The sequence below is a fragment of the Castor canadensis genome, chromosome 5 (genome assembly GCF_047511655.1).
Source record: "Castor canadensis chromosome 5, mCasCan1.hap1v2, whole genome shotgun sequence".
In the NCBI taxonomy this organism is placed as follows: Eukaryota; Metazoa; Chordata; class Mammalia; order Rodentia; family Castoridae; genus Castor; species Castor canadensis.
In genome coordinates this window covers 115,466,932-115,539,020 of record NC_133390.1, presented here as the reverse complement: position 1 = coordinate 115,539,020, position 72,089 = coordinate 115,466,932, and the positions used below count along the sequence as shown (strand labels likewise).

At 39.7% G+C, this 72,089-nt stretch overlaps 1 protein-coding gene and 2 long non-coding RNA genes across 5 annotated transcripts; 2 read left to right on the top strand and 1 right to left on the bottom strand.

Moving 5' to 3' along the window:
• Window positions 1–21,725: 21,725 nt before the first annotated feature.
• LOC141423313 (uncharacterized) lies at window positions 21,726–35,997 on the top strand. The gene is made up of 5 exons (XR_012448078.1): window positions 21,726–22,035; window positions 22,375–22,581; window positions 24,310–24,471; window positions 31,229–31,365; window positions 35,843–35,997. It is a non-coding gene; the product is annotated as an uncharacterized lncRNA (long non-coding RNA).
• LOC141423312 (uncharacterized) lies at window positions 30,389–38,063 on the bottom strand. 3 transcript variants are annotated; one of them, XR_012448076.1, is made up of 4 exons: window positions 36,749–38,063; window positions 34,496–34,672; window positions 34,061–34,194; window positions 30,389–31,934 (listed from the first exon to the last, which is right to left on the bottom strand). It is a non-coding gene; the product is annotated as an uncharacterized lncRNA (long non-coding RNA). The 3 variants fall into 3 exon arrangements; XR_012448075.1 differs by lacking the exon at window positions 34,061–34,194 and having other exon boundaries at window positions 36,749–38,048; XR_012448077.1 differs by lacking the exons at window positions 34,061–34,194; window positions 36,749–38,063 and adding an exon at window positions 36,561–36,742.
• Window positions 38,064–38,455: 392 nt separating this feature from the next.
• Window positions 38,456–40,605, top strand: Rap2b (RAP2B, member of RAS oncogene family). The gene has a single exon (XM_020179413.2). It carries the CDS (start codon window positions 38,592–38,594, stop codon window positions 39,141–39,143), a length of 552 nt encoding a protein of 183 aa, XP_020035002.1. The 5' UTR covers window positions 38,456–38,591; the 3' UTR covers window positions 39,144–40,605.
• The last annotated feature ends 31,484 nt before the right edge of the window (window positions 40,606–72,089 follow it).

Here is a 72,089-nt window from a genome sequence, read left to right as displayed (position 1 = left end):
GTTTGAGCTGATCTAGACAGGAAAGTTAGGTCTCCAGAGAGACTGAACGGACAGGATGGTGAAAGGCTAGACTCTGAGGGCAAGGCCACTGGGAGAGCTATGGCTCTTCATGAGGAAGTGCCTCTGAAACGCCTTAGGTCATTCGAGTGTGCCCCAGAAGGGTATTGCAGGACCCTCTCTCTCTCTCTTTTGTTTCCTGGTCAGGAGGTAAGAAGTTGGCTTTTCCACTTTTCCACACACACCCTAGGCATTCTTCATGCCTACCACGGCCCAAAGCAAGGAGTCCACGCAGAGGTCAGTATCTTATTCTATTCAGGTTTTCAATTGATTAGATAAGACCTGCTCACCTTATGAAGTCCAATCTGTTTCACTGATTTAAATGTTTATGTATCCAAAAATGCCCTGACAAAAACATCCCGAGTAGTGTTTGACTTTTTATCTGGTGGCAAGTTGGCATGCAAATTAACCACCTTACAGGAATGGGTGTCAAAAAAGATTGTGTTCTATTTCAGAGTAACAGGAAAGGTGTCCTCACACTTGAGAAATAGCTTAATGCTTTTCAGGACCATTCTGACCACAGTGTGTCCAATGTGACCTTTCTACCTAGATCCCACCATCTGTGTTTAGACAACCAGGAATTATCAAGCTTCATGAGTCTGGATGGAGCAAGGGGTGGAAAGAGGAGAGAGAGAAGGGGGCAATAGAATATTTTAGGAGAGATTAGTAGATATTTCTCATTCTAAAGTATTTCCTTCTACTCCGTTATTATTATTATTATTATTATTATTATTATTATTATTTTGGTGATACTAGACTTTGAACTCAGGGCCCCACACTTGCTAGGCAGGTACTCTACCACTTGAGCCATGTCTCCAGCCCTCATTCTACTTCTTTTTAAGGAAATGGTCACTATAAAATTACTAGAACCATTCGAAGCTTCTTGAAGCTCACATTTCAAAACTATACGACATAACCGTTAACAGCAGCGCCACTTTCTAGGTTTGTGTATGGAACTCCTCCAGCAATTTCCAATTTCCTTCATGTGCTGAAGTTCATGAGACATTTGTGCTGACTCTAGATGGTCCCTTTGTTGTCCATGCTCATTTTATTTGTGAGTTTGCCGATTTAAAATTATTTAATCTTTCAACTTGCTTGAATTCAGAGAAATGGTCATGCTGACATAATACTGATCCAAACTACAGACTATTTTTCCTCTGTCGAAACAAAGAATGGGAATTGACATTAAGCCCAAAATAAAGTTGCCATAGATTGCTCTTTGGACATATTTTATAGGATAATTTGCATTTAAAAAGTCATTGCATTGTTCATCTATCAATTTACGTGAAATAGCTTATCACAAAGCTAACATTTAGTTCTTAAGTGTAAAAGCCATTATCATTAATATGTAGACAATTGATGTCGATGTTTCTTGTGCTTTTTAGCAAAGTAAAACTTTGATCCATTTAAGTGGACAGTGTTTCTACACACCAGCTGAAAGAGAGATCAGCATCCTATCTGATAGTGGACTTATTCTCTGTTCCTAAGTTCCAACAATTTCTCTTTGCACCAGGTTGATAATCATTTCGCTCTAATAAATTTATGTTTCTGTTTGGACTAATTTGTTTGTACAACCATCATACTCATACTAGAGCACAGAAGAGTAGAGGTAAGCGATTAGCACAGTGCATGAATCAGCACCAGAACTTCAAGATTTACCAAAAAGTGCACCACCTGGGGATAACCTTGTCTTTCTGCTACCTCCCTCCTATGCCTTCCTACTATATTCAATCTTGTGGAAAATCTCAATTGTTTCTCAAGTAGAGGTGTGGCTTTTGGGGTCCCCTGTGCATTAGCCACTAGTTGTTCCTCTGCTTTCAACAGAGACTGGCTGATCCAACATGTCCTGGCACTAGAAGACCTTGTGAAAGTGACTTCCAGTGATGCTCTGATAGTTTACCCCTGGACCATTGGTAATAAATACCCCTTAGCAAAGGGACCACAGTCTCCCTGTGGTGCCACTATCACTGCAGAGAGACAGACAGCACTTTTACTTTGTTTGACAGCACCTGAAAATCAGATCTTATCATTCTCCACCCGAACACTAGTGTTTACCAGCAGAAGCACAGCTGCCTGAGGTGATGGTCCTGACCTGTAATAGATTATCTGACAATGCTGTAAACATTCAAGAATGGAGCATCAAACATTGCTTCGATTTGATGGAACTTAGTACAGAGGAGTAAAGCAAGTTGTCCAAGCCTTGAATGTCACTATCCGGTCCCATGCAGCAGTGAATGGTAAGAACCAAGCTATAGACTCCTCAAGGCACTGGAGGGTGCAGACTGTGACAGTGGTTGAGCAAGGACCTAAACTGACCTCTGGATTACACGGAGTTCCTCTCAGATTATTGGGTGGTGCGTGTATAGCATTGTAGACTTGTGGATGCTCCGTCTTCCTACCTGAATAGGAGATTGGGAACTTTGAAAGTCTTCAAAATTCAAGGAAGTGAAAGATGTGCTAGCTTTTTGTCATTGTAACAAAATATCTGAGAAAAACAACTTAAGGGAGGGAAGCTCTATTCTGCCCTGTGGTTTCAGAGGTTTCAGTCCATGTTCAGATTGCTTTATTGTTTCTGGGCCTGTTTATTTTTGTTGTTGTTGTTGTTTTTGGTGGCACTGGAGTTTGAACTCAGGGCTTCATGCTTGCTATGCAGGCACTCTTATGGCTTGAGCCACTCCACCAGCATTTCTGGGCCTGTGCAGAGGCAATAACATCAACTTGACAGGAGGCTGCTCACCTCCTGGCAGCTGGGAAGCAGAGAGCCCAACAGGAAGGGGCCAGGGACAAGATACACCCTTTAAAGTCACACCCTTAGTGACCTACTTTTCCTCCAACCAAGCCCCACCTTCTACTAGTCTCCTCACTATGAACTTACCAATGGATTAACCCATGAATGAAGCTAATGACCTCAAGACACATCTCCTCTCAATAGTGTCACCTGCTGGGGATCTAGCCTTGAACATGAGCTTTTTGGTGAACACATCTATTCAAACCCTAAGAAAACACAAAGAACTTAACACTTCCTCACAAGCAAAGATAGTTACATGCAGAAAAAGTGCCCAAAGTATTATGGATGAAAGTTGGAGGAGACAGAGATGAAATCGCTAAATTATTCCTATTAGACTTTGGCTAACCAGCATGCTTAGACAGGGACTCTACCTAAGATACACCCCTACTCAGCTCAGTTATATTTTGCTGAAATTCCCATTTTATCTTGGCTCCCTGACTTGTTTATATTGTCCCCTTCATTTCAGTCTTTAGTAGGGGGTTAAGGAGAAATAGTTTCTCCTTCAGTATATTGTAAAGGAATGAGGAATACAATGACAAAAATGAGTGGATATTTGTCAAATTTAATTTTTTTGTGGTGTTGGGGACCGACCCTGGGCTTTTGCAAGTACTAGGCAAGGGCTTGGCAAGTACTCAACCAACTGGTCTATAACCCCAGCCCTCAGATGTAATTTTTTATTCTAAAGAATGGGAGTGGAATGAGTTCCTGAGGTCTGTAAGATTTACTCAAGTTAGTGAAGAAAACTTTGGAGCCTTGCCTCCTCAGCCTTTCAGCAGGCAGTGCTCCCTGCATTCACACCTGGTTCCCACACATCAGGAGCTTGTACCACCATTCCTGGTTGTGGTGGCTGCGTTCCATCAGGGAGCTTGCAATTCTGAGCTTGGATATTTCTTTTGGGAAGAAAGGTGGCAACTACAGGTTTGATTTGTGCTGCAGTTTATGCTACAATTTGGATATGATTTAAGTATGTTCATGTATCTGACGCTTGGTCCTCAATTTAGTGATATTTAGAGGTGATGGGTCTTTAAGAGGTGGAGCCTACTGGGAGGACATTGGGTCAGTACCCAGAAGAGATTTGGGTAGCTGTGGGACCTCAGTTAGTTCCCACAAAAGTAGGTTGTTCTGAAAGACCAAGGTCTACCCCTCCCTGATCTCTGGCTTCCTGCTCACCACGTAATCTCCCTGGTACATGCTCCTGTATGATGTGAGACAGCCAAGTAGGCCCTCACCAGAACTAAGCAGGTGTTGTTGGTGCCATGTTCTTGGAATATCTGAAGATATAAGCTAAACAGACTCTCTAAAGTATCAAGACTCAGATATGTTGTTATAGCAATGGAAAACACACTATACAATAACTGTGTCCAAAGTCAGTGGCCTATAATTAGTCTCTAACTAAAAGAAACAAAATTCTTTTAAAGTGTAGTGTCTGAACTCATGCTAAAAAAAATGAATAACTGGTGTGATTTGTAAACTAAAAAATGAGACAGAGTTTTCTTACTCGTGTAGAGATACCCCTCTGCCAAGTTTGCGTGGGCTGTGTTGTGTTATGTGTGTGTATGTGTGGACAGGGTTTTGTGAAAGAGGAAGAACTATCACAAGTGGACTGTGTCTGAAACAGACACACCTGTGTCAGAACTTACTGAATAACAACAAATTCACAAGCTAATGAATTTTGTTGGTGTTAATTGACCAAGTACCTCTGATGTCACTGGATAGCCTAAGCCACAGGCCACATGGGTTGTCTCTTATACTCTCAGATCACACGATAGGCTTCACATAACAGTATGTAGGCTGTGCTAAGACAAGGTTGAAAAGGCGACAGGGCTCTGAGGGCTGTGCTAGAGGCCAGGCTGAGAGTTAATACAGATGAAGGAAGAAGTCCCAGTAGGGAACATCTCTGTAGGGGACCAGAAAAGAAGTCCTATGAAGCACAGGGGTGAGCTGTTCAAGTTACAGAGCTGTGAAAAGCAGGTCTGGGGAACGTTTCTAGCATCACTCTAAAGTGGTGGTGTGTCACAGCCAGGAGAAACTGCACTCCAACTTGAGTCTAGGGTCAGAGGCAGGGATCTATCATTTTGGCCATTTACCTGGACAAGGCACAGGAAAGTGACTTGGTGTCAAGGTCAGTATGTCTGCCATGTCTCAGTCTTGGGGTGCTCCTCCTTTTATAGTCCCAGGTGGGGGTTACAGCTGTGTGATTGATAAGTTCATGCATCTGGTTTCTGCTATGATTTGATACATTTGCAGATGAAATTGTTTATTGGTACAGATAAATTGTCAGTTTGTCCCTCATGGTGTGCTGGCCGATGACGGTTGTTTACTTGTGTAAGCAAGCTGTAGAGTCTTTCTGTTTTGGCACTTATGTTCGAAATGGAGTAGGTTAGGTCAAAACTATTGTTTCATAAAATGGACTAAGCCAAAGCTAGGTACAACCTTAAAACCGCTGTTCTGCATAGCATAGGGCAACCTAGAGCATGCCCCGCTCTCCTAAGGAACTGCTGGGAGTCCCTCTATAGGCCATGGACAGGTACGAGGTTATGAGAGTGCTGTCTGCATTGTTATGAAAACTCTTCCACCTTAGAAGACCCCAGAACTGTGTTGTCGCACTTCACACCTCCAACAAGGCAAGTTTCTCCTTAAAACTGGAGCTCCCTGCCAGAGCAGCGACATGAAGGGCTGGATGAGGATGGGAGGTGTTCGGCCCAATTCCCCCTGGGCCCTGGTTTTACTTCCAAGGTTGGCAGCTTCTCTGTGCCTCCAAGGATTCTCTTTGTTCTGGAGACTTTGTCAATTTCCAGGGGCCAGAGAGACTGGCCAGCCCCAGAGAGACTGACCAGCCCCAGAGAGACCGACCAGGCCCAGAGAGACCGGCCAGCCCCAGAGAGACTGGCCAGCCCCAGAGAGACTGACCAGCAAAGAGAAAGTTTCCGAAGAAAGAGTAGAAAGAGAAACAAATAAAAATCGTACTTGTGTTTTGTAATGTAGATAAACAAAATCCCCTAAACCTTGATTATTTGACTGAATCACACATACATTATTTATACATATTAGTGCTGACGTACATAGAACTGCAAATGTTCTACAGAGTTTTTGGTAACAAACGGTACCATGAAAAACTTTCACATATTCACTGCCAGAAAAATCTGGATGTTTTCTGCTAGTCATACACTAAACAGCAGTGACTCACTCATGTGTCTGTTTCCCTGCAAGACAGTCTACTTCCTGAGGACAGGGTGCACAGTGACTTACACACCTAGTAGATCTCCATGGCAGAGCCAGTAAAGCGAGGGAAAGGATCCAGTGGAATTTTTGTAAAACACCTGTGCAGCCTGGAAGACAGACTACTCACTGCACTGAATAGCCTATCTCAGTCCACCTCCCTCCATTCTCTTTGGAATAAAACATGAAAACTTCAAGTAGCAAAATTTAAAAAAAGAAACTGGCAATCTCACAGCCATTCTATATGCTGTAGACCACTTACCCAAGAGCCCAGTAATTAATTAAAGCTGATCAGTTGGGTTGTAGAAATTATAGCCATTTTAAAATAATAATTACCTTCCCTCTTCAAAGCAGCCTTTCTTCCCCATATCTCATGAGTCTAATTTATATCAAGAGCATTATATAAAAGTTTTCTTCCTATGTTAGAGATGAGCTGAAAGAGTTTATCCTCTGACAGCCCAAGTATTTTCTGACTTTTGTGTAAATATGGGAGTGGAAATAATGATATACTAATTAAGATCACTTATGATGTGTTTAACAGTGAAATTTTAATATATTCCTTATAAGATTTTGATTATATACGTGCTCTCCTCTCTCTCTTTTCTTACTGCCCCTTAAATTCAATTTTACTTTACAGATTTCTGTAGAGTAAATATTTTAGTTTTGTCTATTTAGCTTTCTATGATCTTTAAAAAGAAGCAATAAAACCTTTTATCATATGTCCTCAGGGATTAGAAAAGCAGTTAATAATACAATTAGCTGTTATTTTTGTACTTTTTTTACTCAGCATTTTCCTGTGTCAAAAAGTAATTTTCTGCAATAATAATCCTTCCTTTATATAACACTAAATATTTTCCATGATCAGTTTTAATTTATATTTAATAAGCAGAAACCGTATTAAAATCATGTCTTATATACATATTTGGGACAACATCATATTATTTTTTTTTCATTTTTCTCTGTAATATAGGATTTATCTTTATTTAATTCTAAAAGTAACATTTGAAAATGAATCTGTTCTTAACAGACCTAGTGTGAGTACATTACAATGCATGAACACACATATGTGGGAGTAAACTTAGTCACCCGGTCAGGCTATAACATCTCATCTGTCTTCTTACTCAGAAGATTTGTCTTATGTATTGTTTTGATTCTCTGAATCATTTGATTTTAATGATAATATATTCAATTTACACATTGTCCTGGTTTAGATCTTTTGAGATCTGAAATTTAAAATGTATGTTTGAAATATCACAGCAAAGTTTTACTCAGCCTAACACCACACAATTTCAGCACTTGGTGTTTTCTTCCAGGGGTGGTGCATTATTGGGGCCAAAAAGAAGAGCAGAGGAAGCCAGGACATTTATGCATTTCTGGATCCAATGTTCAAACTTTCAAGCTTCAGTGTGCGCTGTTTTAGAGAGGTGATATGTTTGCAGATCTTACTTTAATTAGTTGAAAATGAAAAGTTAATTACAAAAAATTATAACTTTGCTTGAGTTTAGGACTTCCAAAATGCTAACATTACTAAAAGGTGTGCCAGTTCTGCTGAGGATATCCCAAAAGGGGTTTTGTGGTAATGTTTCAGATGGCATTAACCAACTCTGTAAAATTGTCACAAAGTGTGCAAAGACTGATAAAACATTTCAACTTAAAATAAATATTTTATTTCTGATTTGAGTTTTATTCTGTGAATGTCCCCTTAGCAAACCAAAAATCCCTTAATATCATGGCTTCTGTCTTTATAAACAACAATTTCATATTCATAGAATCCTTCAAGGGACAAGTGGATTGTGGATGGACTCTTACTGTGTGCCTGTACTCAAGAACGCATAAGAATCATCACCATGGACTTGGTGTATGGCACACAGAAAGCTTGCTCCACAAATACACAGGTTACTGTCCAAAGTTACTGTCTGAAACTCATGAGTTAAGACATATTTGAAATGCAAAAGACTGTTTCATGTTGAAACAAAGCAACAAATCCGCAAAAGTGATGGGTTTCTTGTTCCTCACCCTTCCTAACTTGTGTTACATTTCACTCTGTTAGTCACCTACATTTTTTGGCAATTTTCACACCACGGCCTTTCCATGACATTGCACTCTAGGATTTTCTTACCGCTCCACCCTTCCTTTTGCTGCCCTCTCTTCCAGATTGCTTACTTGTGAACCCATTCTTTTCCTTCTCATGAGATTTCTCTGAGGGTCACCCACACTGTGCGTGTTAACGATTTGCAATGCTTCTTTCTTTGGATCAGACTTTTATCACATAATCGAGGCCCTTCCCAGCTGGCTATTCAAGTGCTACCTAAAGTTTTAACCAGATTGAAGTGACATATGAGTCCAGATCTTAGAGGAATGCTTCTAGAGAGAGGAACAAGCTTGGTGTTTTAGAAGACCAACAGGCAATTCAGTGAGACAAGACAATGGGAAGACAAAAGACTGAAGCAGTAATGGGGTCAAATTATTTAGGGTCTCATTAGCCAGAAGTAGATTTTTCTAAGGCCTTTGGATCTTACTCTACTTGTGGTTCCTATGAAGTGTTGAGGCCATAGGAGTGACAGGTTCTGGTTACATTTAAAATAATCAATCTGATCTTTGGATTAAAAATGGTAAGGCAAAGAAAGAAGTATCAAGGAGTGTCATGCATGGTGGTTCTTGTCTGCAATCCCAGCCACTCAGGAGGCAGAAGGATCGCAAGTTCAAGGCCAGCTCAGGCAAAGTGAACGAGAGAGACCCTACCTCAAAAGCAAAATACAAGCAAAAGTACGGGGGGGATAGTGATATAGCTCAAGTGGTAGAATGCTTGCCTGGACCCTGGGTTCGATCCCTAGTACCACAAAAAAAAAAGGGGGGGAGGAATGCAAGGGTGGAGGTTATATAGTGTGCTGTACTTCCAGGCAAAAGATTAGTAGTGAACAAAAAGCCCACAAATGGGATTTAAACTACACTATAACTGAAATCACTTAATTCACAATGAGAGGAAAAGAAGTACTATTTCTATAATAGTAAATAAAGCAGAAAAGCAATAATATTTAATATGACTTCTTACTGGTCCCTAGTCTTTTTTGTTACTGTTTTAAATTGGGTCTCACTACATTGGTAAAGAGGGTCTTGAACTCCTGGACTCCTGCACTCCTGCCTCAGCTTCTTGAGTAGCTGGGACTTCCAGGCACACCCCACTGTGCCTGACCTGCTCTTCAGTCTTGAAGCTGGTATTTGAAAGAAAGCTGGTTTTATTAAAAGCATGCTGAGAGTTAGGTGGAGATTTGTAAAATGTGTAATGGAAATTATGGATACTTTAAAGAGTTTAGAAATCATTGAATAGTTCTATATTATATTTAACATTACCTTAACACTCATGACTTTCTCTCAGTGAGAGAAAGAAAGTGTCAGAAAAAGTTCAGTAATTAGATGTGAGAGGGCTTCACAGTTTGGAAATGACAGGTGGAAGACTGTAAGCGGATACAAGGTTAAAAGTCAGGGTTTGTTCATTTATGCAGAACATTCTATGAATTAATTAATAGTCAAGATATTGCTGCTACTATCTTTTTTTTTTTTTTGTAGTACTAGGGCTTGAACTCAGGGCCTTCACCTTGAGCCACTCCACCAGCTATTTTTCATAATAGGTTTTTTGAGATAGGGTCTCATGAACTGTTTGCCTGGGCTGGCTTTAAACTTTGAGCCTCCTGGGTAGCTAGGATTACAGGCGTGAACCACCAGCCTTTGCTATAAATCTAATAAATAATAAAGGATTCTCTGAGAATTTAATCAAAATTATCAACACATTTACATTAAATCTGTACCAATGTTTGCAATAAGTTTCCTGCTGTAAATGTGCTGAGATTTTAACTTTATATATTCTAATAAAGCATGATTATCTGAAACCTACTGAAACAGCATTATTATGCTTTCATTTGTGAACAGTTTTGTCTTCATGAAATAGGGATATTAAGGAATACATAATTCCTGGTTGTACATTCTTAGAGGAGCAGTTTCCTTCATGATTTAATATATTCCAAAGTTTACATCTGCTTACATGTATGTGCATATATGTGTATGCACAGAGGGTATGCCATGTTATGTCTGGGTAATGGTATTATAATTTGAGCAGGCCTCTATTCATGATTTCACAAAAATGTTATTTAAGTACTCTATATGTAAAACTAATCATGAAAATTATTGATGAAAAGCTCTACTCCATTAAAATATATTTTAAGTGGTACTACTTCACATTGCATTCAACTTAATCACATCAGCATCTCTAATAGTAAAAAGGTTGATCAGTTTTCAAAATAATTATCCAGGAAAATCTTCTATATTTTTATTTTTTCTGGCCAGAAAAATTGTGTTAAGAGCAGGCTAGCAAGAATCATTGCTAATTTTTGAGAACACGATTTTTACTGCAGTGTAGGCAGGGCCTTAAATACATTTTTTACTGCTGCATCTATTTTTAACTTCTAATTCAACATGGCATTCATAATTCACTGTCTCTAACTTGCAGGCAGTTTACAAAGGCTGAGGTGAAACCTGGAGCCTTCACTGGACATTTTATTTTAACCTTGCTCTTCCCTAGCAACAGCACAGAACAGATCATTTTTTTAAGAATGTGAGAAAGATGTACCTGGTAAGATGTTCTCCTCCAAACCGGCTTCCTAACCAGCAGTGACAATGCTCCTGTCACCCAAGCAAGAATTAACAAAGAGTGTTCTGCACACAAAATGCACACCATCAATTTACCTAATGACGGGTAAGTGAAGTGAAACCATTTCCAAACAGCAAATGTTTCTCAATAGTGTTCTGATATTTTTGTAAAAAAATAGTGCTTTGGCCTCTCTTAATGAGTTTTTATGTCTGAGCTTGGGGTTGGTTATTGCTAACAGGAAATGCAAGGCCAGTTGGTACTGCATAGGGCAATTCTATTTTCACTTTTATTCAGCATGATGGATAAAACCTTCATACAAATTTTAAATATCATCCACGGGACAAGGTAATCTTTCTTTTAAACTGCATAAGACGTGCATTTAAAGAAGATACACATTTTCCTTTCTCCTTATAGACACATGAACTTTCAATAGACCTGTGGCTCCCATTGCTCCTACCCTCAGCATACTTAAGGAGGGGATTGTTTTATAAATGCTTTCCCACAGACTCTATGAAGGGATCACTTCCAATTCATAAAAACCTCAAAGCCACAAATTAAAGTTACTACTTAGGAGATGTTGAGATTGTGTTTTTAAAGGGGCCACACAACACTAATCCTTTTGTGCTGAAAGGATATAATTACTATTTTTGGATGAAAGTGCCTAGTTACTGACTCAGAAGGAGCCTGAGAGCTTCTTACCATATCTTGTTTTGGGTAGTATTTTTATGGATGAGATTGTATGTACATTTCTTTTAGTTGTATATATAATGTTAGTGCATTTTAGCTTGCCTGTTATATACTTCAAAAAAGTACATATATGTGTATAATATATATGTGCATATGAACGTGCAGATGTGTACATGTGCAGATGTATGTCATAGAATTACCATATGATTCAGCAATCCCATTTCCAGCATGTACCCAAAAGAATTCAAATCAACATGTCAAAGGGACATCTGAGTTCATTTAATCATTATTCACAATAGCTAATATTTGGAATCAACCTAAGAGTCCACCAACAGATGAATGTTAAAGAAAATAAGGCATGTAAACAAAGGAGTACAACTTTAAAAGAGAAGAACACGCTCATTTGTGACAACATAAATGCAACTGGAAGACATTATAGTAAGTAAAACAAGCCAGGCACCGAGGATGAATGCTGTGTGATCTCACTCAGATGTAGAATCTAAAAATGTTGATCCCATAGAATCAGAGAGAAGAAAGGTGGTTATCAGAGGCTGTGGGTGGGACAAAGGAGAAGGAGAGGGGTGTTAAAATGTTGTTCAGAGGATTTTAACTTTCAGTTACTAGAGGAATAAGTTTTAGTCATTTTTTGTACTGAAGAGTGACCACAGTTAATCATAACATACTATATATTTCAAAATTGCTAAAAGAATGAATTTCTAATGTTACCCCTATAAAAAATGGTAAGTTGGCAAGGTTAACAAGCTTGATTCAATCTTTCTATAATGTACATACATAGACAAAAACATTACATTGTATCCCATGTATACACTATTATTTATTAAATTAAAAATAAATAAATTTTTTAAATTAGCCAAAAAAAGCCTTAAGCTATTTGATTGAAATTATTTAAGGACGATCACAAGGATATATTATTCCAATTCAATAGTCAGCTCTTAGGCTGGTGGTGGACTTCAGTTGGTAGAGCTCTTGCCTAGCATGTATGAAGCCTTGGGTTTGAGTCTGAGCGCTGCAAAAAAAAAAAGTTAATTCAATTCTTACTTAATACCAATAAATAATATTTGGCTGTTATGTTATTAACCAAGGATAAAATAATTCCTCTTAAAGTGAATTTTATTTTCTTCTTTGTTCCGTTCTCATTTGGGAAAAGTAAGGCCTTTTCTCTGTGTAATGTCATAGCATATACTCCTGCTTCCTGCTGCTTACCTTTCTTTCCCCACACTCTTCAGCAACAGAAAAGATAGCAGCAGATATTTGTTCATTTCTTAAAAAGGACAAAGCTGGAATCAAACCCCAACATAAATCCTCTATAACTCAAATTCTTTATTTTCTGAGCTATGAGTATTAGGACAATTAAATTATATATATCTTTATGTATGGTAAATATAAAAGTTTTGGGCAGAGATTATTTTTAATGCAGAAAATACAAAAGTCATAAGGTTGGAAAAAAATAAATGAACAAGCACTATCATCTATGAGAAAGTTTAGAACTGCCTGAGAAAAGAACCATCATAAATCCCCTTTAATTATTTCTGGTTGTTTAAAAATTTCTTATAACCTCTTTTCTTGCTTCATTGACCTTGTTCATTTTCCTGCTTGTATTTGGGAACCTTGTAGTCTCTGAAATGTGTTGAATATATCTTGTGAATTTAATGATCATATACTCCCAAACAAAATGAATCTTGCCTGAAGGAGGTTAGAATTTTAACTTCTTAGGAAATAAAGCATGGGGGAGGGGTGTTGTGGGGGGGGTGAGGTGAGACAGGGTCCCTCTAATTATCCCAGCTTGACCTCAAACTCATGATCCTCTAACCTCAACTTAATTCAGCATTTTTTTTAAAAAGGCAAAATAAATAAGCAAAAATCTATGGATCTTTAAAATTCATGATTTCATAATGCCTGGGAGTAGATAAGCTCCACACTGTTGCAAAATGGAAGAGCAGGGAAGAAAGGGCTCATGCTGGCCTACACAGATTGCCTTGGCCTTTTCACATTGAATTTTGCCTGGAAAAGCTCTGACGGAAAGAATGAAATTGCATCCTTCATCACCTCCCTCACAGTGAACTCTTCGCTCAAAAACCCCCAAAGGACTCGGCCCAACAGTAACTTCTCATCTTCTTTCCCCAGGTGGGCTTCTGTCCCTTACTGGTCTCTCCCTCTGGAGAGTTTGAAGCATTTAAGTAACTGGTCCTCTTCTTGTCTATCTCAGAGAGAAAATGGCAGGAAGAATATGAAGGTGAGACTAAGGTCCTCTCCAACAATGACCCAAATTGTTATTTAATCAGTAATTTACTGGCTTGTTATAGTTCAAGGACACCCACAGTCACGCATGCATACACTGCATTTGAAATGAATACTCCAATCTGTTGTTTTAGCTTCTTCAATCCTAAAATTATAATTGAGAAATCATCTGTGAAGTGAGTGAAAACGTAGCAGCTCAACACAATAAAAGTGAGTGAAGGTCAGGCACTTGGGAATGACTTAAGCCAGATGTTTCTGGATCAGAGTTTCCCACAGATTGCAGTCAGATGTTGGCTGTGACCATGGTCATTTAGATGTTTGATGGGGCCTGGAGGATCTCTTGAAAGATGGTTCAGTTATATGGCAGCAATGGCTGTTGATGGGGAACCTTCCTTCCTCTTCCCCGGGGACCTCCTCATAGGGGTTTCCTGAGTGTCCTCGTGACATAGCTGCTGCTTTCCCCAAAAGCAATTGACCGAACAGAAAGCAAAGGGGGAACTTAAATAACATTCATGCCCTAGTCTTGCAAGTTGTAGTCTCCATTTGCACAGTGGCCCGTTGATTGGAAAGGTTGGTGCATACTGGACTAACAAAGGCATTGGTGGCTGGGTCTTGAGTCCTCCCTGGGTGATTCCAGGATTCCTATTCCTCCTCATCCCAGGACAACATTAACTCACAGTCCAAAATCTTGTCATCTAAGTTAGGTCAAGGGCTTATGTTGCCCCACAGGTGTAGTTCCTTAGGTAGAGCTGACTGCTCACAGGTCCTCTCCATCATCTGAAGACCTAGAGACATACCTGTCATACCTGTCAGACATTGGTGAGTAGCCACAGGAAAACTGCTATAAGCACCTCTCTTTTAAATTGGGGAACCCAGAGACACAAAAGAGGTCACTGCCTCACAGCAGTTCTGAAAATCCTCTAGGCAAATGTTGGAATTAAATTCCAACAAAACTGAATTTGAAATGAAGTTACACTCCATTATGCTAGCCACAACATCTGAGAATGGCAAAGCACAGGAACACTCACCTTATAAAAGCTTCCGGTTGTCAATGGCATCTATTTTATGTTAGACTTATAGATAGCAAATAAGTAAATTCATAAATTGTTTATGTACCACAGCCATCTTGTCAAAGATACCTCGGTAGTAGGTTTAGAATACCAAAGGGAGGGATATCCAAAATATGTGGTTTATTCTTATGAAATACAAAAACAGCCTTTGTCCTACAGGTATAGCCAAATGGATATTGACTTACAGTTCTGTTCAATTTCTGTTGATGTAACTTCTTCCAGATGATGGTCAAAGACAGAAGAAAGAGGTTTATTTTAAATTCATATTAGCCATTGAAGGTGGCTGAGAGCTTGGGTTCTGGCCCCAGAAACACTTCACTTGTAGTCAAGGGCCTACCAGTTATTAGTTATGCGCCCTTGGGGAGTTCAGTTTCCTGGGCCTGCCTCCCCCCGCAACCCACACACACACCTAGTGGAGACACTGAAGAGATTAAGTGAGACGATGTGTATAAGGCACTCAGCACAAGGCCTGATCCAAAGTGAGGCACCTAATGATCATATTATCCACACTTACAGGAATTATATGTGCATTTCACTATTCTTTGAGCCAAAGTCTTTCCATCTGCAAAATTAGAGGTTGTTCTTGATTTCTGAGGGACCTCATGACTACCACCTTTTGGCATTTCCTTAAGGTGGAGCTAACGATAGCCATCTCTTTTTATTTCATAATAACCACTTGCATTGCACAGCACTTTTGTTTTATTTATTTATTATTTATTGCTGTACTGGGGTTTGAACTCAGGGCCTACACCTTGAGCCACTCCACCAGCCCTTGTTTGTGATGGGTTTTTCGAGATAGGGTCTCCCAAACTATTTGCCCAGGCTAGCCTCAAATCCTAATCCTCCCGATCGATCTCTTCCTCCTGAGTAGCTACAATTACAGGTGTGAGCCACCAGCGTCCAGCATGGGCAGCATTTTTAACTTCAACGTCCTTTCACATCAAAGGCTGCATGTTTTCTGGTCTATGTAGAAGACAGAACCAAAAGATAAATTTATACCCAAAAACAAATATGATCATTTACAAACTCATATGTAGAACATGTTTGTAATAGTGAAAATACTCTATGGTACTTGGGTGAGGAGGGGAAGGAATAGAGAATGATAGAGCATCAACAATATCATAAAACATAACATCTGTGAAGGAAGAGGATATAAGGATGAGTGTTGAAAGCTATTGAATAACGGGGGGTGAGAAGGAAGGGGTAAGGGAGAGCAATGGAAGGGTTGAACTGACCAAAGTAAAGTACAGGACAGTAAAATAGGTACAGTGTGGGGGGCGGGGGGCGGGGTGTGAATGCAGGAGATTAAGGTGAGGGAATTTGGTTGATGGATTTCATATACTTATGCAAAATAGAACAAAGAAACCTTTTGCAATAGCTTTAAGTGGGTGGGGAAGGGTCAAGGGGGAGAGATGGTGGGAGTTATCAAACTAATGTAAAATATAAGTATTTGAAACTATCACAATGAATCCCCCCTATACAACAAATATATCCTAATAAAAAATTAATGAAAAAGAAATCTAGTGTTTCTCTAGAGTCTCACTGTCCCTCTGTGAAGCAAGGGTACAAAACCAGGCAATATTATCCCCCATTTGGCTGAGAGGAAAATGAGATCCTGAGCACTTGTGACTTGCCCCATGTAGTTGGTTGCAAAGTCAAACATGGAGGAACTTGACTCTTAGGGGTATCACTCCAGTATCCTGTAGACAACATGGCCTGGTTTAATGTTCAATCTACTTCATCTCAAAAAACATGAAAAGTAGTTTTTAAGTGTCCAGGAAAGACCAAAGATATCAATTATCAATAACACCTGCAGTTTTGATCAAAATCAATGGGAGACAGGATGTATATTTTATCTCATCTGTCCACACCAATCTGAAAAGGTCAGTTCACCCTGACTCCCTTGTGACACACACTGATGTCATGTTATGTATTGATACAGTGCAGGCATTTCCATGAGCTTTGTGTTACTTTTTAACGACAGGATGTGACTAACTATTTGCTTCATCAGTTTTCTCCCTACCTGGGTGTGATTACCTTCTTCACTGTTTTAATCAGTAGTTCTGTTGGAAATCAATGACTAAAAAGCATGTCAGAAGAAGATCAATGGCACATAGTTGGTGAGCCCAGATGGATCTCTAAGGTTGGGCTGGGGTGGAGCCTGGAGCAGATGAAGGAGCTGGAGGGAATGCTGGAGTAGCAGCTCTCCCACCTGCTCCCCACTCTTCCCTTCCCCCTCAACTGAGCTCTTGCTTTGTTAGGGACACTGAGCCAAAACATTGGTCACATATTAACTTTTCATTGGCAAGAATATCTGGCCACACCGTGATAAAGCTTTGCTGAAACAACTGGCACCAGTCCGTTGCTCTTTGTTTAGCCAAGGTATGTATTATGTTTTTAGTTCCTAAACAAGATTGCTACACCTGCTTTCATGGTAGTTCTACAGGAGTCTCTGACTCCTGAATCACTGTGGATGATAAGACAGCTCCCTTTCTGATCTTAAAAGTGGGGTAAAGATCATGCTAGCTGAGATCTTTTGCTGCCAAGGATATGGTGTGCCCAACACAGAGCGACTATAAAAAAAATTTGCCTGTATGACTTTACCAAGTCACATCACCTTCTGTTTTCCCTTTCACAGGTTCTAGCTCCTTGCATTGCTTATGTACTTCCTATGACTTGGTATGAAGCGCCACAAAATGGCACAAGTTGCTTATAAAATTAAACTGGCTTGTTAGACAGCTGACAGAGGAAGAAGAGGTAGAACACAGTGACCAAATCTGACTCTGAAAATAGAGGAAGTCTTGGCTCAGGACTGGCCTCAATTTGCCCCATGACATCATTGATGAATTTTGGGAAATACGAAATTGTTACATACTCATCACAATTGTGGCCTTCGTGTGCCTGGGAGCAGCACTGCACAATGCTCTTCAGTGGTTTTGGAAGACTTCCATTTCTGTATTCCTTGCTGTTGTATGATATCAAAGATGTCAGTGTTATCCCAACATAGCAAAGTCATTAAAAAGTACTACACAAAAATTTGTGCTGATTTGTTTCCTGTTTACATTTGAGAGACAAGTTATAAAATGTAAATTATATTTATTTATTTATTTTCATTTTTATTAGGATATATTCATTGTCCAAGGGAGGATTTGTTGTGACAATTTTGAATAGCCTGACATTGTACATTGGTGTTAGATCATCTCCTCTGTCCCACCACCCTTTCCCCTATTTTGTTTTTTTGAGATAGGGTCTCACTATGTGGCCGAGGCTGCCCTTGAACTCATGATTCAGTCTTATCCTCTTGACTGCAGGGAGTTTATTTTGTGTATGCCACTGTGCTTGGCTAAAAACTTTCTTTTTTATTAGCTTTTTTTTCTTTTGGCAGCACTGGGGATTGAACTCAGGGATTCCCGTATGCTAGGCAAGCACTCTTTCACTGGAGCCACTCCACCAGCCCCTTATCAGCTTCTTATACATCTTTCAGAATGTCTTTCCCGAATGAGAAGAGCAGCGAAGATTGTTTAAATGCCAAGTAATTGGTTTTCATCATTGTGACTTCTCTAGAGGCTATGAAATTTGGGACAATTATTCTCACAAATATCCATCACCTTCTTTCATATAAATGGCTACCTAGGCTATGTGTGGATAACTTTTTTCTTTTTAAATTTGCTGAGCGTGTCACAATATCATTCAGAAATGAATTTCCCCTCAGCCTGCCAGCAAATATGTTTAGGGTGCCTACATGTGCACCATTTCCTGCTAAGTAAATGACTAGAATGCTCTTTTGAGATTTTCTAAAAAGTATGAGATCTTTTCTGTCCCCCCTCCCAAATTGAAGTAAATTGGGGCTATTTTTTGAGGTACATATATAAGACCTAAAATGTTGTCATTGCCAAAAAAAATCATGTACCTGCGGGGGCAGTGATAAACAAAACATGTCAGTAGGAGAGAACACAATTTTACATTGATTTTTTTTTATATTCCATAGGCTATCCTGTGATGGTTTCAATGAAAGTATCTTGGGAACTTTTCAGTTTCTTTCTGTTTAGTTGATTCTACTAACCAGATTTGGAGCATATTTAAATCCACACATTCAGTGATTTCCAGTGGCCTCCTTAAAATTAGCAGTTTGTTTTTTAAATTTTGTTTTGCTTTTTGTTTTGTTCCAAGTTTCATGTTATAGTTAGCACTAGATATAGGTTTTAGATATATTTTCATTAATTCCATAGATGAAATAGCTATAGAAAATTGGGGAGGCAATTCTAACAAACAAAATATTGAATGAACTCAAAATCCTTTAAAAGATACCATTTTCAAAAAATCCTTTAAATGTGCCATGTGGTAACCATTGAATTTTAAACCTGGTGAAATGAAGTCCATCTTCACAGATTTCCAGAAGCCTTCCTTTTATTGGAAGGCTACCAACCTACCAGATGTTGTACAATAGGTGTTTTGAAACATATTTAGTTCCTCTATCAATATTGTTTTACAAAGGCAAAAATGTGAATTTAGAGAATTGCATATTAACACCAATTTAATTTTACTTTTCTCTCTTGTGAAATGGAAAGGCATGGCATTGCATATAACCCTACCCCTACCTCATTCTTCATAAATCCTCTGGCTGTGGATTTCCACTCTTAGCATTTATATTAGGAAGGCCTATAGCACATTGGAATTGCAGGTCCGTGGAGCCATTATGGGCCTAGGAAAAATAGTTAGCCTGGTTCCCTCTCATCTTTGATGACTGCCCCATAAAGCCGAATCAGAAAATTGGTTCATGAAGCCATTCAGACTCAAAAGAGGTATACCTACTAGAAAAGTAATTTATTAATTTAGGATAAAGGATTAGAATGTTGCACATGCAATTAAAACCAATAAGTTCCCTGGACAGAGCTTGGTAGACTGTCCCTCTACTCCTACTTCTGGACGTTAAGGCCCTTCAGAGACCATCACTCACCTTAGACTTGGTAGGAAGGACTGCTAAACTATTGAATTCAGACTCTATTGCTTCCTAGACACTAGCCTGTGTCCTGTACTCTCTCCAGTTACTGCTGTGATTACTACACACCAACCATTGCTCTTTTGGAGGGCTGTCATACTCAATTAGGAGTCTTGGTTTCATAGCTCACTTTTTATTGACTGTATTTTCATTTATTGTTTATTTTCATATGGCTTTATGGTAAAATGTCTGATCTTAAGTGTAAAGCTTGGTCTATTTTGCATCCATGTAACCATCATGTGGACTGAAGTCACCACATGTCCAGCACTTGGGAGGTTTCCTCCTGTCCTTTTTAGGCAATCTCATGGCCCAATGTGACCCTCTTCTAAGCCATGTTCCCTGGATGAATTGATCATATTTTAACAGCTCATTCGAATCTCATCTAGGAATGTGCTTTGATCTCATTTGAGCTCCAGTCTCGTTCGTGAAGAGATGATTCAGGGAAATTTTCCTATGAATTGTAACCATAACCAAACTGTGTGAATTCTGCCTATGCTGTATAAATGGTATGTGTCAGCCAGGTGTCGGGGCACATGTCTATAGTCTCACCACTCACGAGGTTGATGCAGAAGGCTTGCAAGTTTGAGGCCAGCCTGGGATACATTGTGAGACTGTGTCTCAAAGGCAACAGCAGTGAACATATGACATACATTAAAATTACCTTTCCGTGTCTTACTCTTTCTGATCTTAATATACAGCTGCTTGCCTAGTCCTTACTTTAAAGCTGCTGTATAGCTCCTGCATGTTGCAGTACAATGGAAGGAGAGAAGAGCTGAGTTTCATGGCAGAGAGGGAAAATCTAGAGGGTGGGAATCAAGAGGAGTTGAGGGGATGCTTTGGGAGGAGTGTGCTAGGAAAGTAATTGCCGATAACACGTGCTTGAGAACCGGGGAGTTGAAGATTAATCAGTGGAAAAGGGAAGCACGTGGGAAAACTTACCAATTTACGAGGCTTAGAGCTTGCCAGCCATGATGAGTCAACTCATTCATTGGTCAATGCCTACTTCATGCACAACTGTGATGAGTTCCTTCTAGCACCAGCACTGGCACTAAGTGTTCCTATGCACCGGTGTGAGCAACTTCTAGCAATTTGTCTTTTCTACAGTGTCTTTCCATACATGTCGTTCACGCAGGGTTCGCCTTTCAACCAAGAACACACTATTTGGGGGAAGCAGCTAGATACCGTGTTCTGAAGCAGGAGCCACGGGTGCTTGAAACCACTTACAAGTCCTGTACACAAGGTCTTCCAACAAGGAAAATTTGGGTTAGATAAATAGTTAAATATAATGACAACCATTCAACATAACAGTTTGTTTCTATATTGAATATCTGTGTTTGGAGTATTCAAGTAGATTATTAATGACTTCATGTAAGCAGTGAAGGGCAAAAGTTTTGTAAATAAATGCACATAGTCTAGTTTTTCTCCATTTTTTCTTTGTGCTGCTTTCTCTTTATAGTGTTAATATTTCTGCTAAGTTCTACTTTTCTGTAGAAAACTTACTCCTTAGTTACAACAAAATTAAAGCCAATTTGATTCTTTCTCACTCTTTCACACAGAACTCCCAAATTTCAGAGTTTATTCTCATAATGTTCTAGAAATACTACAAGGTCAAGTTGGTGCTAGACATACACGTAATGTCTATACATAGACTTGTTTTGGTAAGTCACAAATATCCCAAGACAATTTTTTAAGAGTAAGAATTTGTAGGTAAATCAAACTGGTATCTTCCTCTTTTGAAATTAAAACTGGGTTCAATAAACTCGGTTACACAAACAGGTTGAACTTGGTTGTGCAACAAGGTGAAACAACAATGCTCGAGAACTAAAGTGAAAGGGAAAACATGTTACAAAAGTTTCATGTGACCATCCAGGATCTGTGTTTCTACAGAAGAGGAAGAAATTGCTGAGTTTATTTGACTTGGTGATTAATATGAACAAGCTCCAGTGAACTACTTCTCTTTCAGTGGCCATCTCTGGAGTTACCACCCAGCCTCCAAATACCTGATGCCTATGCAAGCAGCCTTCCTCCTTCCTGGAACAACTCTGACGATAGTAGTCTAGCTTTCACTAGTATTGTACATGTATTCCATTGGATGTTTGAGGAACTAGCACAATAGTGGTTAGATTTGATATGACATAACAAATGCTTACTTTCTATTTCAGGTGGCACGAAGTGGAGGTAAATATCATCTACAAAAGAGATTGTGTAAAAGTTTCAAGAGAGAAAAGAAGTGTAGGTAAATCTAAGGAATTCTTAAAAGCATAGTCTTCTAGTGATACATGCTAAAGCAAACAAGAACTGGCTGGAGAAGGTGAGGACTAAATATCTTTGAAAAGAACTTCACATGTCCTGAGATCTAACTGTAAATGACAGTGGTTGTGGGAGGTGAGTGGGTCAGAAGAAATTGGTACAGAACTCCCCCTTTAAATAATGTCGCCCTTCCTAGGCTAATATGTACTTAGTGGGGCACCTCTAGGGCTCTCATGAAAATCCTTGAGTTAATAGCTTTCCTTTAATAAGTACTACATGTCATCTGTGGTCAAAATAGTCCCCTCCTCTTCGTCGTGATTGGAATATACTATATAGCGCTGTGAGTGAAGGTGGGCACATAGCTTGGGATAACATTCTGGTACCATGTCACACTTTATAGGAATATTGCCCAAGGACACAGTATATGAAACTCATTAGAGGAAACTTGCGAAGAACTTTGGTGAAACTGCCCTGCCCATTCCCTGTGACACAAAGCTTGATGAGTTATAGAAACCAATGGTGAGGGAAAGCACGACTCTGCATTGCCCAGCATTACCTGGGTGGAAGGAAGCCGGCAGAGAGGAAAATCCACAGCGTGTTCTGTCAGGTCAGCAGTCTGTTTGGCTACAAAGAGGGATTGCAAGGCTGTGAGGTAATCCTTGTCTGACTCAGTCCTTTATCAGTCCCTCACAGGTCATTTTCATGAATCTCCCTTGAGCAAGTGAGAGTTTCATGATATTGCCATATTTAGATGCTATGTCCGTGCTAGTCCGCTCGTCTGCTTATCTGTTCTTTACTTTTCCTGAAATAGATCCAGTCACAACACAATGTACCAGGAAATCAAACAAAGGAGGACATGGTATAGTCTTCTCTTTAAATCCCATTTATGCCTATATTTGAGATTGCTTTTTAAGAAAACAGATACCTAGGAAAGTTGGAGGAGAGAGAAGGACAAAGCATTCTAGAGCAGAGGCAGCCTTCAGATCACCACATTCAATCCCTATGATTTGTAGATTTAAAACAGAAAAAAAAAAGTGAATGCCCAAGGAGGAAGCATGACTTGCCAAGGTTGTGAGTGCAGCAAGTTAGTGGAGGAGCCTGAATTAGAAACCTAGTCTTTTGATTCCTAACCTTCATGTTTTAAAGTTTATCAAGCTGGGAGAGGCCACAGAAATCATGGGGCACAGGGGTTTTTAAACTCCACTAAGATTTTGTTCCAAAGAAGTCTTTCTTTAGGTGGCAAACTAGCAATAGTAGCATTGTCTTTGCTTTTAAATCAGGGAGAAAGAGCTTATGGTTCACACATAGACCGCAGTCTGCTCTCAGCTAACCCTCAGCCTGGAGCTTCTCTATCCAGAGACCCTTGGAGCAGTTGCTTCCAAACCATTTGGAAACCACTGGTGTTTCCCAATGTTTTCATTTAATTAACAAGAACACAGCAGTCGTCCAAGATAGTCAATAGGAAAACTTAGAACACAGATAGGTAGCCCCACACATCCCAACAATTTAAAAATTTAGAGCTAAGTGCAGCTCTGAATTCAGCTCCTGGAGGAAAGAAAAAGGGGGAACATGATTCACACTGACCCACAAAGAAATAACATGCCAGCCCATCGAGGGGAAGTTAGAGTGTGCAGGGCGCCAGCCCTCTCCAGGCCTTAAAAATCAGACCCAGAGTTCTCACGGAGTGTACAATAAGCTAAAGTGTGGGGCCATCTGACTATACACGTCACTCCATCCCATCCTTGTCTTCTATGACTTTTAAGTTGTAAAACTCTCAAGCCATGGAATACATACAGACAAATCAAAGCTTATCTTACTTAATCATCATTCAAAAATACTGCCCAGATTTCTTTTACAAAGCTTGGAGAAAATATTTGGGATGATCTGCTTTCCATTATATGCATACCTGAAATTTACTTCAGGCGTCCTAGGGATGATTCAAATTTATAGTCAGCCACTTTCTTAGAAAGGCCATTGGTGAACTTCCTCTCCCTTGCACTGTTGAATGATGGAGACAGACATGCTCTTTGTGTTAAAATGCTGCTATGCAGAGAGAAAGCAAACATGGTTTTACAACATGCAGCAAAGCCAGTAGAAGCCGCAGGGATTCCTTTATTAACAATAGCCGATGAGTCATCTAACAGTACCCAGTAGAGCAGCTGGTATTCTGGATGTTTTAATGAACTTAAAAAAATTGCTGAGGTTTATTAGGTTCTAGCCTTCCTTCAACATGATCTGCTCCCCAGCATAGCTCCAGATCAGAAAACAACCCATTAGTCAGATTTCAGCGGAGTGGCTAACTCCATGTTATCTCATTATTTGAATGATGCTGCAGATTTCCTCACAAGTGGTGTGATGCTAAATCACTGCTCTGGGATTCTGGAATAGCAACTTCTCTTTACATCAAGACCTCTCTTCTATCTGGACCTCTAGCTCAATGAAGGACAAACCAGTTCATGTGTGGGACATGGAAGGGCACTTGAACTCGCTCTCATTGGTACGTGTGACATCTCATCCTCACTTAAAAGTGGTGTCTCTGGAGATCCGGACCTATATGGAATATCTCCAAAATCTTAATCAGAGTTTTAAAAAGTGCACATAGGCCCTTCTGACTACAGATAATTCTAAGGCCTAAGAACTCAAGACATGGTGGCTTGCTAGAGACACATTAGCTCTAAAGCCTAGAGAAAGTGTGGCAGTCAGGCCTCCAAGAGAGAAGGGTATAATCAGTGGAAAAACTTTACTGGAAGGGAAAGGACTGTGCTGGGCATGGCACTGGAGATCTACCCTTCCCTGGAAGGCTGCATCTCACTCAGGAGAGAAACCAAGAGGAATCATCAACTTCTGACTGGGCCTGGCTGGTCTAAAAGCTAGATGGAGCCATCCAGTCATTAGAGAGCTCAGTGCTGTTCTGTTGTGTTTGTGCCTTTATGTGGGTGGTTTATAATCTGTTAATATTCTATTGCACTCAATTATAATAAGAAATAGGCTTCCCCCATTCTACCTCACCTATAAAGAAGGATAGAGAAATAAGGTAGGGAGCTTTAACTCAGAGGCTGCAGTCTAATTTGTTTATTTTATAGTCATTCAACAAATATTTATTAAGCTGCTCCTCTTAATACATCCAAGTACTTACTGATCTGGCATAGAGAAAAGGCAAATTATTTAATTAAAAAACATAAATTTCATTATTGCAGTAAAACAAAGTAGATGCTATGAAATAGCCTCCATTGGGGGTGACAAACTTTTCCAATGAAGGGTCACATAGACTGGATGTGGGCTTTCATCTCTGTCTATTCCACTCTACTGTTATAGTCTAAGTATAGTCATAGGTGAGCACGGTAGTTCTCACCTGTAATCCCAGTATTCAGGAGTCTGAGACAGAGGATGTCATGTTCTAGGGCAGCCTGGGTTACATAACCAGACTCCTTGTCAAAGACACCCACAACAAAAACAATAGTCAGAAAGCCAATATGTGAATAAGCATGGTGGCTGTGTTCCAATAAAAAGTTATTTATAGACACTAAAATTGAATTTCTTGCAATTTCCACATTGTCATTACCATTTAATTCTGTATTTTAACCATTACAATATTTAAGACCATTCCTAACTTACAGGCTATACAGAAACAGATGGAGGGTCCTATCTAACTGGGACATGCCTTTCTCATGAACTCCCAGCTACAAGGTCCACAGAGAAGGACGCACATGTGATCCAAGTCCACATGGACAGAGGTTGTCATTCCTTCTCTAACTGCTCCAGAGGTGACACTGTGCTGGGGCTGTAGCTCAGTGGTAGATCACATGCTTAACATGTTCAAGGCCCTGCGTTCGAATCCCTAGCACCAAAAAATAAGAAATAAAAGGAGGTGGCATCTTCCCAAATGAGAGGAACCTAGTGTGGGGAGAGCTGGGAGAAAGAGCACTACAGGATGAGAGAGAATGAATGAAAAGTCCTGACACAGTAGAGCACTACTGTAGCAAAAACTTACCAAGAAATAAAATATTTTATCTGAAAACCTTTAAAGAACATGGATTGTTGTATGTCTGGGCACTGATCTCTGGTCACTAGGTGAAAAGTGTTTGAGAAAGGGATGGCATAAGTAAGGCACAAATCATCCTTTAATGAAATTTCATTTTCTCTCACTGCCGTGGTCTCTGGCAAGGATAATAGGTTGGTTTTCCCCTTTGTGTATGGTTACTTGGCAGAATAAGACCAGAATTATTTAACATCTTTGTGTTGATTTAAATGAATTATTCCACAGAAATGATAGATATTCTTCATTGAATGATTTAACCGTATGTCTATGCTATTGAGAATGTAACCATATGTTTGCTAACCAAATGTCATAATTCATTTGGGTAGGATTTGTACAGTGAAGTTATGTATAAAGATGAGTGGCACATTCTTATTTACATATACAGTTAGAAGTCTATTCATCAGTGCCTCCCTTATATATAAAAAGTTTTTCAGCTACCACAGACTTGTAAAGTGGCCATCTGGGCAGTCTGGTTGGAGACCATCCATAAAAATGAATGATGAAAAGAAATGTCCAAATTCTACTTTGCACAATTGTTTTTCTGAACCCATTTCTCATTTGTGATTTCAAAGCTTGACATAGAAAATAGAAAAAGATTATTTGCAGAGTCACTTATGGGGGAGAGACATGATTACTTCTGCCTATATTTTAAATCTGTGATGAAACTCCAAATTTTCCCCAGATGCTGGGAAGGAGAACATTTTCTTCATTTTAAAAAGAGTACCCAGAGAACACACCCATCTGTCTGTTGTGAGAAAATGTACAAGTCATTTGTTTATCAAAAGAATCCATGTGTTAGTAGGAGCTTAAATATGCCAAGAAAAAAAAATCAAAGAAAATAATAAGAAATAGTGTTTTCAAATGTGTTTCTTGTGAAAAATTTCCAGGTCATCTGATACATAAAAAGTGCCTCCCAGCATTACATTTATGATGTTAAAACAGTCTTAAGAAAAATGTCTATGAGATTCATCTCATATGAAACAGAAAAATGTTGAATGGTATCATAAAATATTTGGTGTCTATTTAAAATTTTCACCAGGTGAAAAACCATAGTTTGAGTTTGCATAGGAACTTTGGCCATTGCTGCTCTACCTCATTGCATATTTAAGGACTCAAAGTGCATAGGAATTTTGAGTACTTTACATTTTATAATAGGGTATGATGATCTCTGGATATAGCTTCAGTTAAGCTCAGAAACCACCTACCTAAGTCCTAATAGAGTCTTAAATTTGAAATGAATGAAATCCCAAGATTTCATGTTCATTAAAATTAGAATCTCACAGAACCCTGGTTTGAAGCAGAGAAGTTAAAAGCTGTGATAGAGATAGTGCTAAGGGAGTGGGGGACATGTCAATTTTAGTGGAAAAAAATCTATGATGCCTGAGAGATGACCTGGCTTTTGAGCTGGGACCCCAACAGAAGATGCAAAGAAAAGCATTTTCATCTTGGTTTCCAACAGGAAGTATTCTCATCAGTTCAAATTTGTTTTTCTATTTCACAGTTTTTTAAAAAATTGTAAAATACAACCAACTTATAGAAAAATATATTTGTCATAAATGTTCAACTTTATGATTTTCCTGAAACAAGAATCAATGTGACCGCCCTCCTCCCTTGTTAAAACAAGTAAATGGTGAGCAGAACCCTGAAGTCCTCAAATCAGAGCCAGTTCCACAGTTGCAACATGAGCAGTTGCTCTGAACTGGGTGTTGGGAAGGGTCCTGGCTTGAACTGATGCTCTGCCGTTGCCATCTTGAAATTCATGACTTTTGAACAATGACACCAGCATTTTCATTTGGCAGTGGGCCCCACACATTGTGTAGCTTTTCCTGACCCAAGGCCTTACAGACCCTGCAATACAGCCACATGTGCCGTTCTCTCCCCTAATGCTGACAGGCATTCTTTGATTTTCTTTAGCTTATTCTGTAATTACACATGCCTGGAAAAAGTTTATTTTTACCTCTTATGATGCTACATAGCATACATTCTGCTATGTCTGTTTTTTTTTTCACTCAATGATATGTCTTTGAGAGTTATCCATATTGTGACTCATTCACTTTCTCAGTGCTATTTGTAATGAACTCTGTCTACTAGCATTGCATAGGATTGAATGGTACATGAGACAGAGTCCAGTTAAAGGCTGAATTAATTGATAGTTCCAATGTGAGAGCATGGAACCCATGAATAATACCACAGAAAAATCTCTGCTGTCTGGAAAACAACATTTGAGAACCTTCAGACTGTAAGAACTATTGCAGATAAAGAAAAAAAAAACCTTAAGACTTTTAAGTATAATTTTTAATGAAAAGGTAAAAGACTCTACTAATCTTGCACCTAAAACATATTGAACAGGCATGAAAAAATGAGATGTAAATTTAATTGACAGGAAAATGCTGTTTCTGAGGGAAGTGTGGTATTTGGGTTTGATACTTACTCAGCACTAGTCTCCATTTTCCCTTAGTCAGTGTCCCTGACTACAGAAGGTGGAAGTGTTCAAAAGTAATGTTCTCAGCCTCCCTTGCAGCTAGAACAACATTCACTACAGAAATAGCTGAAGAAATATAATGAAAGTCTCTTGGAGATTCTATTGATTGATTGAAGATTGATTGATTCGTGTGTGTGTGTGTGTGTGTGTGTGTGTCTGTGTGTGTGTGGCGGTACTGGGGTTTGAACACAGAGCCTCACATTTGCTAGGCAGGTGCTCTACTGCTTGAGCCATACCCCTAGTCCAAAGTGTTTTTATTTTTTGTTGAAACAGAGGCCCTCCTTGTGCATTCTTCACTCCCCTTGCCCAACCTGACTTCCTTCTGCCACAAAAGCAGACTTGATCTCTAGGACAGAATTTCTCATCACTGAGTTCCTGAACCAAAGTCAGAAGCACTCCAGCTGCAGACTTCTCTTAATGTGATAAAAACTTATTTATTTAGTCCCGTGTCTCCTTGGTTGGGTTATCTGTTTGGTCTAGCCATAAGTATTTCTAATTTTTTCAGCATGAGATAACTTGAGAAGATATTAAAGTCAGCAAATTCTATGAGGGAAAAGGGATGTTAAGAATATTTTTGTGGCTTATTGAAAAAAACATTTCTAAATAATTTCTCATGTCTTTTAGTCTCCTACATTGTGCTATGTAAGGGGCAAAACAATCACCATCACATATCTTATTATTATTTTGCCTTGGTCTTTCACCACAGCAGAGGAAGTGCAGACCTCCTTAATTCTTCACAAACAGCACATGGAGCCTCTAGGGTGGTCTTTCTTGCCTTTCCCTGGCCTGCTTCCTGGCTGCTCTTGAATGGCCTTTGCTCTTACATCAGCTCATTATACTGTCTTGGCTGAAGCTGCTAAATTCCCTCAGTGACTGCTAGGCTGCTGGTTTGGGATTGCTTGCTGTGGGTAAGCATCCATCCCAGAGCCTCTGCAGTTGCTCAAGTCCCCAGAGCTGTAGACTCTGCCATCAAATGTTGTAGAAGCCACGATCCCAATGCTGCTGGTACCCTGTGATCAAAATAGTGAAGACCACTTGCTATTCTGCAGTGGTCTCTTTCATCCCCCAGGTTGACTCCCTGTAGGAATTCCAAAGGATAATTTATGACATATTCTCTACATTGGACAGACAGCTCCCTTTTCCTTGATGAAGTTTTCCATCCTTGAATCACATTTCTGAGCTTCAACCACCTCTTCTTTTACCTCCCCAATGGTAACTTGAAGCCTTCCAGAACAGTGCATTTCTTGACTTGATTTCCTGGTGCTAGCCTTTCCTTCCTGGCTTGACCTGCATCTTAGAATAAAGCAAGCTTAGGCTCAAGCTATAATTCTTGATACATAAAAGTCATTTTATGTTTAGTTTAACTTGTAGCTTTATACACTAATAAAATTTATCTGAATTAAACAGAAAAAGCTGACAGTTTAGTATTTGGGAAATTGCATAGTACTAGAGCGTAACCTGTTGCTTACAGAGAACAAAAATGCTTTGGAAGGACAAAGATAGTCTCTATTGCTATGCCCAAGCCCCTCCCACCATTTTTGTTTATATTTAATGAAGGATCCTTACAGAACCACAGGCTTATCTGAAGATAACAAAGCTATCCTGTTTCTATACAACTATTTGGCTCACCCAGAAGAAATCTAATGTTATCTCTGAACATTATTTGAATCTTCTGACCACCAAATATTAACTCCCTGGATCTGCCTATAGAAAAAGTGTTATTGAAGACAGGAAATTTTATTGCACATGAGGTTTAATGAAAAAGTAGATTTATCAGGCATGTACTATTCAAGAATTCTCATTCCATCCTTACAATGAACACACAATTTTAAATATTGCTTATGCCTCCCATTCTATTCAACTCAAACTCTAAGGACAGTTTGGAATTGGTCCAAAACCATATAAGCAAAAATATCTTTTTTTTTCCCCTTTCTTACATAGAATTTGCAGACTTGAGAATAAGTCATTTCCCACACACTTTGGGAAGAGTAAGGAGATTTCATTTAAGTCTCTGGAAGAATTTAGGGGAAACAGATAGCCAAGTGGGTGCAGACTGACAGCAGAAATGTGTTTGCGCTGCAGAAGCCACTGCCCTGCTTTGAATGGGGCACACACATCAAAGGGCACTGTCTGCAGCAAAGAGGGAGATAATTTCTGGAGAGCCACAGAACCATTTGGGAGAATGCAGCTAAAGCCCTTGATACACTGGCTGATTGTGCAGACAGTGCTTTGCTGCCGAGAGGTCATGAATCTGAACATGCTTTTCCCAAGGTTAACAGCCCCAAATGCTGTTAACAGCCCCAAGCTAGGCTGCTGTCAGAGACTCGGGCAGTAAAGCAACTTCCTGAGCAACTTTTGACCTCAGTAGCACTGTAACAACTTCAGAAAAGGAGATATAAAAAATTACCTTTAAAGGGGGAATAAGTGGAAAAATATTCACCACGTAGATAACTTTAAGATGTTTCTCTTATTTGGCTTCCTAGTCTGTTAACTAGTAATTTGTAGAATACCTGGAGCCTAACTTAAGCTGTAAGTTAAGAGAGCCTTGAGGAAAATGTCTAGTGTTATGTGTAAAATAATTCTCTGTCCAAAAAACTATAAATCAAAATGTTACGTTTTTAAGTAATTTATTTTAATGTTATTTTTGTGCTTTCCTAAACACCCCAAATTTATCACAATAAAGATATACTACTTCTTTAATGAAGAGACTAAATATTTTTCTTATTGTGACAGAACATCTCAAACAACAGCAACATTTTGTGGACAAATGATCAGCTCTTCAAAATAACTCATTCTCTAAGAGTTTAGACAGTCAAAGTTTTACTGTAATTTAGCATGCGATAGAAGGAGAAACTCAAGAGACTACACAGGTAAGACAGTTTTCTTGAGTTCATTTAATTTCCCATTGGTAATGAAAATTTTAATTACACAACTCACGGGTGTGTTCATATTTTCACTAAGGGTATGGGCATGGGGGGTATATAACTCATTTTATAATTATTCACTTGTCTGTGTAGAGAAACAGCTTTCAGAATTTTTAGCAGAATCTGATGATATATTTAAGGGGAATATCAATCTCCATCTTAATAAAAGAGAAGCTGAACAGGCATCTTTACAAATTTATACAACCCAAATTTAGCAGCTTAGCAACTTCTTGCTGTGTGCTACACAGTCACTGTTCAAAGCAGTGCCATTTCTCTTCTGATTCCCATACTCACACCTGGCTTCCCCCTTCCAGCAGGTGCCTTGCCATTTCTGTTTGTGGAGAGGTTATTTGCAGCTTTTAACCTCCTTGGCTCCAGGCTTCAGGTCTCTTGTCTGTTCTTTCAGGTTCCAGAGTGAGGGACTTCTTCCTTGTCACCAGAGTTCTCAGACTCCTTTTTCTTTTCTTCAGAAACTTCTCTTCTGTGGACATCCCAGTGCTTGCATTTCAGTTTCTCTTTCAGTTGAAAAGAAAGCCAAAATATAACCATAAGAATGAAACCATAAAAATGCTAGAAGAAAAAAACTAGTTTTATAAAATATCTTGGAGTGTGAGGTGCTTTCCTAACTATAGCATGAAATCCCCAAAGAAAACCCATAAAGGAAAGTAGAAGTAAGTTCAGAGCAGGAATGTTTAAGAAGATCTCAATTAAAAAACAGTACAAACAAACCAAAGGCTAATCGCAAATTGATAAAATTATTTTTGAGGCATGTGATTGACATAGGAGTACTACGTACGTCCTTATCTATTACCTCACAACCATAATCTGTAATCATCAATTACAAATCAATGTGAAAGAGATAAGCCCAATAAAGCATTACTTGTTAATATAAAAGAAATTTTATATTTTTTGTGGAAGAATAGCAATGTGAACATTTAAAAAATATAGAGAATTAGTCTTAATTCACTATTGAGTGGATTACAGCTAAGAGTTGTGACAGAGGAGTAGTTTAGTGTGATTGAAAGAAACTCCAGCAACAAATAAAGGGTTCCCCCCTACAAAACTGAATACAGGGTTTAGAAATTGACAAAACATAGTGCTGCAGACCAAGGGCAGTCCACCACCTGTTTCTACAAAGAAAGTATTGTTGGAACACAGCCAAGCCATGCCCACTTGTTTGCATATTGTTCCTGCTGCTCCCAATGCCTGCAGAGTTGAGGAACTGCATGAGGCTGATATGGCCTCATGTGTGAAGCACCCCTTTAGAACATTTAGCTGATATTTGATCTGGTTTCTGAGGAACTCCTTTTTAATTACATAAAATTATATTCTATAAGGCACTAAGGATTTTAAAAGGATATGAACTCCTTAACAGAGAGGATTCAAAGTTTTGCTTTTGTTTTGTGGGACTGGGATTTCAACTCAGGGCCTGTATTTGCTAGGTGGCTCTCTACCACTTAAACCATGTCTCCAACCCTATAGTTTTTATTTTTTGTGGTAAAATGTCTATATTAGAATAGCTGAATAATAGAACAGTATTGTAACTTTTATACAAAAGCTTTAAAATCTTCAAAAGTTACAAACATGATGGAATTGACTATAACACTTAAAAATCGCTGGAATTCTGCAGTGTTGTGTGTTACCTTCCCCCCTTGCCACATCTCTTGCTTGCTAGATTATGTAACTGTCAGCATAACAGGATTCCTGTTAGGCAGACTCCTCAAACCAGACCCTATTGCTGGCCATAATTTAAAAGGGATACTTCCTTCCCTCAGTAAAGACTCCCACTGTCCATCAAAATCACAGGCTAAGACTTACTGGAGCCATTGCTGCAGAAGGGGGATTGGGCTTCACTCCTACACCAGGGGGAATGGTGGACTGGCATCCCCAAAGAGAAAAGGGGGCTCCTTTAATAGGGTGGTCTGTGAGCAAAAAAGAAAGCAAGAGCAAAATTCTTCCTAATGCAGCTAAGCCTATTCTTTCTATATTTGGTTCTCCAGAACAGAAGGTTCTGAGGAGGCAAATCTTGAACAGACTGGGATTTGAAAGGGAGCTTTCAATTAAGACAACCAGGATCGATGAAATCTCTCTAAAAGTTCCCTTGGGCTAGAGAACATTCATCATGAAAGCATCATGCTATAAGCAGACTGTGGTTTTTCCACACAGATCAGGGTCTCAAGCCAATTTGAGACTTGCATGACAGAAAAGGTCATATCACTAATCTTAGGGAGGAAGGACATTATCTTTTAAACTGTTCATAAGAGTTTATGGCAAACCCCAACCTTCTGAGTGAGAAATGTGCTATTACCTTAGCCTGGTGTGACCTGCAGGCCAGGATGACTTCTGTGTGGAGACTAAAGTGGTTTTCATCATCAAAAAATGGCAAGTATATTAACTTACATGTTGAAACCGTTATTCAATATTGAACTAATCCTGAGATAACAATTATTTTTGATTCTCCTATCTTTTTAATTTGACCTATAAAAAAGTTTGTAGAAATTCTGAATTTTAAGTTATATACACATTTTATATATACATTCCTTTGAAGAAGAATTAAAATAAGAAAAAGAGACCAGAATATAGGTGATATTATTTAGCAAATATTTGTAGAGAACTCTGCAAGACACAGTTAATCTTCTACCTTTTTAAAGAAAATAGTTTTCAGCTAGGGTTTCCCTATGCAGCCCAGGCTGGTCTTGAAGTGGTGATACTCCTGCCTCAGTCTCCTAAGTGCTGGGATTACAGATGTACGGTGCCATGTTGGGAAATCTTGCACTGTAATATAGTGATACGTGGTCACTATCAATTTGGTGTTATCAAAATTCAAAGAATTTGTCTAAAATTTTATAACTATCTTTGAGATAAGCTAAATATGAATATTATGCAATCAACCTCTATTTACTTTGTATAAATGAGTACTTCTTTAAAGATTCATGTTCTAACAAATCTTATAATTCTTTGAAGGGCCAGCCCCAGCATCTTAGAAGGAATTCAGTAACACTTCTGTGAGACCAAAAGTCAGGGATAGTATCTGTGTCTATGTAACATTCAGTGTTGTTGATGAAGCTGTCCTTACCTGGAGGCTTTTAATTCAGAATGTTTTCCAGAAATGCATTTTCATGGTATCTCAAGATGTCCTCTTCAGAGGATGTGTATTTATCCATGAGGTACCGTGGTGTCTTTCTCCAAGATTGTATGGACTGAGTGTCTCCACTCAAGTAAGTAGACTTGCATCACTCCCAAATCTTTGGGACTGAGGGAGAATTAAACATTGGTATACATTTTTCCTTTTTTTGTGGTACTGAAGTTTGAATTCAGGGCCTATACCTTGAGCCACTTCACCAGCCCTTTTTTGTGGATGTGTTTTTTCCAGGCAGGAAAGCCTGGGCTGGCTTTGAGCAGCCATCCTCCTGATTTCTGCCTCCTGAATAGTTAGGATTAAAGTGTGAAAGAAGGAAATACTATGTCTCACAAGGGCTAATATAACGTCCAGAAAAGGGCTGGAATGCCATTCATATATTCACCAGTGAACATTTATCAAGGACCCCCTACTACCAAATGTTGTGAGAAACAGTAGAAGCTCAAAAGATTAAGCATGGTATTTAGGGTAACCAGATTCAGGTATGTAAATAATTATGGTATAGAATATACATACATATATATATATATAATAGAAACATGCTATAAGATGTGTGTAAAGTGAAAAAAATTTAAAAAAAAAACAGTCCTAACAGATTTCATAAGAGGAAGTAAACCTTAAGCCATGTAACCTTTGCTTCATTTGGAATCCCAATACCCCATGAAAATCTATCTGTGGGAGGACAAAGTAACAAACATTGCTATTGAAGAATCCCTGATAGAAAGCACTGGGGTTGTGGCATCTTTCTGGGACCGACCAGGCCATCAGGTTCAATGACACTCATACACACGGTTACTGGAGTTCTGTGGTTGATCTTTTCCAGATGGGACTACCAGGCTGCCTGGGTCTCAGCAGTAATTCGATACATGCATACTGCACTACAGCTTTAAGAAAGTTCCCTCCATTATCTGTTCATTATTCTCCCTATGGAATATCTGGCTCCACAAAGGGCAGCCAGGGCACCAGGGTTCTAATTCTGTTCAGCTCTCTCTGCTGCAAAATGAGGGCTTTGGTGATTAGTTTCTATCCAAGGGTTATTATCACCATTTTAAAGATAAGGAAACTAAGGTCAGGAAGCTTAAATGACTTTCCCTAGGCCCCAGAACTGAGAAACAATATTGGAGATCAGACAACAGGACAAAGTGCTCTCTTCCATGTCATCATACACAGACCACACCTTTGTGGAGTACACACAGAGATCCACTTAGATAAAATAGCATTAGTGTAAGTATTTAAGTTATAAACCAAGATAACAAGCTGTTAAACTGTGCCCTTTCCTCCCAGCTCAACAAATGCCTCTTCACAAGAACCTGAACAACGAGGCGTCAACTAAGAATTCCTGGGCTCCTCCAAGGTGTCAGGAAGACAAAGCTACCCCCAACAGATCTTTCTGTACTAAAAGAGGTCCAAAGAACCCCAATAAAGAGCCATTTCTTGGAGACAGGGGTAAGTTCAGTCCCTAACAGTTCCTGAACGTGAGTTTGGAACCACATGGGAAGGCCTGGCCCGGATGATCCTGTGGGAAGGGACACTGCAGGGCAGGACGAGAGGGTGGTCAGAGGCAGCTTGCGTTTAACAGACTGCTCACAATGCCTCTAGGTTCAATCGAAGAGTAAAAGCTGGGAATGTTCTCATGTCAACGTCATGCTGTCTAGTGGTTAGAGACCCGGCTCTGCAGCCAGACACCTCGGTGGGAATCTAAGCTTTGTCATTCTCTAGCTGTTAAATCTCAGGCAAATTATAGAACATTCCAGGGCTTCGGTTTCCTTATCCTTAAAATGGGCGTGCTGGGCATGCTGATTACTGAGCTAGCACATGCAAAACGCTTGGCACACGCTGAGCACTGATTCTACCCAGCTAGATGAGGAGAACGTGTCTTAGACAATTACATAAACATAATCATATCCAAACATTCTATACCAAAGGTGAAAGTCTCGTGTTCACTAAACAGCAGGGAAGTGGGCAGGCAACCCCCTCCCCCGCGCCCCGCTGCCCCCAGGACCTCGCGCTACCGACTCGCAGTAGGAGCTGCAGTCAGGGCCAGGGAAGGTCAAGTCGCAACGGTGGCCGTGAGTCACAGCGGGACAGGAGCTGAAACCCAGTGTCAGCACAGCGCCCGTCCACCCCGGATGGGGACGGTTACAAGAGAGGGCAGAGGCAAGGGACAAAAGAGGCAGCAGGCAGACCCACCTCGCCCCACCCCTCTCCCTGCGGCTCGCACAGCCGGCTCTGCTGGGAGACAGGTCCTGACTCCTCGCTCCGCCAGGAGCCGGGCAGAAGCAGAGCAAGTCCGGGCAGCTCCGCCGCACCTCCCGCGAGTGCCAGTCCAGCCAAGTCTGGCGACCGCCCGCCTCACGGCAGACGCTTCCTAGAGGCAGGCCTGGGCATCCCCTACCTCTCCAGGCCGGGAGGACCCATGTGGCTCAGCAAGCACCCACCCCCTGCCTCTCTTAAGAAACACGGGTACTCTGCAGCTTCTTGCAGACCGAGAACTGTGAGCAGCTCTACCTGCTGCCTTTTAGGGACGATCGTGACTGGGCACCGAGAAGTCAGCCTCGCTCCAAAACACTAACAAAGGTCTATATTTAGTTCTGAGCTCTTCGCCTAAATTCTTTATTTTTTTCACTTTTAGCTTCAAAACGACTGGGTTGGGGAAGTGGGAGGAAGGGGGCTGGGAGCAGCGGAGAGAGAACAGCTAGGCCTCCACCCCCCAACTCCGTCTCTATAAATAGCCAATCCCGAGCGGAGGCTACTTTTCAGCCAATGAAGCAGTGCAAACTGATAAAGGCTGGGCGGCAGCCAATGGGAAAGCAGTAGGGGGTGTGAGACTCGCGCCCGGAGGCCAATGAGCCGCGAGCCTGGGAGAAGTAATTCGAGAAGGACTGTGGGTGTGTGGTGCAAAAGCTTCCTACTCCCAAAGCCGAAAACCTGCCCTGCCGACTGAGCATGCCCTGACTCACTGCGGGCGCCGCCGAGACCTCTGGATTGGGACTTGCTCCACTTTTCCGGGTTTTGTCACAGCCCTGTGGGTAGGTGGGTCGACCCCACCCTAACCCAGCCGGAAAGAGCCCGGGGCGCCTCCATCCCGAGTCGGGACGGAGTCTCGGGCCGAGTGCTTCCCGTTTTCTTGGTTCGGGGAATGCCGTACGAGAAGAGCCGGCCAGCGTATGCGGAGTGGTGCCTTCTGCGGCCCCGAGAAGCACACACTCCCCGGGCGCAGGGTACCTTTTCCCCGCTTTGATGGCGCAGCCCGCTGCACCCCCGAGCCGGCTCGCCGCGCCCACATGCTTCCCCCAGGGCCGTGCGGGCACAGGCGACTCCCGTCTTCCAGTCTGCGCCTTGCCGGCTCCTTCTCCGTTATTCCCGCTCACTCACGACTTCCGGGCTCGGAATCCACCTCTGCGGACTCAAATCTCCAGCCCCGCCTCCAGCCCCGCCCCCGCCGGTCGAGCAGGAAGCAAAACCCGGAGCGGGAGCTCGGGCGGGGCGCGGCGGGAGGCGCACTGGGCATGCTCGCCCGGGCGGGGTGGGCTGGGCTGCGCGCGGCGAGTAGGAAGCCCTCGGCCGGCGGAGGGTGCGGGAGACAGCGCGATGGGCCGCGGCGGTGGGTGCACGTTCCGCGGGGACTCATGCCACGCGTGTCCCAGCCCGGCGCGCAATTAGCAGCCGCCTCCGCAGCCAGCCGCCACCGCCTCCCCGCTCTCCCGGGTTGCCGCGGTCAGGAGCTCCCGCCGTCGCCTCGCTCGGGCTGCCGGCATTGTCCTCCGGGTCCGCCGCCAAGGCTGTTGCTGCTCTGCCGCCGCCACCGCCGCGGACTGCTGCGGGGCCCCGGACCCGTGCCCCACGCACCCGCTGCCGGCCTGGCGCGGGGTCCCCGCGTGGTGACTTGTGCGCCGTGCGCTCGGGGGCCACTCGCTCCCGGGTTTTCCTGCGTGGCTGAGGAAGGGGAGAAGCCCACCCGCCGAGCCCAGCCCTCCCAGGCGCGCAGCCCCGACGGGGCCGCGGCAGGCGTGGTGCGAGCGCCGACAGAGCCATGAGAGAGTACAAAGTGGTGGTGCTGGGCTCGGGCGGCGTGGGCAAGTCCGCGCTCACGGTGCAGTTCGTGACCGGCTCCTTCATCGAGAAGTACGATCCGACCATCGAGGACTTCTACCGCAAGGAGATCGAGGTGGACTCGTCGCCGTCGGTGCTGGAGATCCTGGACACGGCGGGCACCGAGCAGTTCGCGTCCATGCGGGACCTGTACATCAAGAACGGCCAAGGCTTCATCCTCGTCTACAGCCTGGTCAACCAGCAGAGCTTTCAGGACATCAAGCCCATGCGGGATCAGATCATCCGCGTGAAGCGGTACGAGCGCGTCCCCATGATCCTGGTGGGCAACAAGGTGGACCTGGAGGGCGAGCGCGAGGTGTCGTACGGCGAGGGCAAGGCCCTAGCCGAGGAGTGGAGCTGCCCCTTCATGGAGACCTCGGCCAAAAACAAAGCCTCGGTGGATGAGCTGTTCGCCGAGATCGTGCGGCAGATGAACTACGCGGCGCAGCCCAACGGCGACGAGGGCTGCTGCTCCGCCTGCGTGATCCTCTGAGGTGCCGGCCGCCGCCGCTCGCCATGCTCTGCGCACAAAAGCCAAACGCACCCGACTCTCTTCATGTGATTTCTTTTCTTGCTTCGAGATTGGAGACGACTTTGCATTGGCCGGGATGCCCCGGGAACCCCGTTGGCTTCCGTGGCCAGGATCCCCTGCCTTCACCCTGTGTCCGAGGGGGTGTCCCGTCCTGACCATCCGAAACCCTGGTGGAAATGTGGGTCTTTGCAGCATGTACGTTTCTCATTGATTTCGGTCGACGCATATTTCCCCGTGCAAGTAGCCGTGAAGGCGCTGTATTGGCAGCTTGACACCCGGCTATCAAAAGTTTCAAGCCTGGAAAAAATGATGGGGAAGGGGAGAAGTGGAGAGGAAGAAGGTTGGGTGTTCTCTCTCTCTTTCTTTCTCTTTTTCTCTCTCTCTCAGTCTCGCTCTCACTCACTCATTTTCTAGTTCGAAGTTTTAAATACATGGAAGAAAGGTCGGGAAAACCATATGAAGGAGCAGGAGGAGGGGAAGAAACTTTTGTTTTTTCCCTTGTTTTCCAGGAGTAGCTGGAAATTAAGATCGGGTTCCTTTTCTGCCAGCTTGGAAGGGTAACCCCGTGCGTGACTGATTGCGATTCGAGGATGTCTATGCAAAGTTGGATTCTTGTTACAGTATATCCAATCTGAAGTATTGCACATCTGAACTGGGACTGTTAACACTGATGCCAATACAGTGTGGGTTGCCAGAAAGTGTCTGCTGATATTTGTGGAAAAAAAATCTATTTTGTTTACCTACTGTATCAAAGGGGAGTCTGGGGGAGAATGTTAGTATTTTTTTTTAATCAGCTGTGAAAAATGTTACAGACCTGCACATTGTTGTGTGTACTGTTGTGTGTGTGTTTTTTAAGTTTAGCTTTTTTTTTTTTTTGGTTAGTAGTAACATTTTACTGACTAGCGTTTAAAAATACAGTACAAAGACTTCGCAAATGTGATTCAGGGCCCCCAGCACCCCTGTGTCTGCAGAGTGCCTTCAAAACTCAGCTGTTCCAGCCGGTGCCAACCTGTGAACTTCCCACCAAATCCCAGAATCTGCTGTTCCCCCAACTGAACCGCTTCCCAGTTTTCTTCCTGAAGGAGTCAGGACAATAGGGCCTGCTGTTTAATGAAATTCTTTATTATTTCAGCCTTTAAAACGCAATGTCCATGTCTTGCAATGGGTTTTTGTTTTTTTTTTTTTGCTTCATTTTGTTTCACCTTCAGGTATTTAGCTCCCTTTTCATATTATTTTAAAAAAATGTTTTGATTATCTGTTATAGGGTGTTCCTCCAGAAGCAAAGAGCAAAGTTTTGCTGTTGTGATGTACCAAGAAAATTCTAACAAATTGTAATTTTTAATTCCACTCGTTTAATCATTGTCTCTTCATTTTAAGACTTTTAATACAAATGTCATTTTTAAAGAAACAAAGCCAAAACTATTGTTTGTGTTTCTGTGTTTCATATTCTGAGATTTACAGTATTCCCTGTAAAACAGCGTCATGGCATCAAGAGTTTGCCAAAATTTGAGAATGGAAGTATCTCATTGACTGACACATTGCATGACACTACTTCCAATTTCTTAAGTATGGAGAAAATTGTCAAGCTAGGAAGCTATGGATGAGGACTACCTTGACTCTATTCTGCCAACACTAGACAGGGAAGAGGAGAGACCAACTGCCAATACTCCCTTAGATTCGGAGAGTGACCATCCTTCTGGCAGAGTAGAGTGGCACTTTATAGTCTTAACTTTTTTGTTTATTTGTGTCATGTATCAAGTCCAAACCATGTTAGGGGAAGATGGTTTCTAATTCTGAAGTAGTACTACTAGTGTGTTTTACAGTGCCTTTGTGGGCATTGTAGACTACTTCAGCCCTTTGGAGGTTTCATTTGGAAACAGATATTAGATTAAAAAGAAAAACAAGCTAAGACAATTCCTTGCTGTCATTGCACTCTGCAGTTTGTGGACAGACTATATTTGACCTACGTTTTCCCTTCTAACAGTAGGAGGCAGTGTGAGCTTTTAAAATTTTTCTTAAGGAGGCATTTAGTCAGTAAAATAACATCTACAAAATAAGGAAAAGTGTTTATATTGAGTGCTTGATATGTTCCTTAGGTTGATGAAGATGATGTCTGACTACTCTTTTAGTGGGGACTTATTCCCCTGACAAAGCCCAAAGAAATTATAGGCCACAGGTTTCTTTAAAGCTCTATCAACATATCTTGCCCTAAAGTCTTTTCTTTTCTGCTTTTTTTCTTCTTGCATCTCAGTTCTCTACTGTGAAGGAGGAAGTTTTGCCTGTGAGGTCCTAGTGCCATTTTTTTCCCACTCTGACTTAATAGCAAACACAATTGGAAGGCAATATTATAAATAATCTAAATGTACAGATTGAGGAAAACTGCTCGGATTAATGCCTTGGAAAAAATTCATTCTTGCATTTGAGTAAATTTAGTTGTTTAAGTATATCTAAAGTGTTGAAAATTCTGAAGATATGTCAAGTACTGTCTGAAGGATTTTTTTTTAAATGTGTTTAGTGCCTCTTATTTTATTATTTGGAAGTCTTTGGGCAAAAATGCTACTAAGTGTATAACTAGTTTAAGAAATGTATGTACTCCTTAAAGGAAATGTTAGAAAGTGGGAAACAATGAAATAGATTGCTGGGTGCATTAGTCACCTTCACACAAGATTCCTCATAGGTTTAGGATGGCAGAGAAGATTTTAATATGTTTCTACTGAGTACTGTAAAATAAATGCCTCTGGATTCCCAATTAAAGCAGCTTTGTGTGTACCCAAACAGGGAAATAGCAGTTCACAGTTTTTTGACTTTTCCCCTGTCTATTCCTGACAAAATGGAGAGAAATTTAGGATCATTCCTGTATATTTTTTTTTTCCTTAAAAAACGTTTTTAAGAATATGTCAATTTATTTGAGTAGGAAGAGCCCCTTCTGGTGTTATGGTGTGAAGAGATAAGAGCATTTGTTTCAATGAAAATGTTGGGTTGACTTAGAATGATAAGGAAGTGAGTCAGGGAGGGAGGAGTTTGTGGTAAGGCAATCACTGATCAAAACAAACTGGATGGGAAAGGAGCCTTCTTAGAGAGCAAAGTCTGACTATTAAACTTGACCCTTGCTGTCTTTTAACAGCTTTTCCTTTTGGTCCCAGACAGTCATCTGGGTTTCATGTCATTTCAAAGGATATTGTTTCTGTTATAGGCTCTGGATAGTTGAAAGTGTCATCTCAAGACTTATACCTTCATCTTTTGAGAGTTGTTCTTAAGTAAAACAGTTTTCCTGTTCTTAACTGTTGAAATAGACTTCCACATTTTGAAAACTTTCAGATTATAATTTCTTTAAATGTCTGTGACCTCATTCTTCCAGGTGAGTTACTTGTCCCCTTGGAGTGGGACTTCTCAACATGAACTGTTGGGGCAGTCATGTTTTGGCATGCTCTCTTGAGTGAACTCCCAGCATTTCTTATAGGTGGGGGGAAGAGAACATGGAAGTGAGACAAAGCTCTATGTAGCAGGTGATCTTGGGAAATAAGAGCAAAATGCCTACACCTTAACTGTCACAAAAATATAAGTTTGTTTTTCACAGCAGCTAGAATAAGTTCATACATTACCAATGTGAAGAAAACCAGTATTTAATTTGGAGATCACTGATGTAAAAGTGATATCATACATTTGTCATGGTGTCTGCTTATTTGGAGAAAGCTAGCTAATACAAATTTTGCTGCATTTTTATAGATAAAATTTTAAATATTAATAGATGGCCATATTCTTGATTATGGTATTCAGACTTCTGGGAAGGATTGAAAGACTTCATTTGAATGTAGCATTAGTTCTAGATAAGACCTTTGATCTAATCAAAGTAGGATGTTGATAGTTTGAGATAGTACAGAGGTTTCCAATCTTGACCACAGACCCAAATCAGCTAATGATTAAATACATACTGCTGGCCTCTCCCCCAGTTTCTTATTCACTGGATTTCAGGTAGGATTTCCTAATTTCCATTCTGACAAGTTTACAGGTGATGGTGATTTTTCTTGTCTAGAGACCAAACTTGAGAACCAAGGATGTAGTCCAAACTCATAGGACAACTATACTGAGAACCATGTGGATTTTTAGAGACATAACCTTAAGATCCCAGTACAGGTTTTAGAGTGCTACCACACCAGAGAAAAATCAGAAATCTGCAGCTAAAGAGGACATATACCATTTGTACTAAGACTATTTAACTGTGTGTGTGAAATGGGATGGCAGACAGTTTTTGATCATTTTTATGTGATTAGTTGAACAATTTTCTGTTTCTTAATGTTAGTTTAGAAGTTGACATTAATGAGAAAATGATTAGAACAAGGGCATAGATTCAATGATCAGAATCAATATCCTATCCCCACACAATAAAAAATTTTTGTAATGAGTATCTTTGACCAAAGGGAGTACTTTCAGATACTTGTCTTTACTTTGAAATTAAAAGGCCAGAATTTTAATTTTGCATGCTTCCTAGCAAGGACTCTAGAAATAAACTGTTAGCGAATTTAAGTTTTCAGTCTTACTTGGTAAGCACTGTGTCCGCTTTCTTAGATTTGCAGGTGTTTGTTAATTCAGTCTTTAGCAGTTCTAGTCTTACCTGTCCTGGGAAAATGCATACCACAAAGTGCTGTGCATCTTGCTTTGTTATACTCCTTACTACTCAAGGAAGTTCCCAGAACGCTATGGTAAGGATTGGGTTTTAAAGGCAGTTTGGAGGACTTCTCAAGGAACAGTGACCTAACAACAAATAGTGGGAGTTGTTCATTTCATATTTCTCTGACAATTTGGAGAGTTGCATATGAGTTTATAGGCTGAGGAAGTAAGGACTGTTGTTCAGATGTTAGAATAATATGCTTTGGTGGGAAGAAGCGACCTTACTCAAGTCTCTTTCCATTTTTAATATTTTATAGACTTGGGTTAATTGCTTCCTTTTGCCCCAATAAGAGTAACAAAAACAAAAATATTTTTGAGTATATTACGTTTTTTGTTCTACCCTCTTGTTGCAGTGATTGTCGTTTTCACTGCACAGCAGTCTGTGACTCGCTATGGTAGCTTATGAGCTTTGCTGAATGAAGGGAATATGGAGTGGTATTAAATAAATCAGAAGCTCTTCTATTGGAAGCTTAAAAACGGTTGATGAATGGTATTTTATTTCCTCTCCATGTTAGATTTATTAGGGTAATTTTTAGAGCTGTGTCTTCCATTGTAACTACATATAAAATGAAATATTTTTTAAAGTTTGATTTATCCTACTCAAAAAGAACTTTTTCTTACAGTAGTAGGGATTGAATTTAGGGCCTCACAAAATAACATATGTTGTTATAAATTTTATTTTAAAAAGTTCCAGCATTTATTGCTGATAGTTTGAGACCTGTGATAGTTTTGTGATAGTTATTTAAAAAAAAAAAAAAGTTACTGCCCATGGCAGTAACTCTCACTTTGGTATACTATTTTTATTTTGGTTTTCATTTTCTTGTTATTTCTATTACTGTTGAATTACTGCTACCTGATTTTGTTCAACCGTTTAAACTTTAAGGTTGTATTTATTTTAAGAGTGATATATTTTAAAAGTGCCCTGTAATAAGAAGTTATTTACCATGTCTAAGACAATCCAAATTATTTAATAGTTCATTCTAACCCTGTTAATGTTCATTAGAACTGAACTTTTTCACTCTAAGAGAATGGAACTATAATAAGGGAATGACAAATTCTAAAGCCTGAATTAGTGAAATTGTCTGGAGAAACAAAAACAGCTAACTGGTATAGACAGAGGAAAAGCAAAATGGATTTACTGCCTTGGGAATTTGATTATTGATCTGTTTTGTCAATTGGAAAGAACGGCTTTCTTTCTCAATGGACTAAACTTACAGATGAATTATCTTGCAAGATTATTTACTAAGTTTGTCAGATGTTTAAAACTGGTTTGTTTATTTGGTAGTTGTAAAAAATTACAAAGGCAGCAGATTTAAAAACAAAAGAGAAAGCTTAGTGATGCATTGGAAATGCAGGAGAATGGCCTGACATTGTCTCCTGATTGTTAAGGGTATACTTTCAATGCTAGGTTGGTAAATAGGGCTGAAACTGATTCATTTTTATTCAACAAACATTTGTTGAGCACATATTGTTATCTGTGGTATAAAGACAATGCTTAAAGGGTTTAAGTCTTTAATGCATAAATTGCAAAACTGTGCTTTTCTTGACCATTAATGACAGAACAAGAGGCACACCTGCTTGTGCCATCCACTAGAATGCCATAGGTCGGTCTGGCAGGGATACAGTAAACCAATTTGATGAAAATTGGGCCTTTTCTTAGAAAGGTGTGCGGATGTAGAAAATTGAAATGGTTCTCATGAAAATCAAGTAACAACTGCTCTCTGTGGTGTGTGGTAGGACCACAGTCACTTCATTCATTTGTGTGTCATTTGGAGCTGCCTCTTGAGATGAACTAAAACTGAACACTCAGAAATAGGAAATCACTCCGCTTTCATGTGTTCATGCCAAAAGGACAAGGGAAAATGGAGAGGAAAAAGTCCTATGAAATATTTTTACTCAGTTTTTTTTTTTAATGAGGAAACAAAAAAAGAAAGGACGATTTAGGTTATAAGCTCAAAGAAAGAAATGATGGTTGGCATAGATTCTTCTGGGATTCCTCATTTAAAGAAAAGACTGCCTCTTTCAAAAGAGTTATAAAAAGGAGTGTGCCAAAGAATTAAGATGCCATTTTAAGTTTGCTCAATTAATATTTTATACAAAAGCTTTTATTCACATCACTTTAGCGTTACTGGAAGAAGGAAACCAGCTCAGAGAAAGGTGTTATAAGCAGTAAGAGTAAAAATAATAGCACCTATGGTAAAGCCACAGGAGTGGGAGGGTGGAGCTGTGACTTGATCTCCTGTGGTTGCAAAGTGATTTCTAGTGACTATTTCTATAAGTGCTCTCTCAAGTGTGCAAAGTTACACAACTACAGGATAGTTCAAGGAGGATACCTAATTGTTTGTTTTTTTAAAAATCTGATTGCTATAGGGCTATTTATGAAATGCAAATTTATTACTTATAATTTTGTAGCTTAAATAAGGGTTTTGACATTTTATATGATCTCTGACCATGTATAAAATGTTTTAAAAATTTGTTTTAAGTCATGAAATCAGAGTATTTTAAAATTATTTATATATATAAATAACAATTTAAATATTCTTTTTATTATATTGAATTATATCCCATTCAAGCAAAGGACCTCCATAGATATCTGCACTAGCATAATTCTATAAGGATATATACAATATTTAATGTCTATATTAAAATCAATTCTAGATAATTTTACATTTTAAGTAGATAGTAGAATTACAAGATTACATCTAAGTTTAATTCCAGTATTACTCATTGCCTACTAGAGAAAGTCTTGAGGTTGGTGTTTGCATTGAGTTTAGTTCTCTTAGCTTTTCCTTTTACCATACTCTTATTTTACCCATTCTAGCTATTATTTTTCCCTTTTGCGTATCATTGCATTCTTCCATATCTAGTTTATGCAAAGTTTCTTCTGTTTCTAATGTAACCTATATTAACTGACGAAGACATCTAAGAACTGTTTAGCTGATGGTTATATAAATGTAGTTTTCATGTAATAGTGTAAAAAGAGAAATATTTTCCTGCACTATTTAAGGTCTATACTGAAACCATTCCAATCCGAGAAGATTGCCCACTAAACAGGCATTACCTTCCTTTAGATTTGGGTATAACCTCTGTGTTTTGTTTTAAAAACTTCTAGATGAGGCTTTTAAAAAATGAATTACATTGTAGAAATATTTATTTGGATATATTAGGACTGCTGAAAAATATTTCCAGACTATCTCTTTTCCTTACTAATCTTGTACTGAGTTTAAAAAATGTGAACCCAAACACATTCTCTTTAAGTCTGTTACATCATGAAAGGCAAAGCTGGCAATAACTGAAGACTTAATTGTAAAAGCAAAAGTGTTTTCATGTGTTTTTGCAGAAACCAACTTTTGTTTTTTGTTACTGAGGAAGTGAAGATGGTGGTAAGGGTAATGAAATATTTTTCTTAATCACTTTGGTGGCTTTCAGCAGGTGGTCCTGGTGCTCTTGCTGCTAAGGAATGAGAGTGTAATGGAGCCAGAAGAGGCATGAACTCCAGGCGAGACTGAATTACTATTCAACCCAGACCCCTCTCACAGGTCCCTCTGATTCTCGAGCATTTCCTTGTGCTCAAAGTTGTGATGCACTGTGGCCTTGGATTTACTGAGGCCCTGGACTCTGCTGGCTAAAGGCAAAGAAGTTCACAGGATAGAGAAATACTGCATCTCTATCAACCTCAGCCCTGGAACACGTAAGGCTGGATAATTCTTTTTGTGGAGAATTTTCCTGTGTACTTTATATGGTCAGCTGCAGCCTGGTCTCTTTACCCACTAAATTGCAGTAACACCCTCCCTACCCCAGTGTGACAGTTAAAGTGCAGGCAGGCATTGTCCCTAGGGGAAAAGTAGCCCCTGATCAAGAAACAGAAAACTAGACCTTGTGGGGATGGAAGAGAGTTGAGCTTGGAGTAAACTAGGAGCAGTTAAGATTTTACTTCCAGAACACTGCAATTCATGCTTCTCTCTTAAAATTCCAATATTCTCTCTTATGCTTCAGATGATATCACTTTCCACACTTAAGAGAAATACATAGCATTCAGGGACTAATACTGGGGCTCTTGGTTACCCAAAGAGGGCAACCAAGATCAAAAGGAGGGTGTGTTTTGTTTGGGGATGATGAACTGGATGAGGAGTCATCAGAGAAGCCTGATGACTAAGCAGATTGACATAAAAGTATGGCAAGAATCTGGAAAGGAAGTCAGGGGCTACAGTGGTGCAGTTTGGTTTTGGCCCTCACATGTCTTCATTGGGAGACTGCTGGAAGGTTTAGCTCCTTACTCATCTTCCTCCCTTTAGGCTCACAGTTTCTCTCCAGCAAAATCTAGGGCTCTATTCAACATATGGCCTCCTTACTTTGGGAAGAAAGAATGCCTTTGATACATCCTCTTCCATTTTATTTTCATATTTACAATTAGCTCCTCCCTTCCTTTTTTCATCCCTTCCTTCCATCTCTCTTTTTCTTTATTCTCAGCTAACTTCAAGTAACTGAGTGTGTCCATAGTAGATTCCTGCTGCTTAACTGCACACACTCACCTGTGCCCAAACCCCTTGAAGAGGTGACAGGGAGAGGGCAGCAGAAGCAGTGGCAACTACATTGTAATGAAGTCCCTCTGGATTCTGGCAGCCTCTGTTGACTGCATAGGCAGTGGCTGTCATCTGGAAGTCAGCATTAATATCCCACCAACAAGCTCATTAATGTGGAATCAGCTCCATGACCATGGACCTTTAATTTACTCAGAATCAGACGTGATTGCTTTTCTTCTCATATTTTAAATGAAATAGATATTTTATAACCTACATGATACACCCGTACAAACTTTAAGCAACTCTACCTGTTGAGACAATTGTGATTCTACATTTCACAGGCTGCATATAGGGAAATCAAACATTCCTAGCATACATGGAATATCAAAGTTTTGTGAATGAGTGACAGCAATATCCAAGCTCACCAAAAGGTTCTACCATGCTTATAACTTGTCTCGACAATTATTTACAACAAACAGAAAACACTTTGGTAAAAATTAGAGGGATTTCATAGCTAAAACTTGCTTCTCATATTTAAAAATAATCTTACAAGAGAAAGGACGGCGTTGGTAAAAATATTTTATTCGCTGCAGTATCTTTATATTAGGTTGAAAATGAAACATTAGATTTAATCAGTAATGTGACCACAATTGAGAAAACAGATTTGTTATTTATGAGTTTCTTATTTTTCTTGTACTCTTATTTTCCTTTTATTGGTTTGGGGATGTTATGTTTTCTCTCTAATTAAAGTCTCTAACAAGGGAAAATATTTAGTTATGAATCACTGTAGCCAGTAGCCAAGAAAATATATGTACTCATAAATTTAAACGAATAAGTTAATTGTGCAGAGTGTTTTGCAGTGTCGTTATTTGCATTCATGTTTTGCCGCATGGAAATAATTCTCAGTGTGACATTTTCAGTGGAAATTAAATTCACCTTTGATAAATTACCATTTGACTATTATTTTTAAAAAGTAATTATCTTTTAAAGTACTAACATGAACTCTGTCTAGTTTGCATTTTTAGCAAAATTACTATTTTTTCTGTTTAAACTTTTTATTAAATTTGGAAGAGTAGCACTTTATGAATAGAAAAAAAGGCATGTATGTTAATTAGCTAAACGAATAGATAAGCCGTTTGTATTTATCATGCTTGTGGTGGTTTTGGCAAGATGGGTACCCTCTAATTACAAATAATAGAATTGGTTGGTGCTAGCCTCGGTGCACTCAGAGTGGGACCAGAGTGACGTTCTGGATGTTAGCAATTTTGGATAATGAATAGAGTAGATAATATAACAGAACTAAGCAAACAGAAAATGGGCTTCTAAGGAAGTATTTCTGCTTAGTCATTTAGTTTTTTAAAAATTTATATGATGAAAACTATCAATTACAGTAAGATGGTGCCATACAGTGAGAAATGTCAATTTTCACATATTGAGAAAATTTTCTGACCATCTAAATTACCTTCTTCTATTGTTTCTCAAGCCTGGCTCACTTTGGCTATTGAAAACACAGTCTTTGTTTGTTTGTTTTTGTATTTTTTATTTTCCTGACAAATAGATAGGATAAATAGGCTTTATTGTCTGCAATGAATTCCATATGGAGTTTAAAGGACTAGGTATCAGAGTCTAAATAGGTAATGGGAATCTCATTTCTACTATCAGAATGCAGTGTTTGTATAGAGCCTGGTTTCATTAATAAATAGAACATTTTTATCAAAAATAACCAAATGGATGCAGTTGAGGAAGTGGGTGACTTTTATGATTACTGTTGATATCAGCAGTACCACTGAAAATTCATTCCCTTAAGTTTATGAAACAGGTATTTTCTTAGCTATTCTTTATGTACATCTTAGAGCAAAGATGAATTCTGTATGAAATTTTTATCTTAAGATAATTGAGCCCTCAGCACAGTTTGTCTGAATGGAGTTAAAGCTAAATCATGGTTTCCATAGGAACCACAACTTAATCTCATTATTTTTGGATGTACTAAAGTTTGAACTTAGGGTTTTGCACTTGCAAGGGAAGTGCCTCCAGCCTTTTTTCTTTGGTTATTTTGAAACAGAGACCTGTTTCCAAATGAGGTCATCACTTTTCGGCCAGACCCGCGTGGTCTGAGATCCTCCTGTTTTAAGCTTCCTATCATAGCTGGGATGACAGGCATGTACTACCATACCTAGCTTTTTTGATTTAGATGTACCTTGCAAACTTTTTTGCCGGGCTAGACTGAAACTATGATCTTCCCTATCTCAGCCTCCCAAGTACCTAAGATTTCAGGCATGATCTACTGTGCCCAGCTACTGGTTGAGATAGGGTCTCTGAAACTTCCTGCCCAGGCTGGACTTAAACAGTGATCCTCCAGATCTCAACCTCCCAAGTATTACAGGCATGAGCAATCAGGCCGGGTTATTTACTCTCTTATGTAACACCCTGCTCCATACCATGGTGAGTATTTGTAATATAACTTTAATTAGTGTATTTTCTTAGATTAAGTCTGTAGTTTCTAGGAATAGAAAGTGGAGAAATTTGGGTAGTCATGGGATGTTTATAGATTCTGCAGATTGAGAACAGAGGATTGATAAGTAACAGAACTATATACTTAGGATTTCAGCCATATTTTACTATGTCTTGAGGCCAGAAAAACTATGTTTAAATAGTTTTAAACATATTTAAATTTATTATGAGCATTACATATGAATGGGGTTTCTTAACTTATAAGATATTATAGACAATCAATGATTTTTATTACTGATTTTGCTCAATATTTGTTGAAAGAATGAACAATTAGTTACAAAAGGAAAGGGAGTAATTTTGTCTGCAACATTAAAAGTTGGTCTCAATTACTAGAAAAATTAGAATATTTCAAAGTTTGGCACCAAATTCAGGGGAAATATCATAAAATGAAAAGCCATGGGTAGCTTTTTTTTTTTTCTTCAATTCTGAAAACTTATAGTTTGGAATGGCACTGCTATTACAGTATTAATGTAATTTAAATTTTCTGTAAAGTTATGGAAAGCAAGATTAAAATCTTTTCAGAATTTTGGGAGAAATTAATATAACATTTTATAAACGTACTCCCTCCTGTGCTTTGGTTTTCCAAATGTATCTGTGGTTAAGGCAGTGAGTATCGTTCTGAAAAGGCTGAATATATTAAGAAACGTGCTCGTTAATGGACCCACTTGTGAATCATTTGGAAGCATATCATAATGTAAATGAGAGCTACATAATTCTGATTTTGTGTTATAATCCACTGGAATTTTCTGTGTGCCCAGTGGGGGTATGCTCTTCATCAGTGGCTCTCAAAGTGAGGCCTGGGACTAGCAACACATGTTGTTAAATTTGCAGGTCCTCAGGTGCCACCTCAGAGCCACCTAGTCGGAAACACTGAGAGCGGACTCAACAACCAGTGTCCTCCAGGGCCTTTGTTCATGGCGAAGTATGTATGAGCCACTGCCCTATGGGATATAGGAAGAAGTAATGAATGGAGCTATTTTTCAAGAAAGATCAAGACATATGCACAAATGACAGTGAGAAAAGGATGTCAATAATAAAAATGTGATGTGTACCACAAAATAGTTGTGGACAAAGAGTAATGGGAATTTGGGAAGAAAAGAGATTGCTATTCAGATACTGTCTTCTCAGTCACTTACTGGTTGACTGAGTTGCTTCAGGTGTTGGGACAACACCTGACTTAACAAGCTCGTAAAGAGGTGGTCTTCCTGCTAATTATAGTGAGGTCACACAGACCACCGGTCTCAGAACTTGAGTGTACATCAGAATCTCTTTGCCAGCTTATTAACACACATATGGCAGAACTCCCACCCCATATTTTCTGATTCAGTAAGTAAGTAAGTGTGGGGTCTGGGAAGTAGTATTTCTGATACATTCCCAGGTGGTGCTCATGCTTGTCCTAGGGCTTACCATCTGAGAATATAGTCACTAACTTTATGTAAAAGAAGGAAATAGTTATGCTCAGAGCATGACTTTCCCATTAAGTTAGGTGATGGCTAAGCTAGAAATAAAGGCATGTTCTCAATCCAAGTGAACGAACGCCTGAAGTGTGTCTTTGTGACACCCTAAAAGAGGAAGTTTGCTTGATCTTCCAGCAATCTTAACACCTACAGGAGTAGGGAATTAGCAAATGATGATGCTTCATCTGGCTCTTGTTTATATTATATTTTAATTTCTTATTCCAAAACTTTGCCATGTTCCTGACATTTACAATCCAATTGTGAACCACCAAAGCATCTTATTTTGTGCCTGGAGAGACTGATTAAAAGTAACAACTGTAGCACAATACCACTTTTCCAGGGCAGTTCTAAAACTCCCTAATACTATCTTCTGAATAATAGGGCAGTCTGAGTATAAAGATCCTCTATTACAAAACCTTTCTCTGCAGCATCTCTCTGTTAGATGATTAATTATGGCACTTATAAGAAACTTACCATGTTCTTTGAGATTAAGGAATTAAAATATATCTGGGGAGACAATTAATGGAGATGATATGCTGTAAGTTCTCATGTGTGTTTTATTCTTAAATCCACGATTAAGTTCTCTAATTCTGTAAATTAGAGAAAATATGTTAATCTCTTTTTGAGTGGTGATAATGATAGACGCCCCCAAATTTAATTAATCTACTTACATTCTCAAATGATTGCATGAGAAGCTCAGACCCTTCAGCACAAATCATGTAATTGCATCTTAAATGATAACGTGGAAAAATTGGACATGGGTAAAAATAATTTTTTCTGAATTGTATTATGACCCCCTTTGATAATTTCAAAGTGCATTTTTCATTATTTTCATTTTAAATCAATGCTTGTAAGGAAACTGTTTTGACTACGTGAAGATTAACACTGAGGAAAGGCTAGAAATGAGGAAGAGGAGTAGCAGCCAGGTGGCTCTTAGCCTCAATGGATGACTCCTTGCGCTATTGGAGGACTGACTTCCTCCAATTAATGGCTATCAGGTGACGAGAGCATGTTTTAGACACCTAGTTCACATAGATATGCTGAATTCCTACCACTAAATCAATGCTATCATACAAAAGAAGAAATATCTCTATCCCAATGCCTCTCTTTTTCCTTGTCTTAATCCCTCTTTTCTCTCATTTCCTCAAATAGGGTATAAAAAACTATGCAGCCTCCAACACAGTTAAATCTCAGGCACTTTCACTTGTCACAGTTGTCATCCAGGCTCCAAAGTAAAGAGCAGCTGTTGAGTTTCTCTTGGGGAGGACATGATGAGCCTTCTTTCCACTTCCTGTGGGGCTCAGTATGAACTATTTCTGATCCCACAGAACTCCGAGTCATCATCCACTTTGAAAGAAGACAAGAGCTCAGTTTTGCTTTCTTGAGTAATTTGGATGACCATCTATGGTGCTCATCCTGAGGAGAATACTGGCTTATTTTGTCCCCAAATATAGCATTTTTAGAATTGCGTGAGAAAATTTATTTCATGTACCTATGTCATGTTGCTAGGAATAGTACAAACTTTCTTCCCATTGTGAAATGAAGCCAAATAATTGCATGGCCTCTTTTTTAAAGTAGAGTTTTTATGTCTTCAATAATCCCACTTTGGTAGAGAGCAGTTTTCTAATGCAGTTTAGCTCAGTTTCCTAAAATTGGCTTCTTGGGCTCTAAAATAAGAAAGAAAAGTGATATTTTCTTTTTTAAAAAGTAAAGGAAGATACTAAAGTTGTACACTTGGCATCTCTTTTAAATTAAGAAGTTTGAAAATGTGTCTAAATCCTAATGATTCATTTGGACTATTCTGAATTCTTTAGTTCTCATTTGTAAATGAATGTCAGGGCAGAGAAATTCAGTGTCACTCAAAATCAGGTACAATTTTATGAATACTAGTGAGTGATTTTTCAGACTAAATTTAATTCTAGAATGTTATGTTAAGAGTCTGTATATCAACTAAATGCACCATGACTCAATGACAGCTGAATTGTTCGCCACCCCCTTAAAGAACAGGGCTTTGAGGAATTAACTAAGAAGTTTGGAGAGCCAGTGAAAGGATGCTGTGCTCTGCATCAAATTTATAATTAATCATAGACCGAAAAGCCTTCCAGATGAGAGGAAGCCATTTTAATAATAGTGTTCAGGTCCATGTGGTAATTTATATAAAGGTGGCATCAATGAGAGTCTGTACTTTTCAAAAAGACTGAATATAGACTTTGATCATCACTAATATAAAACAGTTTATGCCAGTAGACCTATGGCAGTTTCCATCAATAACTTACATAAACACAAAAATTTAGATAATAAAATTTAAATGTTTTATAATCAAGGAAGTTATTTTTATTTTAAAGTACTTTAATTTTATATATTTAATTGACATCTGATAATTACACAAACTTATGAGGTAAATGTTAGAGTTCAATACACATGTACAATGTGCAATGATCAAAATGAAAAAAATAACTATTTCCCATTGTAATCTTATATGGCCTGAACAATATTCTGTTTATTATATTCCCACAGGAAAAGATCTGCTTTTGATAGAGTGCTATAAAACTAAATCTAATTAATGTGTACCATAGATTTTTGCATTCAATTTGAAGGGAAATTTGTAAAGATTTTGGTTGTTCTGGTATTTATAGATTAGTTGCTTGAGTGTTAATAATTTAATGAAATTCCTCTTAATAGTATAGGTATATTTTTTTCAAAATGAGCTATGTAAATTATGTGTTCCTTCTTGTTATATATAATCCTCACTTTGCTGGTGGAAAGGTTATTTCACATGTCATTTAAACTGGGTGTTCTCCTGTGCTGCCTTTCCTAACGCACAGATGGTCTTCTGCTGTATTTCTGGCTGGCTGTCAGATGCCTTCATCTATCAACTACAGTGATCAGTGACAAAAGTTTACTAGGTGCAGGTATGGTATATGCATGCAGTCTCATGTAGTCCACAACATAATCTACATGTAGGTAACATAACATTTCTGAGAATTTAAACAATTGACCAAGGTGTCCAGATAAGAAGATGCTGAGCTGGTTTTTGATGTGTCTACTCTGTTCTCAGAGATAATGTTCTTACTCTCAGGAGCCCCTCCACCGCTGCTTCTGAAATACCAAGTAATTTAAGTATACCTACCACAAATATAAGTGTGATTCATGTTATTGTTGTAAAATGACAAGATTATATTATATTTCAATAACATACAGTTGATATTTTATGGTTTTTTTCGTCTGTACTAGGTTTGAACTCAGGGCTTTGCATTTGCCTCACAGGCACTCTAACACTTGAGCCAAACCCACTGCCCCTTTTTGCTCTGGTCATTTTTGAGATAGGGTCTCGCTTTTCCTCCAGGCCATCCTGAACCAGGATCCTCCTATTTAGGCTTCCTTTTTTTTTTTTTTCCCCTACCTCCTTTTTTTTTTTTTTTTCTTTTTTCATTTTTCTTTTATTATTCATATGTGCATACAAGGCTTGGTTCATTTCTCCCCCCTGCCCCCACCCCCTCCCTTACCACCCACTATTTAGGCTTCCTGCAGTAGCTGGGATGGCAGGCGTGCAACACCACACCCAGCTTTTTCCACTGAGAGTGAATTTCACAAACTTTTTACCTGGCTGGCCTTGAACCATGATCCTTTTGATCTCTGCCCCCCAAGTAGCTAGGATTAGAGCCATGAGCCATTGGTGCTCCTTGATTATTATATTCTTGATTTTCCTATTCTGTTGTTTTACTCTGCTAATTAACCATAACTACACTATTTCTGAAAAACCATTAGATGACTATCATAATAATTGTTTTAAAATGCTAATTCAAGTTTGTAGCTCATTAAAGCAAGCATGACCTCTGTGTCTGCTTGTCTGTGCTGGATATAGTTACTGGCATTTATCCCTGGTTTTATTGCCTAATCTTTATGCCTAATTATTGTGAGAATAATAATTTTTCAGTGTACAAATAATGTAAACATCGATTTATAAGTAAATCCATTCATTTAAAGTTTGATTTCTCAAATGAAGCTATGTTAAGAATAACCTTTCATAGTGGTTTCTTTCTACAGTTTCTCTTCTTTTCTTCCTAAGAATAAAGTACTTTGTTTTGTTCCTTTACACAACTAGGTGCAATGTGAGAGCAGAGTGGCAGGAGAAAGGGAGGAAGTACAGGTTAAGTTTGCTGAATCCTGCCGATTTGCACATCCACTCGTGACTCTACTTTGGAGGCTACCTCAATGAACAAAACTTGTAAAATCCAGCTACTATTTCTTCAATAGCTGGAAAGTAGTGGAGTGATTACCCAATTTATAACTTACTTTATAAATGAATTATATGATTGCAACTCTAAAATAAACTTTGAGGCATATAAATCACTTTCTGAAAGTGGAATACAGCATTCACTATATTGGTCAGAAGATCACATTTTTTTCCCTGACCACCAGACACATTACTTTGGTTTTTATTTTGGTTTCACCATCATCATTGAAGAAAAATAGTGTTTTAGACAAGGCGCTCTTATCCTGTTCCATGTTTAAAGTGGCTTCACTGACTAGAGATTTCTTTTATTAGCAGAACATTTCCCTTCTATGACTAAAGAAACAGAGTCACTGTTCAATTTTGACAACCATTTCTGTACAGTAGAGGTGTCTGTTTGTAAATGTTACACACACAAACTTTTCTAAAAATGACATTTGGGGTACCTAACTATCATTAGTAAATGTGCTCCCTAATTAGAGTTAAAAGGCAAAAGTCTTATTTTTAATTACATAAGATAGATGTTTGTGAATGTGATTGAAACTTTCATCAGCTGAATCAAACTGTACTGTGCAGTTTTAATTAGAGCATAACATCAGTCAGTTATGACTCAAGTTTAAATGGTAACAAAGCAACCTATAAAATGTTAATTTTGAGAGCACAATCCATTCAAGTATTTCATATTTTTAAGCAATCGGTGTCAAAGACAGATCATTTTCAAACAGTAGACAAAACCAGAAATAAGACTTAGAATAGGCTCAAATTCTGGGAAGAACAATTCACTGTATTTTCATGCAAAAAAGCATGGGAAAATAGTTTTTAGTAACTCTTTAAAAAAGGCTTGAAAAATACTTATGTTTAATAGAAATAATGGTTTGGTTCTTGAAATTTAATATTCACAGTGAAATTTTATCTAAACGTCATCTCAAATATAATTCTCCATTGAAGGTTTGCAACATGTCATTGTACCACACACATGTTCTTTATCAGTAGCAACTACATTCTGAAAGTTTGAGAAGTGGCTAGTTTTCTTATGAAGCAGAGTGTATGCAAGGACAGACATTTTATGATGTTATTTTAGTTCTCACTCACCTGCATTCTGACAGATGCTCTTGAAAAGAAGAAAGGCATGGGTTGGGATGATCTCCGGGCGATTGGGCATGGAGTGAGTTTACAGTGTGGGCACAGTCACTTGTGGGTGTCTCTGCAGGAACAAAGCTGATTGCTGCTCTTGAAGGACTTAACACCAGCATGAAAATTGCATTTTCATTTGAAATGTCCTACTGCACAGAAAACAACAGGAAGTGGGCTACATTTTATATGGAGAAAATAAATGCTTACTTTTTACTTTTCATTTAATTGAGTCTTCCCTATTTGACTTTGGATGATCAAAGAATGAAACTTGAATAAAAGAAAAATCTCAAATTTACACATATGTCTTAGGTGGAAAATCAGCAAAATTCCAAAAGGATGAAGATAATTTTTTTCATAGATTTTGTTTTGTTTTGTTTTGCTTTGTGTGTTTTTGTTGGTTGTTTGTTTTTGAAAACAGGTCTTGCTTTGTAGCCCAGGCTTTCCTCAAACTCTTGAACCTCCTGCCTCCCAAGTGCTGGCATTACAGATGTGCACCATGTTGTCTGGCTTCATGGTTATTAAAAGTACGTTCAGTAAACTGCTAAACATAAAAGGAAGTGTTGTCCTCAGTTTTGAATTCCTTCCTTTCAAATCTACTTTAGTATCTGGGACTGTCTTGTATTACAGATATAGAAAAAATTTCTGGAGCAAAAGACAAAGAAATGGACCTTTTTATTGTGCTTATGAGGTTTCTTGTCCACATGCTCACAAGTTCTTCTGCAGTGTACACAACATCTAAATTACATATGTGGGAAGCAGATGTTGGGGGGGTTGGGGGGGTTGGGGGGTGGGGGGGTGGTTTTGAAGGTGTAGTTTGCAGTCTTCTGGAAAAAATAAAATGTAATTACTGGCTCATTTAGGGAGTAGAGGGAATTATCTTGGGCTGTTTTTACTATTTGAGTCCATATTAGCTTCTTTTTCTTCTTTTGTTTCTCACATACTCAGATTTAGAAAGTGTCCGGGGGAATAGCATGCCACTTTGACTCCACAGGGAGTTCCCCAGAGGGTCTGTATCAAGTCTGGAAAAAACAAGTCAGCACTAAGAATTGATAGGAGGTTTTCCAGAAAAACAGCACATGTTACTTTATTAGCAAAGATGATTTATTCATAAGCATTACGAATATAAAATAAATTCAATTTATGAAGATTGGTTTCATACTCTCTGCTGCTCTGTGCAATAAAATATAAGGTTAAGTGGCTTATCCTTGGTGACTTGACCTTTCACTTTATTTTCATTATCTTAACAACTTGATTTCATTAAAGAAGCATTAAACAAGGCATTTTATGGTGAATAACTCAGGCCTGGCACTTCAGGATTCATCTCTTTGGCTTTCATTGCAAACAGATAAAATAATACATCAATAACCCTATAGCATTCAAGTTTGTCATTCAAAAATTCTTTAAGCCTGGCTTTCTTCCTAGCAAAGTCAGTTGTGCTTTCAAAATTAGGGAGTTTGTCTATCAAATTTTTTGTAGAGGCAGGGAGTAAGGAGTTCAGGAAAATCAGACACATTTTCTATGTCTAGTATTAACTATAAGCAAGAAAATAAATGATGTTTGCCCTTAAATTATGACGGATGATCTTTGTTTCCTTTGTTATGGGGAAAACTAATATATTAGAAAAACAGAGGATACTGCATTCTGGGTTTTTTGTTGTTGTTGTTGTTGTTATAAAATGATTTTTTACCCAATAACTTATTTGAGCTGAGCTCCTAAACAGATCTATTTAATCCTGGACAAACCATGTTCCAAACTTTATACTACCCATCTAAATTCATTTTTTCCTCCAAGTAATTCCATTGTTTTATTACTGTAAACATTAAAAAAAAATACATTTGGGTAGAATCTAGGACTCAAATCTGTAAGCCTAATGTGCCACTGTGTTCTATTGTATCCAGGTCTACCCCAATAGTGACATAGGTTCAACCTGGCAGATAGATGATCACAGCAAAACAAAAAGTTGATTTAGCGTTTGTATAGTACTGGCATTAACTTTTTAAAAAATGATAAAATATTTCTGAAACTAAACTAAAATTTAAAAGTAGTGTCCTTAGTATTGTCAAATTTCTGTATTGCATTTTCAAAATTTATTAATTTTAAGTCAGTGCTTTTTAATTTACCCTTTAAAATCATTTAATTTATTCATTTTTTAAAAAGTTTTACTGTTTTGTTTTGGCACTTAGCCATGTATTTGTTGACAGATCGCAGATGAGCTGTGTTTTTTTTTAAATGCTATTTCTGTGTGAGATAGAAACATAATTATAGAGGATTCATTTATCTATGATATTGTTATTATTATCATTGTTATTTTGAAATAGTCTCACCAAGTCACTGAAGCTAGCCTAGAACTCACAGTCCTCTTGCCTCAGCCTCCCCAGCATCCAGGACTACCCATGTCCCCACCACAGCTGGCTGGTACTATTTGTCATCATTATTACTAAGGAGTCACTTGGGATTCTGCTATATTTAACTTGAGAAAGGCTTGTTTTCATATGAATTTAGGTATCAATAATTATCTTCCCCCAATTTTTAGTTCACTGGAGTATGACATAACTGTAATTGAGTTCATCTGTCTAGAGTCTCAATAATTTACCCCAGTTTACAGAACTATCCTCAGCTACACTTGATGTGGCATTTTATGGATGGAATTGTGTCCACACCTTCAAATTCATATAAAACAGTTATAAACTCCTCATGCCTCAAAATGTAGCTATTTGGATATAGAAATCTCTATAGAGGTAATTGAGTCAGGCTAGGACATGGCTAAAGTGGTAGAACACCTGCCTAGCAAGCACAAGGCCTTGGGTTCAAATCCCAGTACCATCAAAAAAGTAAATAAATTAAAATGAATTCATTAGGGTGAGTTCTAATCCATTTTGATGTCATTAGAAGACAGCAAAAGCAGGAAACTGAGATATCTTGTGAGAAGACCATGTGAAGGTATAAGGAGAGGGTAGTCATCCACAAGCTAAGTACAGAGGACTCAGAAATCAGTCCTGCTGATATCTCACTCTCAGACTTCTAGTTCACAGAATTGTTAGAAAATAAATTTCTATTCTTCTTTCTTTCTTCCTTTCTTCTTTGGTGGGACAAGGGTTTGAACTCAGGGCCTTCACCTAGAAAACAGGTACTCTGCTGCTTAAACCATACCTCCAGTCTGTTTGCCCTGGTTATTTTGGAGATGGAATCTTGGGAATTATTTGCCCAGGCTGGCCTCCAACCAAGATCCTCCCAATCTGAATCTCCAAAGTAGCTAGGATTACAGGTATAAGCTTCTGGCACCCAACTTAAATCACAGTCACAATCCCCTCTCCCCCCAAATAAATTCCTGTTCCTTACACCACCCAGTCTGTGATGCTTTGCTTTAACAGTCCTAGGAAATTAGCACAGGCATGACTAGGACCAGAAAAAAAGTCATAATTGGACTTGGAATTTCAGTTTAAATACTAGCCTTGTTTTTTGCTTTTAATACATAAGATCCAAGGTGACAATAAAAGAAGGGCTCCATGCTCAGACTGATGTGAAGAAGAGCAGTTTGAACTTCTTAAAAGCTTGTCATGTACCCCTGCCAAAACAGACATGGATTTGTAACTGAGGTGATGTCATCATGGAAAAGTAATCTCTAACACTTGTGTGGTATTTGTTATGTGACAGTTGCGATTCTGAATCTCTCACGTATATCAAGCCATTTAACAAGCACAACAACTCTCAAATGTCTAGGTGCATAATTATATCTAATTTACAGGGAAGGAACCTGAAGTCAAAGGGCAGCTTTGTGAAACATTACAGCAATCATGATTAATCTCAAATTTCTGTTATGCTTGGGGGCTGCAGTGTCCTAACGGAGGTGGTTGTATGCAGAGTTAGACCGCCAATCTGTATGTGCATGTGCACCTTTGGGAAGACTAGGCCATGACTCTGTCTCCACAGAACTGTGTGGCGTGAGGGGCAGGACATTTAACAGTTAACGACAACATTGTCATGTGTGCTGTGGAAGGCACATCCAAGAAGGTCACATTCATATGGGAATTAGAAAATTGTTTGAGTGGTCTGGCTAGTGACTGAGTCACTAAAATTAGAATCCAAGTGGAATGGGTACTGCAGATAGCTCCTGAGCTGGCCAGAGAAGACCCCAGCTTTGATCTTCCTTATTCCCACCACAGTTGACAAGCCATCTGCCTTAACTTCTTACTTTAGAGTACGCCTGAGTGGTTAGAGCCTGTCTGAAATCAAGGGAACAGCCGATCTGAGGGAGGAGAAAAGAAAAACTTGTTAAGTGGTTCAGTGAACACATTTGTGAGACTAATTCTGCTAAGTTATTTTTGTCACTATTTTATAAATGAATAAAGTGAAAATTGCCAGGTGAGTGACTCTTCTAAATCCCGAAGCCTTTACTAGAAGAGCACATGACCTAAGTTGTCCATCAGCAAATAGGTAAATAAGCCAAAAATCAAACCACAGCATTTGATTATTCCCAATATACAACATTCTGGAAGGGGAAAAATTATAGATATGATAAAAGGATCAGTGGTTGTCAGTGGTTAAGGGGGAGGAAGGATGAACAGTCAGAACACAGAGGATTTTTAGAGTGGTGAAACTAGATGATATAGAACAGTAGACGTATGTCACTATGCATGTGCTGAAACCCATGGAAGGTACATCAGGAGTGAACCCTAAAAAATTTACATGCTTGCATGATAATAATGAATCAGTGTAGTTCATGGGTTATAACAAATAAACTTCTGTGGTATAGGATGTTGATAGCTGGGGAGGCCATACTCTGTTAGAGGCAGGAGATATGTGGTCATTTATTTTTCTGGGAGCCTAAAATTGCTGTAAAAATTGTGTCCAACTCCTCCCACACAAACACACTTGATTCATCTTTTCCTCATTAATTCATCCAATAATTCCATAGACAGTCATTGATTGCCGATTGCATACCAAGGCATTGCTTTAGCTCTTAGAGATATAGCTTTAATGAACCTCTGCATTCATGGAGATTCTGGAGAGGACAGACAATATCAGGTAGTGATAAGTACTGTGAAGATTACATAAGGGGTGGAGAGAGATGTGGGGAGTGAGCAGAGGTGTTTTCAGGACCAGCCTCTCTAAAGAGAGGCCTTTTACAGGTCCCAGAGAGAAGCATACATGTGGAGACACTGGATCTACAGTTAGAACAATTAAGGCAGACCAGTGAGCAAAACACAGGCTCCAAGACTAGGACACACTTGGTACCTTTGAGGAAAACTGGAGGGGCCTGTGAGCCTGGTGCTCAGAAGTGACAGGAGAACCAAAAGAGAGAAAGTTAAGCCAGGCACCAGATTACATAGAACCTTGTCTGAAAGGCTGAAGAAAGGGTTTGGTTTTAGTTGTAATCTAAACTCATTGGAGGCTTATGAGCCAGGAGAAGATATGATCTGGCCTAACTTAGACAATGAGATTGATCCTGCTTAAGATCCTAACGTCTTGGACTAAAGCAGGCATTGAAATTGACGGGAGGAGCGTTGAGCTCAAGATGTGCTTTTTTTTTTTAAATTTTTTACTCATTTATTCACACGTGCATACATTGTTTGGGCCATTCCTCCTCCCTACCCCCCCCCGCCCCCTTCCTTCCCCCCCACCCCCCTCGCTTCTAGGCAGAACCTGTTCTGCCCTTATCTCCAATTTTATTGAAGAGAAGATATAAGCAATAGTAAGAAAAAGCATTTTTGCTAGTTGAGATAAGAATAGCTATACAGAGAGATTCCTAGCATTGCTTCCATGTATGAATGTGGTTTTTTAAAATTTTTATTAGCATATATTAGTTGTACGGGGTAGGGGGTGTTCATTGAGACACTTCCACATATGCTTACATTGCACCTTGGTTACGTTCATCCCCACCATCATTCTCCCACACCTCCCTGCCCCCTACTTAAAATGATTTCAGCAGGTTTTAACGTTCTATTTTCATACAAATATGTGACCATATTCAGCCTCCTTCACCCTCTCCGTTCACTCTCAAGATATGTTTTGAAGATACACATAATTAGCTTTGCTGATAATGCCACAAGGGGTGAAATGAGACTCTGGATGTTACTGGGGTCTGGACACAACAGTGAGGTGAATCATTTACTGAGATGGAGAATACTGAGGAAGTGTCAAGTCCTGGTATAGAAGTTAACAGTTTGGTTTTGGTTAACTAAACATGCTTATTGGCATTCATATGGAGATGTTGAAGAAGCAATTGAATATTTGGAGTTCAGGAAAGACTGCAAGCTGAGAGAGAGAGTTGAGGTCTGCATTTGCACGGACAGCTCAGGTACCTATGTGAGCTGGAGGTTTTTCCATTGGGAGGAGGGGTCCAGCAAAGGAGACTGACATGAAGAAATCTATATGACTAACCTACTAGGAGCAATGCAAGTTGTAAATGTATATAGAACTCTTAAAACTGATAAACAACAACAAAAAAGGATTGGCATGTCCATGTTTTAGCATATCCAGGAATTAATTTTATCTGAAAAATGCACCCAAACCTTCATTCTCTTCTCTATTCTGTTCCAAGTTGTAACCAAATTGCCAAGTTGTCTCAGGTACCAGATTAACATCAAAACCTGTATCATTTAAACTATGGGTGAAATCAATCCAAACACATGAAGAACTTGTGACAATGTGAATATACTGAATAAGTGAATATTTGAATATGGTAAAACGCCATGAAAAAATGAAATATCTATTGTAACAGGATTCATTTGTTTCATAATTCTAAATGTTTTGTTGATGCTTGTACATCAGTATCACTTGGGGAGATTTAGAAAAATATCAATGCCTGGGCTGTGCCCCAGCCCAATTAAATCAGAATTTCTGAAGTATCAACATTTTATGCAACACTTCCCAGGAGATCCTAATATGCAAGCAAGGCTGAGATCACTTGTCTCCTCATGGGTACCACCTTATATAGCTGTAATTATTATAATAAGTGAAATAAAGTTTTGATCATTTCTACATAATATTATGTCATAAATATTTATTTTTGCATAATCACAATTTGTGACTTGTGTAGTGTAATTCTGATACAATGTCACATACTTAGCCACTGTCCTGAAGTTAAGACTTAAGTTACACATGGTGGTTCATTTGAGACACATCTCATTGTATAGTCCAGGTTAGACTGAAACTCTTGATTTTTCTGTTTCTGCCTCCCAAGTGCTGAGATTACAGGTGTGTACCATGCCTGACAAGTTACATATAATTTTGGAGGACATATATAACACCCAAATTAACTATTTTTTTACCTGTGTTATTGTTCCCTTAAGCAAACTATTTAGACATGATATGTAGTTCATTAAATTCACATTGCTTTCCAAACCCTTAAACTGATTTACAATCCCCTGCAGCATTTGTGGAACAAGATTCATCACAATCTCACCCGTACTGAGAATAGGATTGTTTTTTCTTTGTATTGCTGGAGTAATGGATTGTATTAAAAGGGGAACTTTTCCTTGCAAGTAGTAGGAACTTATTTGAAGCCCTTTAAAACAACAAAGAGAATCTGAATTTTGGGAGTGATCCATCCAGAGTGTCCAATAATGGTGCTGGATTTAATTTCCTTTTTTCTGTGCTGGTCAGCAGTACATTCTTGTTGATTGGCTTTATTCATGGCAGTCTTATGTCCTGCTAGCTTAGACTCCTTTTCTAAATTCTACCTAAGATTGGGATTCATTCTGATTGGCTCAGCCTAAAGTAATCACTTGGCTAGTAATACTGTAATTAGGAATTCTCACATGCCTCTCTTGGGCATGTTTGAGGTCCCCACACCAGAAGAGCATGGATTCAAACTGCATGAGAGTGTGCTCCAGAAAGATGCTGGGCAAGCAAAACCATGTTTGCAAAGCAGATTCCATATGCCATTTGAAAGGAAAATGAAGAAGAGAGAGAGAGAGAGAGAGAGAGAGAGAATCTGTGACCTTCACAACAGTGGGTCTTTATTAGGGAGAGGAGACCTGAGAGGGACCCTCGGCCATCAGAGTAACACTGAGAGAGATGAGAGCACGCCTCTCTTACAGGCTGGGGTTTTTAATCATCCTGTGGTGGGAAAAGGGAGGTTGGAGGGGGATGGGCATTGGAAAAAATGACCAAAAAGGGAGAATGGGGGAAGGTGCTGGACCTTATCAGGAAGGTCATTGGGGCTGGGCAGCCAGCAATATGTGTTGTTTTTCTGTGGCTCTTTTATTGAAGGTAGCCATGTTTGCATTGTTTTAGTGTTTCTGAATATTCCAACATTCCAGGCTTTTTATTATATTTATGTGTGATAAGGGTCATCGCTGGTCTTCTGTCTACTTCCTGCTGATCAGGGACAATGTGGGGGGGTTGTCCAGCCTGGAGAGTTTGTAGAAGCATGATGGCTTTAAATTGCTCCCCTGAGGTAGCCTGAGAAATGGCAGAAATACGCTCCTGTGAAAATCTTTGGAGGCTATTGATAAGACATGGTAGAAACCTTAAAGCCAGACAAACAAGGATGAGAGGAACTGCCAATGCAATGAGCCATGGGTACAAGGAGGAAAGGGTATCAGTAGACTGTGAGGATGGTAGCTGTTGTGCCCTATCCCTAAGCTTTTTACTCCATCTCTATGTCAGATTTATTGGTAAAGAAAAAACAATCCTCCCCTAACAAGAGGTATAGCCTGCCCTTTTCAGTTGTGAAGAGATCTAATCCCCTTTTGTTTGTAGAACCACCGCTGCTAACGAGTTGATCTGATCTTGGCTTCCAGAAATGTGTACAGCAACGTTATTAAGGCTTTCTTTTAGAGCTGTGGATAGTTTTTGGAATTGGCTGATTGACACCCCAATCTGGCCGGTCCTGTCCCAATCCTGGTTAAGAGGCCCAGTCCCACTGCTAAGGGGGTGAGGCCGATGTCTCTTTTTGGGCTGACAACAGGGACAGGAATGATTTCTGAGTCAATAGTGTAGGAGACGGGGAAATCAGAAAAACAAGAGTACAAACTTCCATCCAGTTAGTAGGTAGACAGGTGTATGCGTGGGACCCGCACAGAAAGACGATTCCTGCGGAGGGGAAGAGGCATCCCATTAATTCGAAAGAGAGGAGGGGTTCTAGCCAGTTTGCATTTTGTTCTCTTTCATGTGAGTGAAAGGAGATGGAGAGGGGGGCCATTAAGAGGGGTTGTAACAGAGGGGAAGAAGCACTAGTGGGTGTGGGGGAGGCCATGACAAGTGGTGGGTTGGCAGATAGAGGAAAAGCCGGGAGTGAGCTGTGAATCACAGTTTGCAGTCACTTTTGGAGAAGGGATTTGGTATGTTAAAGACTAGCATGGCATTGGGGAGAAAGATGTCTCCCATTACAAAAGTCTGAGATGGGTGACGTGAAGTTACCCTGGGGGAGGGGATGAGAAGTAGCTAAATGAAACTTCATTGTCCTTTTCCTATCTACCTATCTATCAAAAGGCAGGAATGCTGGGATTAACAGTGAGGACAGCCATTTTAGGACCAGACCCCATCCCCCCTTGTAAGTGGCTGACTGGGAACTCCCACCCAACCCCAAAGACTAACAAAGGGACAGTTGTTAACCTTTATCTCCCCAGATGGGTGCCAAGGACAGTTGAGCAGACAGTAAGCTAACTACAACTTATCTTTCTTGGTTCCCCAGCAACAGTATTTCTTTATGACCTTTTTGGTACTTTTTCATTAGCCCCCTCTATTTAGCCCAAGCCTGTATGTGGCAGTGGGCTCTAGCTCTCTTGTTGGTAGTGGGGAAAACTTTGATCTATCCTGTTAAGGTGTTAATGAAAATTAGAAGATATCTGATGTGCTTAACAGGGAGCATATTAGTAAAATTCACTTGCCAGTCCAAGCTGGGTAAGTGACCTCTTACCTGATGGGTGGGAAAGGGTGTGGGGGGGTAGAAGTTTGATAGGGGGTTAGTTTTGGAGCATATGTTGCAAGAGGGTGAGATTTCTTTCAGTGTTTTGTGGAAGTTAGGATTAAGAGAAATATGAGTTTTAATAAAATGGAGTAAAGACAGAAGGTTAGAGTGGAAGACTTGATGGAGGGCAGTTAGTATGGGTTTAATTTGCTGTTCTGATAGAACAAGGGTATTATTAAGAAAGCAGTACTCTTTGTGCTGGCTAGCCCTCTGAGTTTTTAATAGTTCTATCTTTTTTGTGTGTAATTATAGCGAATTGGTAGAATGGTGGGGGCGGGGGCATTTGTTGGACTGCCTGTTTAGCTGTGGTGTCTGCCAAATTATGGCTAATAGATATGAAGGTGTTATCCTTTTGATGTCCTTTACAGTGAAGGATGGCAGTGTGTGAGGGAGAGTGGCTGCTTGTAAAAGGGCCATAATATGTTTTGCATTGGTAATTGGGGATCCCTAAGTTGTTAAGAAACCCCATTCTTTCTATATTTGGCTATTAGAATGGATGATATTGTATGTGTATTTTGATATTGTGATATTGTATGTGTATTTTGCCCTTTGTAATGCTCATGTAAGAGCATACATTTCTGCCTGTTGGGAGGTATTTGTAAGAAGAAGACTATTTGTTTCTATTATTGCATATGTATTATTATTTGGGTGTCCCTCACTATTGTGTATTCTGCTCTAGCTGTAGAGGTAGTGGAGGTCTTTGTAGGCTGCTGTCTATAAACCAGGAGGGTGCATTGGGTATGGGGTGTCTAGGATGTAAAGAAAAATTATCAGTGAGTCTTCAAGTATCTCAACACAGTCATGAGCTGAGGGCTCTGAGTTAGGTGGGATATTTGAGGGCCAGAGGGTAGCAGGGTTTATTTAGTTGCTGACATTGCCGGAAAGTTAGACCAGTTTGTAAGAGAAAGGAGTGTAAGATCTGAACACAAGATGGGGAGATGGAGTTAAGACTTTGTGGCTAAGTAAGTCTTGAGTGTTGTGAGATAACGAGACCATCACAGGTAAGTTGAAAGTTATTTTTTGAACTTCTGGTATTAAGATAGCTGCTGTGGCCAATACTTTTAGGCAGGCCAGCCAGCCCCAGTAAATGGGATCTACTTGTTTTGAGATGTAGGATATAGGAGCTATTCAATCTCCTGCACTTTGGGCCACCAGACCCAAAGCTTGGCCTTTGTCTGAGTGTAGATATAGATGAATAATTTTGTTAGGGTTTGGGATGGAGAGTGCAGATGCCCTTGATAAAGCTTATTTGAGGGATTAAAAGTGGTCAGAAGGGCCCTGGGGCAAGGTGAAGTTTCATCTGGGTCCCCTCTAGCAGCCTCATATAGTGGTTTGGCTATTATTGAGTAATTAGGAATCCAGATTCTAAAATACCCAGTTAGTTCTAGAAAAGAAAGGATATCTCTTTTTGTCTTAGGGGAAGGTGTTTGGAGTGTGGTGGTTTTTCTGTTTTGAGGTATTTGATGATATCCTGGAGTTAATAAAAGTCTCATGAATGAAAGTGAAATTGAGATAAGTTGGGCCTTATTTTTTGACACCCAATCTCCCTAGTGTGTTAATTAAGGAGAATAATGGCGTGGCTTTTATATAAGGATTTTGAGGGGCTACATAGAAGGAGGTCATCGATATTGGATGAGCTTGCTTGGTAAAAAATTGAGGGAATTGAGATCTTGATGTAGGGCTTGACCAAAAAAGTGAGGGGACCATCCAGGTTAATTGTTGGGTGTGATGGGTGATATGATCTGTCTACGTGAAGGCAAATAAGGATTGGGAGGAGGGATGTAAGGGAATCATAAAGAAGGCATCCTTGAGATCTAGGACTGAAAAGAAAGAGGTTTGGGGAGGAATTTTGGAGGGAAGAGTATAAGGGTTAGGAATGACAGCGTGAATAGGGTTAACTGGCAGCACTGATTGTTTGTTGAGGTCTTGGAGCCATTGGGTTTTTTAACTGGGAGGATGGGAGTGTTGTAAGGGGAATTAACAGGGATTAAGAGATGAGAGGTTTTACGTTAAGCCATAATTAATTTTAATCCCTATGTCTCTCCCTGCCCAAGGGATATTGTGGGATAACAATGGGCATGGAGGGGTCTTTAAGAGTAGTCTTAATGGGAGTATGATGTGAAGCTATGGAGGGTTGGGATGTGTCCCAAACTTGGGGATTGACTTCCTGTAAGAGGTGGGGAGAGGTTTTGGGCTGTGGAAGTTCCTGAACAGGGAGAATAAATTGTATGGGCTGGCCAGAATTAGTGGATGGGATAAAAATGGTGGTTTTGAGTATATGGAGTATATCTCATTTTAATATTAGAGAAGGACAAGCTGGAATAACCAGGAAGGGGTATGTAAAGGACTTAGATCCAAAAGTAGAGTAGAAAGGGGGCGTTATGTTGGGTGTGTTTGCTATGCCATCCACTCCAACAATAGGGGAGGAGGTCTTTTTAAAGGGAACCACATATTTGGTTAAAACTGATCTGGATGCCCTAGTATTAGGGAAGAAACAAATATGTTTTCCAGATACCATCCCAGTTACCAATGGATCAGTGGACTCACCAGTGGTGGGGGCTTTATGATCCGGGTCTTGTCAGTCTCTTAGCAGAAACATTGGTATGGATCCTCAGTTGGGGGGCTATTAAGAATTTGAGGCTGTACATGAGGAAAAAAGCTATCTTCCAGTGTCCCCATTGTCCACATTGTGGGCAAGGCCTTGTTGGTGGACATGGATTAGGGCAAGATTTTTCCCAGTGTCCCTTGTTTCTGCATTGGAAGCAGGCCTCGGAGGGCTATTTGCCAGGTCTGTTGGGTGGGTTTTAGGGGGCAGCATGGGGTGCCTGGTTTTGGTTTTGGAGGATGAAGGCCAGCATTTGATATTTTGTGTGGTTATTTTTGTCCCTTAACTGTTTGGCCTTCTTGTCCCTCTTGTTAAAAACCTTAAAGGCTGTGTTTATTAATGTTTGTTGGGGGTCTGGGGGGCCTCTTCAAGTTTTTGGAATTTTCTTCGGATAACTGGAGCTGACTGACTGATAAAGTGGAGATGTAAGAAAATATCTCTTACACCTCTTGGGAGGTGGGGTTTAAATTAGTGTATTTAATCATTGTCTCCATGAAGCAATTAAGAAAGAGGGTGGGATTTTCATCTTGATAGCTCCATTAAGGCTCAGTCTTAGGTACTGCCTCAGCAGCGGGGCAATGTCTTTTGGGATGCTGTTCATGGATTTCTGCTGCCTTCCATATTCTCTCCTTTCCATCTTCCATGAGACTATCATTAATAATGTTATGAATGTCCCCCATGGGAGGACATAGGCCTGAGTAAGACGGAGGAATTCCTTATGGTATCTCGTTGAATTGTCTGAAAAGCAACCCAATCATTGTTCAATTTGAGCATAGAAAAAGGGACATAGACTCTGACTGTTCCTTCCACTCCTGCCACCTCTCATAGGGGGAGAATGGGGGCTGAAGGGGGATGTGTAGATTTGGATAGTTGTAGGAGTGTGGGAGCATGTGCTCAGGATCAGTTGTGAGGAGGAGACAAAGGAAGGAAATGGGCTGTGGTTGAAGAAGTATCTTCTGGGGAAAGAGGAGAGGAAGTCTTCTGGAGAGGAGAGGGGGGTTTGGAGGAGTTGGGAATGCTGGCACTGGAGGAGTTGGGTTGGGGGGAGAGGGGAACCAATAAAGAGGGGGTTCATTGGTGGGATCTAGATCAAAAATTGATGGGAGGGGATTGGGAGCAGGAGCTGAGGGAGAGGGGTGAGAATCAAGAAGGATTAGAGGGGCCTGCTGTTTGAACAAAGGGAAGGTCAGGACTTGAGATAAAAGAAAATCTGAAGATAAGGACCTCTTGCCATTTGCTGTTCCTCACAATAAAATTGTCAAGATCTCGGAGAATATTGGGATAAAAAGTGCCAAATATAGGCCATTTTGAAGAGTTATCTAATCTATTTTGTGGCCAAATTTGTGTGGAAAAATTGATGAGGTTTGTTTTAATTCACTCTTTAAGCCTAATTTTGTGAGGTTATGTAGGAGAAACCCCAGTGGTGAGTCAGAGGGAATTTTAGAGTGGATATTGCCCATGGCTGAGGTTAGGAAGCTTTCTCTAGTGCAGCCTCTGGAGAAAGCTTACAAAACGGGAAAATGAACTTGTGACAGTAGGCAGGTGTCTCTAACCTATGTAGCCAGGGGCCAGACTTGCCAGGGGCCAAACGGCCAGAGGGTAAGAGGAAGGGGGAGAGATAGGAAAAGCTGAGGCACCAGATGGAGAGGCCAGGTCTCCCCTGTCCCTGTAGAAATTGGAGCTGGTGTTGCATGTGCAGCAGAGTGGAATTGGCAAAGGGCCCTGCAGGAGGTCACAGAGGAATGGGAAGTTAGGGGCTTATGTAGCACCAAAAGGTCAGGCCCCAGAGCAGTGTTGCTATTAGATAGAAAAAGCCGACTAACAATAAGTTTTGGGCTCGAGTCCAGTCAGAAGGGGCA

What these genes read in the sequence shown, in the direction of transcription:
- Rap2b (XM_020179413.2), top strand. Translation starts at nt 38,592, where the DNA reads ATGAGAGAGTACAAAGTGGTGGTGCTGGGCTCGGGCGGCGTGGGCAAG.